General features: G+C 33.7%; 4 protein-coding genes and 1 non-coding gene across 5 annotated transcripts; 3 read left to right on the top strand and 2 right to left on the bottom strand.

The window, feature by feature from the left end:
• The first annotated feature begins 19,772 nt into the window (after window positions 1-19,772).
• LOC145007800 (small nucleolar RNA R71) lies at window positions 19,773-19,879 on the top strand. The gene has a single exon (XR_013663165.1). It is a non-coding gene; the product is annotated as a small nucleolar RNA R71 (small nucleolar RNA).
• Window positions 19,880-39,548: 19,669 nt separating this feature from the next.
• LOC145006033 (lipid-binding serum glycoprotein family protein) lies at window positions 39,549-42,243 on the top strand. Its single transcript, XM_078965124.1, has 6 exons — window positions 39,549-40,132; window positions 40,277-40,416; window positions 40,518-40,863; window positions 41,381-41,629; window positions 41,708-41,833; window positions 41,912-42,243. The coding sequence occupies exons 1-6, from the start codon at window positions 39,728-39,730 to the stop codon at window positions 42,113-42,115; spliced, it is 1,470 nt and encodes a 489-aa protein (XP_078821250.1). The 5' UTR covers window positions 39,549-39,727; the 3' UTR covers window positions 42,116-42,243.
• A 6,822-nt stretch (window positions 42,244-49,065) lies between these two features.
• On the top strand, window positions 49,066-51,251 carry CPZ (Metallo-hydrolase/oxidoreductase superfamily protein). The gene is made up of 8 exons (XM_078963821.1): window positions 49,066-49,570; window positions 49,639-49,801; window positions 49,890-49,960; window positions 50,233-50,328; window positions 50,418-50,531; window positions 50,650-50,718; window positions 50,813-50,887; window positions 51,019-51,251. Exons 1-8 carry the CDS (start codon window positions 49,172-49,174, stop codon window positions 51,109-51,111), a joined length of 1,080 nt encoding a protein of 359 aa, XP_078819947.1. The 5' UTR covers window positions 49,066-49,171; the 3' UTR covers window positions 51,112-51,251.
• Window positions 51,175-53,936, bottom strand: LOC145004820 (Beta-ketoacyl synthase). The gene is made up of 14 exons (XM_078963820.1): window positions 53,720-53,936; window positions 53,408-53,637; window positions 53,210-53,317; window positions 53,055-53,126; window positions 52,898-52,984; window positions 52,654-52,805; window positions 52,449-52,529; window positions 52,339-52,372; window positions 52,167-52,233; window positions 52,006-52,082; window positions 51,870-51,930; window positions 51,683-51,765; window positions 51,522-51,593; window positions 51,175-51,419 (listed from the first exon to the last, which is right to left on the bottom strand). Exons 1-14 carry the CDS (start codon window positions 53,856-53,858, stop codon window positions 51,255-51,257), a joined length of 1,428 nt encoding a protein of 475 aa, XP_078819946.1. The 5' UTR covers window positions 53,859-53,936; the 3' UTR covers window positions 51,175-51,254.
• Window positions 53,937-54,295: 359 nt separating this feature from the next.
• On the bottom strand, window positions 54,296-58,663 carry LOC145004566 (zinc metalloproteinase-like protein). Its single transcript, XM_078963502.1, has 10 exons — window positions 58,516-58,663; window positions 57,741-57,986; window positions 57,444-57,653; window positions 57,267-57,347; window positions 57,099-57,185; window positions 56,906-57,001; window positions 56,771-56,824; window positions 55,928-56,680; window positions 55,795-55,834; window positions 54,296-54,660 (listed from the first exon to the last, which is right to left on the bottom strand). The coding sequence occupies exons 2-10, from the start codon at window positions 57,975-57,977 to the stop codon at window positions 54,509-54,511; spliced, it is 1,710 nt and encodes a 569-aa protein (XP_078819628.1). The 5' UTR covers window positions 57,978-57,986; window positions 58,516-58,663; the 3' UTR covers window positions 54,296-54,508.
• Window positions 58,664-72,089: the final 13,426 nt, after the last annotated feature.

Raw genomic sequence — 72,089 nt, 5'->3', positions numbered from 1 at the left:
CATGGAGGCACCATTTTTGATTAATGGCCCAAACGTAATCTAATTTAGGGCTTTTTAATAGCATCCCGTTTCTTTTGTTTGATCGGGATAATAGAAGAACTCAGTATGATCGAATGAGGCCAGATGAAAAGCACGAACGAAGGGAAATGGGATATGAATCGACTGCCATAGTAGTGAATGAAAGCTAGAGATGGAGGCTCGCAAGCTACTCAATCCGAGTTTGTTTGCTTTGATCGATCGATCGCGAAGGAGCTGTCGTCTCCGGTGTTTGACGATGTCGAAAGGGAAATAGGGGGGAGACGAAAGTAGCTATACCCTCTTTCTTTCGCGTCTGACTGCCAGGTGCGAGGAAGGATGAGGTCCGATGTTGAACAAGAAGATCAAAGGCGAGGCAGGGGGTGGTGGAGGAGGCGGCAAAAGGGGGTGCGAAGGGTCGCATTTGGTTGATCGGTTCGCGAGAAAGCTGTCTCCGGAATCGACGAGGCAGAAGCAGTGTAGGTGTGAAGCAGCCGTAAAGCCGTCTTCCTGCTCCGTTGGTGATTTGCGATGGAGGAAAGGACCTCCGGGGTTTGGCTGAACTGAAGGAAGAAGAAAGAAAACGAGGGTTGGTTCATCGATCTGCTGAGATGAGATACGAGGCTCGTTGCTCCATTTTATAACAGGATTTTCTTGTTCTTCTTCTTGTTATTTTGACTGTGAAGTTGAATCAACAGGTTTATATGGTCTTTTGGGTTTAACTGTTTGACAGAAATTCGATGTGTGTTTGTAGAAGTGATTGGGTTTGTTGTTTTCACAGGAATGTGAGAAGAACGCCAATGGAAACTGCCCTGGTCTTGCTAGAAACGAAGAAAAAGAAGAAACACAGAAGGGCTCTGATTCCTTTTTTTTTTTGTGAGTTTTTAATATTTGTTTTGTGTGTAATTGGGTATAAGTTCTTGTGTATAGCTTTTGTTTTGGTTTGATTTTTCGTTTTCGATTGAGTTTTCTAATGGTTGAATAAGAATGCAAGTAACCTAACCTGTTTCTGATCAATTTGATTTGCAGGAAACAAGGAAGAAGTAGAATGAAGGCCTGATCTGGTGTTCATTTGACAGCTCACGTTTTGTCTGTATAGATTTAAAATAAATTTTACTTCTTTTGTGTATAAACTTCTTAGGGGTCGTTTGATAGTCGTTGACTGGGTAGAACCGACTGCATTAGTAGTTCTGACTGAAATTAGTTGTTTGATTTTACATATATTACCTTCAAATAACATTTTTTTTCATATTCATTTCATTATAATTTACCATTTAATTTATAACATTAGCTTTTTTACCTAACACATTAAGTACCAAAAAAGTCTTATCCAAAATAAGAAGAGGCAAAAGCAAAGAGGCTAATAAAGCAACCTTCTTAATGGAATCATGGGAATTTTGACATTCATGATTTAATATCCGGGCAATCAAAACCTAATACAATTACTTCTGTGTGTTCATGTTATATTGTTTAATACAAGTCAGGTTGAGATAAATATAAAGAAACTAACCAAGGGAAGTTACCAAGAAAACTACAAAACTAAGTTTATTGTATTTTCGCATAAAAAGATAATTGTATAAAATTAATATATTGGCACATGTATTCCTTGACATCCTCAATTTCACGGCCAGAAAAGACTGGTTTTGTTTATACTTTATTTCAAAATCAGAATAACATTTTAATAAAAGAATTGCGAAATTTGTCCCAAAACAATAATATGATAAAGATTTATCAAAAGCATTTCCTTAGAAATGTATTTCATTAAAAGACTTGGGATGTTATGTTCGACACAGTACATAAGTATAAACAATACTATATAAACCTTACTACATTATTTCATATTTACAGACCTATATCCGTAATCCCTCATCCCAACACATCACAACTATGCTTGAGCGCCACTACCTGTAATACATAAAACTGAGTGGGTCAGGTATGGGAGCCTGGTGAGCATATAGGGTTTTCAACCCACAACTAATAATAAATTTATTAATTTCATCGACCAACAATAAATTTATTAATTTCATCAAACCAACAATAACCCTGATTACCCATTCCCGTTATCCTCACTTTACGTCCCTAAACACCTATACAAGGGACATAGTCTAAGGATTTTATCATCGGGATGGACTTTACTGCTAAGGGGGTTCCTCGGCCATATATGTCCGTAAGGCAACCATGAGGGGGATAGAGTACATCGGTGAACATCAAGCCTACAAACACCTACTGGTTGCGAGCCTGCTAGCGTTCCACTAGACTGTCTAGAAAAGTCCGTGGTCGTCATCCATACTCCGCTAGATGACTGGAACAACAACAACATCGAGGCCTCTCATCATTTTAACACACATCAACTATATTGTATACCCATGTTTTACCCAACATATTTGTAGATAAAATACATATACACTCTATAACTGGTATAAAACATTGTATTCGACAATCATCTCAAATAAACAAACAATATAATTACACATAACACGTATTTTATAGAAAACACTTCATATCTATGTGTAAGATGAAAGTGACTATACACTCACTTGATTTGATGATAATCGGGCAGAAATTCGTTCCTTAAAATGATCGTTTCTGATACAACCAGGGGTTTTATTGAGAAACCGGGCTCTGCGAGAGTCGGAGCTTCAAAACCGAAAAGATAAAATTTTCCAGGATTTTGGGCACTTCGGGACATATTCCGGGCTTTAAAAATGATACCGGGGATTTGGGGGAAGTCAAAATATAAGTTTAGGGGTGAAAATTGTCAAATTTCCAAAAGTACCCGGGAAGGTTCGCAGTTCCCCCTTTATATAGGGTGCGAGACCAAGAGCTTGTGGCTAAGGAGGCTCCACCTAGTACTTGTGATGTTCGGACACGGAGGGAGGACGTGGCAGCAAAGGGGCGAGACACGGAGGCAGCTACGCTGCTCGTGCGAGGTTCGGATGCGAAGGGCGCGTCGGAGGCTGGTAGGCGAGACGTGGCTGCTTCGCACTCTTCCACGGATGCGACACGCGCTTGATCTCGGCTGGACCTCCCTTCGGTCGTATTTCAATCCGACACTCATCATGCATACGAGGTTCGTACGTGGCCAAATCCGAGCCATGCATGCGAAATTCCTCGGATTTTGCACCCAAAACTTCTAAAATTCATAACTTTCGCATACGAACTCCGTTTTTTACGTTCTTTATATGCACGCGTAGCTAAAATTACGCTCTACAACTTTCGTTTAGACTTCGTCGGCTAAATTTAAATTTTATTTTAGTATTATTAATTTTAACAGACCAGGACATGAAAATCCGTTAAAAATTCAAAACTTCTTCATGCGATGTTCATTTTTGTCAGTCTTTTTACCGTTTTACTACTATTGATGAGACGTTCGATTCTCGTTTAGGTAATGTCGGCTAAATATCGCTCGATCTTAAATTCGAGTATTTAACTGTCTACTGGTAAGCTAAAACTTAGACAAATTATAACTTCCTCATACGAAGTCAGATTTGGACGTTCTTTTTATCAAAATTATCGGTTTAACGAATACTATGACTTTCATTTAGATTGTTAAGGAAAAAAAGCACTTTATCGCAATATTCACTTTTTACGCTTCCCAGTGCCGTGCCGGTTTCATCGTGAAACTTCAACACGTCATAACTTCTTCGTTATAACTCGGATTTCGGCGTTCTTTATATCTCCGGAATCCTTGTTTCGGCAACTACAACTTTCTTAAAAGATATCGGCTTTTTCTAATATTTATTTTAAATGCTTATTTTCATTATTAATTAATTAAATCATAATAATTAAGCAAATAAGCATATAATTCACAAAATTCATCTTTATTACTTCAAAATGAGTTACAAAGGTTGACCTAGACTATTACAATATTATTAATGCTTTTAGCCCAGAAACACGGGCGTTACATATTCCCCCACTCCACCAATGGTTGTTAGTGAGAGAGAGATATTCTAGTTAATGTTTTTAGTGAGTCTCATAACCGAGCTATGTGACTGAATGTACCCCTTATAACGTTTCGTTGGACGTTGTAGTAAAAATTGTAGACACTTATCAATAGATTCGATTGATCGGTGGAGGGTTGTAACTAGCAACCGCAGGTAGGGATGTCAACCTTGCATAGATCTATACATATACATACATACATACATATATATATATATATATATATATATATATACATATATATATATATATATATATATATATATCGCTCTAAAGATTAAAAGGTATAGTAGTGTGGGTACGCTAAGTGTTTAAACTCAGCTAATGAACAACGCCTCACTAAAAATCCCTTAACTAAAAAGTTATTGAATAGGTCTCTGCCCAAAATTAATTGGAATTAAGTCACTAGGCATTATGGATATTGTTGTATAAGGTTTATAACCAACAAAAGGTGCAAAGCTTGGCTGGGCCAGTTCCTTCTTAAACTAAAAGCCGAGTATGTTTAACATACATGTCAAAGTGTATTGTAGTCACTTTTTATAAAAATAAATGTTTCAAATTAATAAACATATGTACATATATAAACGTGGTGTACTTCAATATATAAATGAACATGTTTAATAATAGATCGAATCCTTGAAATACTATAAAGTTTCATAACGTACTTGTTATAATATGTAATATCACATAAAAATCATATAATTTTGTATTGTGTAGTATTTAATATTTGAAATGATTATTTCACGATAAAATAAACATAATACTTATACGAAAATCTTATGTTAGTTTATTCGTAACAATATGGTAAATTGTTAAATAATAATATTTTTATAAACTAAGTTTATTGTATTTTCGCATAAAAAGATAATTGGTTTGTATAAGCAAAATATATTGGCACATGTATTCCACCACTCCCCCCTTCGTTGTTAGTGATATGTATATATATATATATATATATATATATATATATATATATATATATATATATATATTCTAGTTAATGTTTTTAGTGAGTCCCATAACCGAGCTATGTGATTGAATGTACCCCCTACAATGTTTTGTTGGAGATTGTAGTAAAAATTGTAGACACTTATCACCCGATTCGATTGATCGGTCGAGGGTTATAACTAGCAACCGCAGGTAGGGATGTCAACCACGCATAGATATATATATATATATATATATATATATATATATATATATATATATATATATATATATATATATATATATATATATATATATACCGCTCTAAAGATTAAAAGGTATAGTAGTGTGGGTATGCTAAGTGTTTAAACTCAGCTAATGAATAACATCTCACTAAAAATCTGTTGACTAAAAAGTTTGTGAATAGGTCTCAACCCAAAATTAATTAGAATTAAGTCACTAAGCATTATGCATATTGTTGTATAAGGTTTATAACCAACAAAAGGTGCAAAGCTTTGTTGGGCCAGTTCCTGCTTAAACTAAAAGGCGAGTATGTTTAACATACATGTCAAAGTGTATTGTATTCACTTTTATAAAAATGAATGTTTCAAATTAATGAACATAAGTACATATATAAACGTGGTGTACTTAAATATATAAATGAACATGTTTAATAATAACTTGAATCCTTGAAATACTATAGAGTTTCGTAACGTACTTGTTATAATATGCAATGTCACATAAAAATCATATAATTTTGTATTGTTAGTATATATTGTGTGAAATTTTTATTTCACGATAAAATAACCATAATACTTATACAAAAAAAATGTATATTAATTTATTCGTAACAATATGGTAAATTGTTAAATAATAATATTTTAATAAACTAAGTTTATTGTATTTTCGCATAAAAATATAACTGGTTTGTATAAACAAAATATGTCCGTGCATATATTCCCCCACTCCCCCATGGTTGTTAGTGAGAGAGAGATATTCTTGTTAAAGTTTTTAGTGAGTCCCATAACCGAGCTATGTGACTGAATGTACACCTACAACGTTTCGTTGGACGTTGTAGTAAAAATTGTAGACACTTATCACCCGATTCGATTGATCGGTAGAGGGTTGTAACTAGTAACCGCAGGTAGGGATGTCAACCCCATATATATATATATATATATATATATATATATATATATATATATATATATCGCTCTAAAGATTAAAAGGTATAGTAGTGTGAGTATGCTAAGTGTTTAAACTCAACTAATGAATAATGTCTTACTAAATATCCCTTAACTAAAAAGTTTGTGAACAGGTCTCAACCCAAAATTAATTGGAATTAAGTCACTAGGCATTATGTATCTTGTTGTATAAGGTTTATAACCAACAAAAGGTGCAAAGCTTGGTTGGGCCAGTTCCTGCTTAAACTAAAAGTCGAGTATGTTTAACACACATGTCAAAGTGTATTGTAGTCGCTTTTATAAAAATGAATGTTTCAAATTAATGAACATGTGTACAAATATAAAGGTGGTGTACTTAAATATATAAATGAACATGTTTAATAATTGTTTGAATCCTTGAAATATTATAGGGTTTCATAACGTAGTTGTTATAATATGTAACTAGGTGTGAAACCTGTATATTATACGGGTTTATTAGAAGTAAAGTTTTAATATAAAAATATAAAAATATTAAATATTTTATGAGATAATGTTTTTCGATACAAAATGTAATCTTTTGGAGTATTTATGAAAGAAATCAAATCGTTTGGAGCATTTATGAGAATATATTATCAAATTAATAGAATGATAACTTTACATATATATAACCCATTAGAATTTGAATTTATTAAAATTTTATTTTAAGAAATCTGAAATCCTAAATAAATGACAAGTGGAAAATAATAATTTTAAAAATCTTAGAATAATGACATGTATCAAAATGAAAGAGAATATGACAGGTGACAAAAAAAACATTAATTTATTAGTAAGGATGTCACATAAAAATCATATAATTTTGTATTGTGTAGTATTTATTGTCACATGTATTCCCCTACTCCCCCCATGGTTGTTAGCGAGAGAGAGATATTCTAGTTAATCTTTTTAGTGAGTCCCATAACTGAGCTATGTGACTGAATGTAACCCTTACAACGTTTCGTTGGACGTTGTAGTAGTAGACACTTATCACCCGATTCGATTGATCGATCGAGGGTTGTAACTAGCAACCGCAGGTAGGGATGTCAACCTCGTGTGTGTATATATATATATATATATATATATATATATATATATATATATATATATATATCACTCTAAAGATTAAAAGGTATATAAGTGTGGGTATGCTAAGTGTTTAAATTCAGCTAATTAATAATGTCTCACTAAAAATCCTTTAACTAAAAAGTTTGTGAATAAATCTCAGCCCAAAATTAATTGGAATTAAGTGACTAGACATTATGGATATTCTTGTATAAGGTTTATAACCAACAAAAAGTGCAAAGCTTGGTTAGGTCACTTTCTGCTTAAACTAAAAGCCGAGTATGTTTAACATACATGTCAAAGTGTATTGTAGTTGCTTTTATAAAAATGGATGTTTCAAATTAATGAATATATGTACATATATAAACGTGGTGTACTTAAATATATAAATGAACATGTTTAATAATAGCTTGAATTCTTGAATGTTTGATTTGTTCGAATTTGTTGTTTTTTTTTTTTTTTTTTTTTGAGAAGTTTGTCGTGATATACCGCAAATCCATGGTTCTTGAACTTTGAAATATTTCTAGGATCATTTTGTTACAAATTTAAACTATTGGAGGCTGTTGGGTAATTTAATTTAACCAACATAGGACTGTCTTGGTTAAAATAAGTCAAGGAGGGAGTGATTTTGTAACTTGAACAAACTATAGAGGCTGGTTTTAACAAATGGGTTTAATATTTGAGGATTGCGAATTTGTGATTTCTAAAATCAGTACGGCAGTAGGGGATTATTTTGTCAATGCGTTAAAGTTGAAAGGGTATTAGGGCTTTTTGTATAACAAATTCTCATGGAGGCACCATTTTTGATTAATGGCCCAAACCTAAACTAATTTAGGGCTTTTTAATAGCATCCCGTTTCTTTTGTTTGATCGGGATAATAGAAGAATTCAGTATGATCGAATGAGGCCAGATGAAAAGCACGAACGAAGGGAAATGGGATATGAATCGACGGGATATGAATCGACTGCCATAGTAATGAATGAAAGCTAGAGATGGAGGCTCGCAAGCTACTCAATCCGAGTTCGTTTGCTTTGATCGATCGATCGCGAAGGAGCTGTCGTCTCCGGTGTTTGACGATGTCGAAAGGGAAATAGGGGGAAGACGAAAGTAGCTATACCCTCTTTCTTTCCCGTCTGCTGCCAGGTGCGAGGAAGGATGAGGTCCGATGGTGAACAAGAAGATCAAAGGCGAGACAGGAGGTGGTGGAGGAGCCGGCAAAAGGGGGTGCGAAGGGTCGCATTTGGTTTATCGGTTCGCGAGAAAGCCGTCTCCGGAATGGACGAGGCAGAAGCAGTGAAGGTGGGAAGAAGATGTAAAGCCCTCTTCCTGCTCCGTTGGTGATGTGCGAAGGAGGAAAGGACCTCCGGGGATTGGCTGGACTGAAGGAAGAAGAAAGAAAACGAGGGTTGGTTCGTCGATCTGCTGGGATGAGATACGAGGCTCGTTGCTCCATTTTATAACAGGATTTTCTTGTTATTTTGACTGTGATGTTAAATCAACATGTTCATATGGGCTTTTGGGTTTAACTGTTTGACAGAAATTCGATGTGTGTTTGTAGAAGTGATTGTGTTTGTTGTTTTCACAGGAATGTGAGAAGAACGCCAATGGAAACTGCCCTGGTCTTGCTAGAAACGAAGAAAAAGAAGAAACACAGAAGTGCTCTGATTCATTTTTTTTGTGTGTGTTTTTAATATTTCTTTTGTCTGTAATTGGGTATAAGTTCTTTTGTATAGCTTTTGCTTTGGTTTGATTGTTGGTTTTCGATTGAGTGTTCTAATGATTGAATAAGAATGCAAGTATTCTAACCTGTTCCTGATCAATTTGATTTGCGGGAAACAAGGAAGAAGTAGAATGAAGGCCTGATCTGGTGTTCATATGACAGCTCACGTTTTGTCTGTATGGATTTCAAATAAATTTTACTTCTTTTGTGTATAAACTTCTTAGGGGTCGTTTGATTGTGGTTGACTGGGGTAGAACCGATTGCTTTAGTAGTTCTGACTGAAACTAGTTGTTTGATTTTACATATATTACCTTCAAATAACATTTTTTCATATTAATTTCATTATAATTTACCATTTACTTTATAACATTAGCTTTTTTACCTGACACATTAAGTACCAAAAAAGTCTTATCCAAAATAAGAAGAGGCAAAAGCAAAGAGGCTAATACAACAACCTTCTTAATGGAATCTTGGAAATTTTGACATTCATGATTTAATATCCGAACAATCAAAACCTAATACAATTAACACTAATTAAAGAGTACTCTCTTTTTTTTACGTCATTTGAATGGGAAATTATTATTCCAGGAATATTTGGATATATGTTTCAAAACTTCAACAGTTACTAGAGTATAAACAACATGTAAAGACAAAAGGGAAAAACAATATTAGTAACGATAACCAAGTGAGAAATTACTTCTTTGTTTCCACAATTTTGTTCATATTTTGTTATAAATCCTACAAAACAATACCACCAATTGCAAAATCAATACGTAAAACCAAAAACATGTATGTAACCATATCTGCACCAATTGAAACATCAGTGTGTGTACATCCAACTACCTCATCATTAAATTCAATCAATTACAAATATTGTTTGTAAAAACCTCAAATAAACAATCAGTGATACAATTGAATCGCAAGAGCACTCATACAATTGAAGACAATTTACAAAAAAAAAAAAAAAAAAAAAAAAAAGCTAATTACATGGATCAAAATCTTAATATAGCATACGTTGGGTTGGAGATGATGAAATCGATTAGAGAAATCAATAGGATCGATTATAGGTTTCGATTTTAATGCTTATAAAACAAAATTATGAATGGTAAAATTGGTATCCTTCATCCATCGCAGGAAAGGAATGAAGGAAGGAAGAATATGTGTCGTCAAAGGAGAAGTGAAGGAGTGTTGTTGGTAGAGGGAAAAGCATGTCTTTTTCTTCATCCCACCCAGTCAGCCATGTTTTTCCTTTGGACCGAATTAGCACAAAAATGGAGACCGAATCAGGATTTTCGACCGAGTCCAAGGCTTCAGGAAAACAAATGCACGGATTAAAGATTTATGACCAAGTCCAAGCATTGGACCCAGTTACAAGGTGCATCAAACAACCCCTTAGTGTATAAAAATATGTTTATTTTTTATGTGTAAAATTGTATAACGTACCGATTGTTTTTTAATATGTAAAATGCTAGCAGACAGACCACCTCTGCAAACATTTGCAGAAGAAGAGGTGGACCAAACATCTGTTATCTGCAATAAGAAGACTGCTTGTTTTTTTAAGATCTGCAGCCTGAACTGAAATTTAAATAAATTAATATTTTAAATTTAAAAGAGTTTTCATTAAATAACTTTTATTTTAGTTCATTTAATCTATAATCGTATAAGCAAATTTCAATATTAAAAAATCACTTGCAATAAACTTCCATTTACATAAATTAAAAAAAAAAAAAAAAAAAAAAAAAAAAAAAAAAAAACAACCTATACAAACGTCTTAATTATACATGTACAACCCTTATTTGTTATTGACTAGTTTAAACTTATAAGCATTCATTTAAAAGACTATCAAATTGCAACAAACTATCAACAACAATATTTTTCATTTCACTTGCAAAATAATCACATGAAGAACATCCTAATCCTAACTTTAACTCCCTCAAGAAATTTATCAAAACAAGAATTGCATAACAAAAGCCACTTAAGACACATTAATCTTCTCCACTTCCTGCTACAAAGTGGGTAAATTTGATTCTCCATTATGTTATATTGAACTATAAAGAATAAAATAATATTTTCAAAATGTAATGTTCATATATACATTTTATCAAATACTCAATATCAAACACTTGATGAGTATGGTTATGTGATTTAAAAAGACCAAAATGATTTTAGCAAAAAAGAATCCACCCCCTGAAACGCACAACTAACAATAAATTCCAACAGCCATATAGATTCATCAAATTTGAATAACATTTCAAATTTCAGAAAATGTGAACATTAGATCATATTCAACAAATATATGCATCTGATTTCAGCCAAATTAAACATCATATAAAATTCAACAAATGTACGCATTTAATTTCAGATTTCTAATGCCTGGACAACAAACCTTAGAAGAGAAAACATGTATTTTCAGCAAATGCATCCAATTTTTATACATATCAGTATTCAGAAGTGATTTCAAGAGAACATTTGATTTTCTAAACAACAAAAGAACATACCAGCAAGGAATAGAAGATGGTGACGACGTGGTGAGTGAAGGGACGTCGGATATGGCGAGCAAATGTCAGAGTCGGGAAGTAGATGTAAAAGAAGGTATAATCTTGTTTTCGTTTTCAGGGGGAAATCCGGTCATTCAAACCTTCACAGTGCTTCAGCTTTTACATCGGACAAGAGGAATACAGTGGTGCTGGTATGGACGGAGGCAATACGAGGAGGAGATGAGAGGTTGAAGAAGATTGGTGGTGGAAGGAGGCATCGGTGGTGAGGATCGATGTTGGAGGCAATGAGAAAAAAAAAAAAAAAAGCAAGCGTCCATTTTTTTTTGTTCGAGTTAAATGGACTTGTGAAGATCTTAGAAGACATTGATCCATGTATGTGCCCAGAACACCTCGCGTAGACGTTTTTAAGTCTATGCACTTCCAAAAAACAAACAGTCTGCGATGACATATGTCCGTGGTCTGCGCCGCACAGACAGAAGTGGTCATGCAGATCTACAGACAAAAAAAAAAAAAAAAAACAACACCTAAGTCTTTGTGTATGGTTTTAGATGTGCCAGATTTGGCAGTTGTTTTTATTTATTTATTTATTTATTCATAATATGTGTATTTTGTCTGAAATTTGTATTGATGAATTTTTATATGTATTATTTGTGTATTTTGTGTATTGAGTTACATATTTGATTCAATGGATATGTATTGATGTATGTATTGTTGAGAAATTATATTGGTTCAATAATTTTGTATTTTGTATATGTGTGTATTTGTGTATGAATATATGCATTATTTAAAAAAAAATACATGACTGAATCTTTGGGTTAAACTGTATAAATTATGGTACCAATTGGTTAATGTCACGCTTCTTATGATATAGTTAATTTATGTTTATTAGACACATAAATTAATGTACGTATTATAAAATTTATAATAATCTATCTATACCTTACCACATGTTAGTTATGATTCAACATAAATGGTTATACCCATAAATGAAAATATAATGTTACCTCTATCATTAAAACTCACATTTATTGGATCGGATAAAAATATATTATTTCCAAAATGTATTGCCAGTAATTGAAATCAGGTTGAAATCAATAGTTTAAGGTTTCATGATTAATAAATCTGAAAACGTCTAATTTTTTAAGTGTTATAAATATTTTTATTAAAAAATATTTCGAATATGAAATTAAATATTTTGCTATAGCTTGAGTCCAAAAATGCTATCGGAAATTCCGTTTGAGGTGTAGAAGTCCCTCTACAGATAGAAACGGTTTTGACAGTTTTTAAAAAATCAGTATTATACTTGTTTTGGATTCTTAAAATGGTCGTATCATTTGCATACAAACTCTATTTTGGATGTTCTTTTGTATTTTTGGAATCATGGAAACACGTACTATAATACTAGAGTGTTTGTATTGCTCACAACTACTTAATACAGAATTTCAGCTTTTCAGACGCATTCCTACTGTCCAGTTTGAGCTATTTGACTTGTTTGTCAGATTAAAGATTTGGAAGTAAGATACCATTTGGTATCTTATGATAGTTGAAATAACTCATTTATTTTTACTTTAGATGCACTAAAATTCAACGAGTTAATTTACGAAGAGACTTACTGTGAACTTGACCGTTAACAGTCTTTGACCTAAATTTTAGGATGTCACAAGCACCCTTTCGCGGAACATAGCAGTGATCTTAGCCATCGTCTCAGTAGTCTGGCAAAGGTCCTAGAACTCCCTCGCCAAAAGTTGCACCTCAATCACTAGTGCAAACTTAGCTCGAAATCTACTCACAAAATCATCTCATGTTATCGAATCAATAGCCTCATCACCCACAGAGCGACCAACCTCCTCCCACCAATCCTGAGCTCTATCTTTCAGAAGACAGGAAGCAAGTCTGAAATTTTCTCCATCGGGACAACTGCTAGTGCGGAAGGCATTAGCGACATCCCTTAACCATTGCCTACTCATAATCGTGTCCTTCGCCTTGAAGTAGTTCGGAGCCCCGCATGCCCAGAACTTCCTGAAAGTCAACGAATGTTCCCCAATCAAATACACCATCTCAGAACAGAAAGAGCCCAAGCGCTCCTCCAACACCTCCATGATATCCTCCTTAATCGTACCAAAGATCACATGAGTCCGCTCAAGTATAATGCGGGTAATCTTAGACGAAATGAACTCCCGTGTCTGATCATCCAACTGCCCGACTCCAGAACCTGAGCCTGAACCCTCACTAATACCAGAACCACTAACCGGTCTGCCTCGAAGAGTCACCATACTGAAAATAGGCCATACAAACCATCAAAACACACATAAATAATATCAAGGACTCTCACACTCTACAAGCTCCCTGGTTTCATCGCAGCTCTCCTTGACTCGAGTACAGATCCTCTGCTTCCAGTAGTACGAGCCCATACTACCTACCACATCTATCCATACTTTCCTCAAGAATTTCCTTGAATCCTCCAAATCACTTCCTATCCATACCTATAATTCTCAACCAGACAAGGCTCCCCATACTAAATCTGTTCCTAGGCTTTCCTAGAGAAATCACTATACTACTCTCCACCATCATCTACATAAGGAACTTCACTTAACCTCCTCTAACTAGCTCACAAATACAAGTACATATCACTGACACCAGATAATTCTTCGAATGAAAGGTCGCATACTACAACGGTTGGACTCAGACAAAACTTGCGCAATAGACTTAAAACCTAACCTTCTAAAATTATTTAGTCTCAACAATATGTAACCTAGTATATTTGCTTACTAGTTAGCTGAAGATATTGAGAACTCCTAAAATGAACAAAGAGAGCATCATTCAAGCATTGACTAATCGGAATAAGCATAACCTAAACAGTTCATCCTATCACTGACTAATCAGAACTAGCATGCAAGTCTACAAGCTCATACAATAGGCATATAAAGGCATCTCTCCTATCATTCTATCATGCAAATCTTGAGCAAATCCTTAGCCCTGACTAGCATGTGATTCACTGATTCACAAATCATAGCATATCATATAGCATGTAGGGGTATTTTGGGAAAACTTACCTGTGTTCAGTCGATTGAATGCACCACACCGTTTTTCTTTTATTATAAAACCTTACAAAGCATTTCTTTTTTAAGAAAATCTACCAAACCCTCAATTTGAGTTCAGGCGCACCCGAGAGTATGTTAGAATATCTCAAACTAAGGCTCTGATACAAACTTTGAACATTCCAAAAATTAAGACTAAAAATTTTGATTTTTAAATTCATTAAAACCATTATCTAGGGATGAGCAAAAGAACTGAACCGGCCGTAACCGACCCGAACCGAACCGGACCGGGGAACCGGCTTCGGCCAAAATGAAGAACCAAACCGGCCCGGCGGTTCTACCGGTTCCGGTTCCGGGTCCGGTTTTTCGATTTTGGAACCGGCTAAAATAAACATTACTAGCATCCATATCTTCATTTTCTTTGATAATAAATAAAACCTCTATATTGGAAATGTTAGAAATAAAAAATAAATAAATAAAAAAAAGAAAAACGTAGAAACCCTTTTTAAAAAAGAAAATAGTACCATAAAACAATAGTCATTATAATATGGCGAAAACAAGTGTAACTGAGTAAATATTTATGTAACAACATATATTACCAAAAGGGAAATAAAATAAAATAGAAAAAATACATAAAAAGGAAAAAGCCTCGTCTTCCCGTTTCGTACACAACGTCATAGCCTAGATTGAATCTGGAGAGGGCTATCTTTTTTTTTTGTACTTTTTTTTCTATCTTTTTATCTATCAAGTTACAAAACTTAAGAAGGCAAAAACAATACAAAATTTAAAGGACAATAATTTTATTATATGTTTTCTATTTGTTGTATCTTCGTTCACAAGATACTATAACATAATGATTGGGGTGCTTGGTTTTTTGACCTCTAATGGTCGATCGTGTGTTTTTTGGTCATTCGGCGATCGTTTTTTTGGTCAATCGTGTTTTTTTTGTTACGTCAGAAGTGTAAGGTAGAAGTTTAAACGACAAAGCCAAATGCATGAGTTTTTTTTATCCGGTCCGGTTCCCGGTTTTGGGCCGGTTCCAACGGCCGGTTCTTACTGGGTCCCGGTTCCAAAAAATCACGAAATTATAGTCTAGGTCCCGGCCCGACCGGTTCCATCGGGTGCCGGTTCCGGGACCGGTTCTGGTTCCGGTTCCCCAGTCCTTTTGCTCATCCCTACCATTATCCAAACAACATCACAAAACTCATGGTGAATCAAAGTGCATCGATAACATCTAAGTACATCAGCGTAATATAAAAATATGGAACGATGTGGTGTGTACATTGCAGATCTCGAGCTCTTCCCCTTCGAACCAGAAGTACCTAAAACATAAATTGAAAACCGTAATCACAAAGCTTAGTGAGTTCCCAAAAATATCACATACCATACATATCAAACATATAACGGGCCACCTATCATCGAGTTGAGCCCCGTCCGACATCGAGCCCCGCTCAGTAAACATATATGTCAGTCATTAGGCCCTGCCTCGCATCGGGCCCCGCTTGGTATACATAAAAACAAATAAACATATAACCATATAAACACATGTAATAATCACAAAGACAAATAGCATACAGGATCGTTATCAAGCCCCGCTCGGTAAACATATAAACACATATCACATGCAAAAGTCATGTAGACAACTAGCATCCTAAAAACAACAAACCATAGGCCAGAATTGGTGCCTTCGACCCACTAAACACAGTGAGGAAACTCACCTCTAGCTGCTGAATCTCTCAAACAAATCTCAGTCTACTGGTCCAAAAAATCGTCGCGCTAACATCATCAAATAATATCCAACTAATAATTAGATCTCAACCTATATTCAAGAATCTAAGCTACTTGACCAATTTCTAGGTTAAAATACCATTTTACCCTTTTCCTTACTTGGCCCAAAACCAAGGCCCAACGCAACTACTCAAAAGGCCCAACTTCCTTAAATGGCATCACAAGGCCTAATAAATACCAACTTCCAAATTAGGCCCAAAAATCATCATGGACCTAATCCCGAGGAAGTCCATAGCTTATCTATTACCTAATGTCAGAAGTCCAATGGCCCATCAAGGCCCAAAATCTAAAAGCCTGAGATAAGGAACAAATCGAAAGTCCACCTGCTGAGTTCACCTAACATACTCCCCAAACTACCAATCCACTCCATTAAGCACTTAATCAGCTAAGACCTCTAGCCAAACTCTCAGATCTGATCTTAAAGGGCGATTTAATACGTAAAGTTTGCAACTTTTCACCCATGCATGACTTAATGGGACCCAAGACTAAAAAAGAAGCTTAATAAGGCTCTTAACACTTGCATAGGCCAATATATTTCATAAAGTTTGCCTTTTTATGCGCAAGGGACCTCAAATAAGTAAAGATCTAACATCTATAGCTTTTGGAGTAGACCATAACTTCATATATGATAAAAGACCCAACAATGCCTAAATAACACCATAAAATAGACCTAGAACAAAGGACCATAAAGATGAGAGCTTTATGCCTCATATAGCTTGCAAAGATGATGATGAATTTGGATCAAGAAGCCCAAGCTACTCCTAAGAAACCACCAAGAGTTATTATTCTTCTTCTTTCACTAAAACACCATCAAATCTCACTTTCAAGCTTAAAACTCACAAGAGACACTTAGGGTTCCATTTTTAGGGTATAGGGTGATAGAGGTTGATCAATAAAATGTCCAAAGGTGGTTTAAGTTGTTTAAATAGGGCACAAACCCTAATTTTTAGGGTTTTCCCTACACCATGTATGCTATGTGTACTCAATATACACCTCACGTACGTGGGTGAAGACCATGTCCAGAAAAGAGCTAGTACGCTAAGTGTACTCATTGTGTACACCCCGCATACTAGCTAGGGACCAAAATGAAAAGGATTTTGCATTAAGGGGCTAAAAGGGAAACATACCAAATTACGAATGTTACAACGATATTGGTGATATTTTGGTGTGTGATGGCGGTGGATATGGTGGATATAAAGGTGGATAAGGGTTGGTTGTTATTAATGAATAAGGTTGGTTTCTGGTGGTAGAAGGTGATATGGGATCAAAAGTGTAAGAATGGTGGTGGTTGGAATGGTGAACAAGGGCGAATGGTGGCTAGATTAGAGAAATAAAGTTGGTTGATGGCGGTTGGGTTGGGTGTTGAAGACGATAACTGGACTCATCTTGAGATTGTAGGGCTGCATATTTATCCTCGAAAATCCATCCAAAAAGAGCTAAACCGAGTTGAAGTCAACAAAACTTTTACATTCAATTCCTGTTATAACTGGTTAAACCAGTATAATTAATAGATCACACATAAATTTAATGACCTGGACTATTAAAAAAATACATCAAGGAATTTTTAAACCAAAACCCAATAATTGGTTGGGTTATAGTGACATTAACCCATATTAAATAACCTTGAGAAGATAACTACCCACAACCATGTCGCATTATAATGGGAATTTGAGCCACGTCCAATCATTAGATAAAGAGTTTAATATTTTGAATCTTAAAAATGTACCTCTCGAACTTCCATTTAGTTAAAATTTTATGAGAAATTGTTAAGGGTTACATTTTACATATTTCCACAATCTTACTTCTTGAGTTCTTCCAGGATCTTGAATCTTGATATTATCTAACACCTTAACATTTTTGTCTTCAGTTTATTATTTTTCATGATAGAATCAATGATTATGAGAAATATGAGATTAAATCAATGAATATCAAGTCCAATTTGGATAGAAAATCAGAACAAACTAGTCAAGCAACATTGAAGAGAATATCAAGCATGAATCCTATATATTTAGGATAGTTTGCCACTTTTTATTTTGTACACTTATAGATAGAGAAGACGAGTAAAACACACACACACTGAATGTTGTCACAAGCTTAGAACTACACATTGCACTTACTCTTAATATTCATTTGAAAACATGTTTATTCTATAAAGAAAACAAAGGCAGTGTGATAATTGTCACTCCCGAGGTTTATGCCAGGTTCCTTGACCAATCAAAGGATTACCTCATAACATCTTGCTTCGATTTTTTCTTCCTCTTACTTTGATATCATGAAGTACATTATAAATGTCACACCCCTTGAACAAACTCTGATGTAATTACTCTTCATTATTAACCAAAAACAATATTCAAGATGATCACATTGTTCCATAAACATGACTCTATATACAGAGTACCAATCCACTTTTATGCCACATTAATTTTTTCCTAGTAATTGTTACTCATTTTAGTTCTTTCATCTCTGCTAAGAGAATTTGACCATGTTCATTAGGTATTTGTATCCTTTTTTTGTCCCTTCATTGGTCTTTTTCGTTATTTGTTATCACTTCAACTATATAATTGGGCATCCTACCTGGTTGTGATCCACCAAACCACCATGATAGAAGTCTGGATGATTTGAGTCGACTTCAAAATGTCAAAATCATCTGCATACATTGTTGCAACTTGCTTATATTAATTCATGTTAATTTGGGAGTGAAGAAATTACTTTAACAAATTTTATAGTGAATGAATTAATTTAGCGTTCCTAGATAAACATGTTCACCAACTACTCACATAAAATGGTAGGCAAGCAGTAAATATTGTTAGATGAATTCAAAAATGTGTGGTAGATGGGTTGATTGTTGTAGTTCTATGAAACTTGCCATCCGATCTTTTCCCAATTTTCTGCATAAGTTGAGAAATCTTCTTCTCTATAGAAGCTATAGACTTTGAACTCATGTCAGCTTTCTGATACGTTTGGGTTATAAACTTTATGATTTTGTCCAACTTATGCTATCATTTTCCTCTTTCATTGATGTTCCACCTTGATTGAAGTTATACTACTAGAACTGTTTTGAATGATTTTAATTTTGGAAATTTCTTAAACGATTGTTGTCGAAGTTTCCATTGTTGTTGTAGTTCCTGCCTTGGATGTAGTTCCAACTGAATGGTCACAGACTATTTTGGAATTGATCATAGTTGTGCACTTGATTTTCCTCTTGACTTCTTATGCACTCATCAACAATATGTCATAAATCTCCACAACCTACACATATCTTATGACCATGCGAAACAAACACACCTTTCTCATTGCTTAGGCTAGAGAGCAGTAAGTCAATTTTTTATTTAAAAATTTAATATCATATTTGACTTCATTTTTTATATTTTTTTTCTAGACTTACTGAAGCAACTTATGAAACTGGGGTGTCCCGTTTCTTAGCTGAGTAATTGGTTTTTGAATTATGACTCAACTGCTCCAAGAATCGCTAAGTGTCTTTACTATCTTGCATCATAATAGTGCCGCTAGACGAGGCATTTATCATGGTTTGGTTTGAAGTGTCAAATCCATCATAAAAGAAACATACAAGTTGCCAACAGGGAAATCACGATGGGGAGATGGACACAAAAATCTCTTGAGTTGTTTAAATGTATCATGAAAATTTTCATTGGCTTTTTGTGAAAAATCTTGTATTGCCTTTCTTAATTCCATTGTTTTACTCTCAAGGTAAAACTCTTGCAAACATTTTGTTTTTAATAGCTCCCAGGTACTAATACTATGGATAGAAAGAGCAGTAAACCAATACTTAGCTTTCTCTTTTAACTTGAACAAGAATAAGTGAAGTCTAAATGAATATATATTAGTTCCTCACAGAGTATTCGCGTTAGCAATTGTAAAGAACTCATAGAGATGAATATATGGATCATCATGCTTACTACCTCTAAAGACCAGTAAGAGAAGAATTAGTTGTGGTCTAACTTCCACATGGTGCTCATTTCTTTCTGAGAAGAGTATAAGTGAGGCATCATTATACTGTCTTGGCTGAAAATATGATGCCACATATTGTCGACTAGGTTACGGAAAGTAAAGGTGAGGAAATTGGATACCTTAGTTGTAGAACCCTCCATTTGCATTGTTGAATCTATCATTTGGATTTTCTTCAATAGTGATTTCCAAGGCCTTGATTACTGAATCCGTCATTGTAATCATTGTTAACATCATTGTAGAAATTATGTTTGTTCCAGTTGTTGTTGTAGTTTCCATTTCCACCCTGATTGCCTTGATTCCACCTATTACCACCATTGTGGTTTTGATTCTATCACACCCCCAGCCGAGGCGGCGGAACATGCCAAGCCATGCGACTTAGTTCATGGATCACATGTAAACTGAATATATATAGCACAAGTACAACAATAAACAAAACAACAATTGTATTCCATCTTGATGTTTGAATACAATATTCTTACTGATAATAATATAGTATATGAATCACCTTAAATAGGTAGGTAGACATAACAAAAACTAGTATGCTAGATTGTCTGAAATCCATGACCATTCTGTCATATGAAATGCTTGATTACTGATTTTCTGAGAATACATGTATTTTTGAGGGTCAACATATGGTTCGTGAGAGTTACAGCTTTTCTACCAACAACAGTAATGATGCTTTTAAAAATGTTAAAAAGTATGTTCTTTGTAAGTAAAACCATACTTAAAACTGTGTTTGTAAAGAGTCTTTGAATAAACATTGGAAATTGAAAGGTGTCTTTGCATAAGTAAATCCATACTTAAACTGTTTTGAGAGACATCATGTCCAAGGTTTGTATTGAGAGATAGAGATTCAAGTTAATTTTTATAGTGAGTGCTATAGTTGAGCTATGTGAATGAATGTACTCCCTACAACACTTCATTGTATGCTATACTAACGATTTTATATACTTATCACTCACTTCAATTGATCGGTTGAGGTTGTAGCTAGCAACCATAGGTGAGGATGTCAACCCTGTATAGGATTAACGGTTATAGTAGTGTGGGTATGCTAAGTGTTTAGACTTAGTTAATGAATAGTGTCTCATTATAAAGCCCTTAACTAAGGTAAACAAATAGCTCTCAACGCTAACTTATATGTGCATAAGTTACTAGGCATAATGAGTTGTATGAAGCTTATAAAAGCCTAGTATGTTTGGCATATACATAAAAGTTTAATGTACTTGCTTTTATAAAGAGGTACGTCTCAAAGTAGTGATCATAAGTGCATGTATAAGTTCTAAGTTATAATCTTTATAACTTTTACACACACACACACACACACACACACACATATATATATATATATATATACACACACACACACATCTATGGTGATAGTTAAACTTTTAAAGTACTACAAAGATGATAATATTTTAATGACATAATATTTATGACATACAATCAAGGTTCTAAAAACTGTGAGGCGAGGCGTGACGGCAAGGCCAAGTGTCAAGCTTAACGACCCACGACAATTTTGAAGGCGTGATGTAAGGCGGAGATTTTGTATTAATTTATAATTATATTACCACATAAATACAATTTTATATCAAATTTAACTAGTTTTTAAAAGTGTTATATCAACAACTAATAACAAAAAGTTAACAAAAAACACAATACTTGTATGCCTAATTAGAAAAGGCATAAAAAAAAAAGCAAAAAAATGTGTCTCAAATGAAAAAAAACACGCACCCTAACATGCCATATCACGCTTTGCAACGTGTCACGCAAAAATAGCAACGTTATGAGCATTTTCGTAACGACGAAGTATACTCACCCTAATAGCGTATGTCAAGGCACGCCTCACGCCTTGGTTCGCCTTGGCATACGCTATGACATGCCTTTTAGAACACTACATACAATTACCACATAAATCATAGTATTTTATAGTAAAATGACATGTTATTTCATTTTATACAACATACATATGTTTATATCAAGTTTGAAACTAGCTTATGTATACATCATATGTTACTTATCAAAATAACATTTTATAAACTAGTTTTTGAAGCATTTTCACCTAAAATGACAATGTTGTTTGTTGTATGTTTTGCTTAAAACAAGTAAGTAAGCAGATGTATTCTCCCCCAAAGCAGATAAAAACTTAAAAGAGGAGTCATAACACTCACCCTTGATGCGTGATTTCAATCTAGATTGATTTTGTGAAGTTTGACGTGTGAAACCGAAAATCAATAATTCTTGAGCTTTGAAACACATTCGGGACCGTTTTGTAACCAAATTACACTATAGGGATTTTTTTAATTTAAACAACAAGGGGATCTATTTTTGTCAAAACAACCAAATGAGGGGTTGGTTTTGTTAAGAATACAAATTATGGGCTGATTTGGTTAAGATAATCAAATGAAAGGGATTGTTTTGATTAAAATGAATTGAAGTTTAAGGAGGTCATTGATCTCTTCTGATCGTGAATGAAGGAACGAAAACAACAAATAAAAAAAATAGGTCATCTCCTATTTCCTTGACCGGTCGCTGGGGAAGAAAAAAAAGGAAAGCACCTTTGGTGCTTGGCTGATCAAAGAAAAAGAAACACGAAAGCATTGGAGTGATGATTGAAGGTGATGATGGTGGGAGGTTTAGCGATGGCAGCAAGGCAGTGGGATGGCAGAGTTCGTCTGACAACTTTGCTGCCTCATGTTTTGCATTTTTTTTTAAATGAACCAAAGGGAAAGGCAACATCAACATCGGTGGTCGGTGGTGTTTGGCTTGCTATGATCAACAAAAAAAGTAGGAAAAACGGGGGTGGTGGTGGTTGTTTATGGTGGTTTAACAACTGGCAATCGGCCACCGTTGGTGGTGGGTTTTTTCAGCCAAAAAGAAGAACAAGGGAAAGAGGGTGAGTTTGAGAGATGATTATTGTGAATTGGTAAGGAAAATGGGAAGACAACGGTTGCTTTTATATCCATGAAATCTTGACTAGCCATGCAAGCCCCATACTTCTTAAGCTAGTCAAACACATAAGGGAGAGACAATGCTTTGTATGTTTGACCAAGTGTGTACACAACTAGAAAGATGATAAAATGTGGGAAAAGGAAGGAAGAAACAAGCTGGTGAATTTATTCATGCAAGGTGGTAGTAAGCCTTGATGATTTCACCTTTTCCAACAAATCCCTAAAACCTTTGTAGATTTGCGTGCCAAAATCCTGAAACCTAATATTTTTTTCGAAAGTGGCGAATGATACAGTTGAGTTCAAAGATTTCAAAAACGAAAACGTATTAATTTTTAGAGTTGTAAAACTCCGGGAAATCACATTTAAAGATTCGTGTCTAATCGACCCGAAACGTCCGATTTTTCGACTTTTGCAAATATTTTTGCTAAAAATATTTTGAGCATCGAATTAAATATTAGATCATAGTATTAGTAAAAAATGATCTCGTAATTTCCATCTAAGGTGTGCAAGTGTCTCAATAGATAGAAACGGTTTTAGCAGTTTAAAGAAAATCAGTATTATATTCGTTTGGTTTCTTATAACGGTCGTATCTTTTGCATACGAACTCCGTTTTGGACGTTCTTTATATTTTCAGAAACAGGTGAACATGTACTACGAGACTATAATGTTAGCTTCACTTAAACTTACTTAATACAAAATTTTAGTTCTTCAGACGTATTAACTAGGGTTACAATTTATGTTGTGTGATTCGTTTAAGATTTTCCACAATTGGATTTAAGATACCATCTGGTATCTTATAGTAATTGTAATGACACTATATATTTTTTTTTAAATATGAATTAATGCTCAATAGGTCATATTACAAAGAAGTTCGCAGTGAACTAACTGTCTATAGTTTTAGACCTAAATAATGGGATGTCACATTACCTCCCCATTAAAGGAATTTCATCTCGAAATTATTAAGTGCCAGACTATTTTGTTCCACTAGTGGAGGGAACACCACTGAACAGTTATAAAAACTTTTATTTCATCTGATCCTTGCATTCCTAAGTAAACTCCGACCCTCTACGAGAGTTCCATTAGACTTTTACTATAGGCATACAGCTTTGTTTGAGGCTTTTAATTTTTCGATCCATGATCTCTGTCGGTTCTTTGACGATGTGAAGTTTAGTGTTGACCTAGATCTCATCAAGAGGAATGACAAAGTTCTCATCAGAGAGACACTTCTTAAGATTACATACATGGAAGGAGTCATGAACTTTGTTGAGTTCTTGAGGTAACTTGAGTTTGTAAGCCACCGGACCAACCCTTACAAAGATTTCAAAGTTCCAATGTAATGGGGATTTAGTTTACCTTGTTTTCCAAATTTAATGAACATTTCCATGGTGAAACCGTTAGTAGGACATGGTCTCCTACTTTGTAAGTGGTGGGAAAAGTGTTTCCTGGAGGTGATGATGCGAAAGTGGTGGGAAAAGTGTTTCCTTCAAAGATCCCAACAACAAAACCAATTATAGCAACTGCTGGTCCTGTTTCTTCGACAATAGTAACAACTATGACAATCATAAGACCAATTTTGAAATGAATTGTGATTGGTAAATCTGTTGATATTGATGGGAGTGATTCGAAAGCAAAAGAAGTGATAGAAGAAACAGCTTCGAAGGCAAGAGGAAAATCAATTCTGATTGAAAAATCTAAGGAAGAAAAGAAGGCTGAGGCTGAGGCAGAACTAGAAAGGATGAGACTAGTTCAAAGTATAATGACTCAAAGGGCTAGTGATCCTCCTGGCATGAACAAGGGTGATCCATCAAAGCACTACAATTATGAAACAATTGAAGCCAAGGTTGCATTTAATCACATGTATTCGTTCGAAAAGAAGCCAAAATAGAGTTACATTGTCATGAATACTGATGCAAGTCAGTTGGACTTTCCAATTAATGAAATGATGTTCATCATGCCCCAGTTTAAAGCCGAAAGCAAGTTCAAGGAGAAGGATGAAGGAACTCACATGAAAATCAGGTTTCATGCGGTTCTTGTGAAACCTGCTTAAGTATGGTCATTGAAGAAGATAAAGAAGATTATAAGCATAAAGAAGGTTGTGGTTTTCGAAAACACAATCCAAAATATGAAGTATGTAGTGACCAAGGCAAATGGGAATGTTTGTGAGTTTACAATTGCTGCCTTTCCTTTAATGAACGTGTATGATCTTATACAAATTGCATTACTGTTGAAGGAAAGATCTTTTTCATATCTTCAAAACACGGATCCAGATGAGTACAAGCTGGGAGTAACTCACATCAAGATTTTTATTGAAAATTATTATGAATGCTTAGCATTAACTGATGTGGAGTTGGCTACAGCTAAAGGACTGGAAATTACAGCACCCATGGCTCCTTCGAAGACACAAGAAGAATTAAAGAAGTATGTTGATGGTGAAATCTGCTTGAAGCCATTTGATTTAGTCTTCTATGGGAAGGACAAGTCTGGGAAATCAAAACGTTTTTTGTTCCAGGAGAGTGAGGTAGAAAGGTACTCAACTTTGCAATATGTGGACTTAATTGTTCGTATGAATCATTGTAAGAAGAATAATGAAGGAGATAAAAAGGAATTTAAGAAGATTATCTCATGGTACACTGAGATACGAAGAGTAATGTTGTACTCCATTCAACTGCTTACGAACTGAAGTGTTCAACTCTGATTATAAAGGGGGAGAATGTAAGGGTAGTTTGGTTGTAATGAGTAGAAGCTTATTTTGTACTCTTCATATGGTCTGTAATGTATTTTACTAGGGCTTTTTTGATTCGAAACTTAAGTGTTTTAGCCTTAGTATATTTTTGTATCCTATAAATAGGATCATTTACTAGAGTTAGATAACTTGAACAGCATTGTCTATTCTCTCTGTAAACTCTTAAAGCGTAATTGAGTTGAAGTGCAAATATTATTTACATCGTGTGTTCAATTACTAGTTCATTCTTAAACATTTACACTGATTCATTTCATACTCGATTCTTAGATTCATCACCTTTGGATGTCTTTTGTTAAAGATGGGGATTTCAGATCGATGATTGCTTTAATCTGTTCAGGGCTTGCTTCTATTTCTCTCTTGGTTACCATGTATCCAAGGAACTTGCCTGACTTCATCCCAAAATGGAATTTGAGCGGATTCAACTTCATATTGTATTCGTCCAAGATGCCAAATGCTTCCTTAAGATCTCTGAGGTGATCTTCAGATTTCATTGATTTTACTACCATGTCTTCAATTTAGACTTCTATCGTGTCCCCCAACTTGTCTTTATACATCCGATTCACCAATTATTGATATGTTGCACCTGCATTTTTAAGACCAAAAGGCATTGCAGTTTAACAATATATACTTGTTGGCATTATGAATGTCGTATCTTCATGATTGGATGGTTCAATCTGGATTTGTTGAAATCCTGCTAAAGCATCCATGAAGCTTAAGAGTTCGTGGCCAGTCGTCGCATCTATCATAGAGTCAATGTGTGGTAAAGGAAAAGGATCCTTAGGACAAACCTTATTAAGATCCGTGTAGTCTACACACACTCGCCATTTGTTGTTTTTCTTTTGTATGAAAACCAGTTAGCTAGCCATCTTGGGAACTTCACTTCCTTGATCATCCCTGTCTTGAGGAGCTTCTCTACCTCTTCTTAGATGATCTGATTCCTTTCAAGTGCAAACTTCCTTCTCTTTTGGTGTATTGGTCAAAAAGAAGGATCAATATTACATTTATGAATAATAATAATCTTGTTTATACTTGTGATATCTTCGTGTTTCCATGCGAATGTCTTGCTTCTGGTTCTTAGGAAGTTCAATAGATATTTCTCGATTTGCTCAGGCATTGAGGATCCTATTAGGACTTTAGCTTCAAGGATCCTTGAGGCCTAAGAGCACTTCTTTCATGTCTTGTTCCTTTGTTTCTAGAACATGTTGTGCCCCCTGTCTTAATTGTTATGCTTGCTTGGCTTGGGTTGTAGATTTCATAGAGGTTTTATAACATTCCTTCGATTCTTGTTGATCCCCCATGATCTTTACTGTTCCCCATGGAGTAGGCATTTTTACACATTGATGATAAGTTGGCGGCACCGCTTTCATCTCATGGATCTATGGTCTACCTAGTATCACATTATAAGAAGATAGGGTGTCAAAAATACAGAAGTTTTGTATAGAGTTCACCCCTTCAATATATATTGGTAGCTTTATCTCCCTAATTGTGTGTTTCGTTTCCCTGCTAAATCCTATGAGGACCGAGGATCTCTTAATTATCTTCGATTCAGGGATATTCATTCTTTTCATAGTGTCTAGGAGTATGATATTGACCGAGGATCCTCCATCAACAAGGATCCTTCTGACGAAATGGTTGGCCATATACAATGTTATCACGAGTTTGTCATGGCGAGGATCCTAAATTTCTTCCCTGTCCGTCTCGTCAAATGTGATATCCTTCACATTGTTGGCCGAGGTATTCCTCTGTGGTCTGTCTTCCTTTTCCGTCTTAGAGACCTTGGTGTATATTTTCGCCTGAGAATAAGAAGCCCCACAGATGTTAGATCCTCCTAAGATAACATTTATTATCTTAGCGGCTAGGGGTGGAGATTCTGGTTTCTCCGGGATCTTATGATCATCTCGGCCGTCCTCCTTGGATTTTTCTCTTTTTCTCCCAAGGATCTCTTTGCGGTGTCCCTTTCCAAGGAGGTAGCTAATCTCTTTCCTCAGGGATATACAGTCCTCCATCATGTGGCCGAAGTCTTCTTGGTAAGCACACCATTTGGACGTGTCGTTCCAAGTGGTGGACTTGGTATCTCTCTTCGACCATCTTTCCTTGTCTTCGATGTCCTGTCCTGCATAGCATGAATTACACCTGGAATATCCATAGAAAAATAATAGTTAGTGATCTTATGAAGTTCTTCTTCTTTTCCTTCATCTTCGAGGCCATTGAGCCTGTGATGATCCGGTTTGGAATAGGGCTTTGATTTGTAGGATCTTGGAGTCGAGGATTCGGCCTTCCTATTGGGATTCCCATATTGACTTCAAGGGTTGCTTCTCTTTTGGATTTCTATATCTTCTTCGATCCTTATGAACCTCAATGCTCGGCACCTGACTTCATATAATCTTTTGCATGGGTTCATTACAAGGTCTTCATAGAAGGGTGAATCCTTCCTTAGTCCCATTTTGAACGCCTCTACAGCAGTGGCCATGTCGATGTTAGGGATGCTCAAAGCTTCCCTACCAAACTTGTTAACAAAATCCTTAAGTCTATCCTTAGGATCCTATACCACTCGATAGAGATCACTAGTGATCTTCTCTAAGGTTCTACTACAAGAAAATTGGTTATTAAAGATATTGATTAAGTGTGCAAATAAAGTAATAGAGTATAGGGGAATGTTTAGCAACCATTTGAGAGTTGATCCCTTAAGGGTCGAACCAAAGCCTTTACATAGGCAAGCTTCCTTCAAGTGCCCTAGGATGGGAATGATCTTTATCCTTTCTCGGCATTAGGCTATACGCTCTTCATGATCTGTAGTACCATCGTATAGCTTCGTGTTGGGAGTTTGGAAGCGCTTAGGAACTTTGGTATCGGTTATCACGGGAGAAAATCTTGAGATCCTATAACTTGTTGGAGACGCTTCTGGTATAGTTTGGACCACTCCGGGTACACTTTAGATCATTTGCCTCAGTTGCTGAAGTTCCCTGGCCATGTTTGGATTTATTCATGCATCAACGTTAGTATAGTTAGTATGAATAGTATTGTTGTTTAAGAAGTTGCTAGAATCAAGGTTTCTAGGAGTATTGAAAGGCACATTGAGATCATTGATCATAGATGTTTGGTTGTCCATAGTTTTCCCCCAAGGCGACGCCATAGTGGCAGGAATTGTGTTCTTCTGGTGTTTCTCTGAGGATCCTCCATCGCCAAAGTTTAGGATCCTTGGTTGTACAACTGTGGGCATTGTTCCGTGGAACCTCTGGAATTCCGCCTTCATCTTCTCCAATTATTTGAGCAGTGCTCTATTCTCCTCCTACTATTTGGTCACCTGTTGCATCATTTTCCTCATCATAGCAAAGAGTTTTGCAGTAGTGACCAAGGCAGTCAGATCCTGGAGTCCTGGGGATCCAAGCTTCCTTGGTTAGTGACTGGGGGTGTTTTTCTTAGAAGTATCAGGTGTTTTCCTCTGAGTAGGGAGCCCACTCATAGGAGGTGGTGGGTTTTTGGTTTGAATGGAAGGAGCAAGGGATGGACAGGATTGGTTGTGTATACATGATTTTTTTTTTTTGAGGATTTCGAACACCACGGCCCCATGGTGGGCGCCAAATTGTTTTGGTAAAAAATTACACAAGTACTATTCAACCAAATTGAATGAGAGGTTGTGATGTTTAGATTGTGTAATAGCAAACGATAAAAGAGAATGACATGATGGTTTACAGGGAAAGTCCTTGATCCTTGCTAGGATCTCTGACATAAATCCTTGGGAGGTAATAAGGATCACCTGCCTTGATGATTTTATTAATGTAAAATGATGCTTACATAGAATGTTAAAGTAAGAACAAGTGAACAATTTCGTAGAGTAAGCTTATAGGAAAAAAACAGTTTGTTGTGTGCAAAATACAAGTATCATTTTATAGTCTAAACTAGCCAACAAGATGTTTGATATTTCTGAGATCCTCTATGACCAGCTTCTCAAACGTTATTTTACCAAGTATTCGGGTCTCTAGCATAGTTGAGATGATTCTTCATTGAGAATTAGTTTTCCCTTGACTATTTCTGCACATGCGTTAGTTATGGACAAAATATGATCGTTACAAAAGTTAGTAAAAAAAATAACAGGAATAAGCGGGATCCTGAGGTAGTTAAGGATCCTGGATATCTTTTTTTTTTAATGGAAGATCCTGGATATCTGAGGATCCAAAATATTTTGAAGATCTTGGCCCTAACACGTGGCACACAGGAAACGCACGACTTAATTTTAAAAAAATATATATTTTAAGTTCTTAGCTACAAGCCAAAACGTGGCCAAGAGGTTACCACGACGTGGTGACAAATTCAGTTGTGATCCATGTAGATACCAGGATGTGGTGGAAGACCAGCCACGTCGTGGTGAAGAGGCAAATCGACTTAAACATCAATTTACAAAATCAATTTCAATTTAGGCATATTTTCTAGAATTTTAAAATAATTTAAAACAAAAAAAACCCCTACACACACAAACCCTAACATACTCAAAGGACAAAGTGTAAGTGCAATAGACTTGAGTTGACCACACTCTGATAACACTGATGGGTCTCATTCCTCTTTAGATCAAAACAAACGGTAGCGGAAACAATAAACAATTATGATCTAAACTTGAAATTTACGGGATCTAAACTCATTAATCTATGCACCTTAATAGAAATCTTAAGAAAACATACCTTTGATTTCTTAGTTGGTTTCTTCTTTTGACAAGCCAGCGGATTAAACTAGAGAACCCAACATAGAGTCCCTCTTCTATGATCACACCCAAGACGCAAACAAGAAGAAGATTCAAGTAATCCTCGAACTTCAGGCACAAACAAAATCGAAGTCTCAATTATGTTCTTCGGTCAAGTCGTGGGGACTAGATGGTCACGTTATGAGGATGCCGATTCGGGATTCTTAAAGTTTTTTAGGATTCTGAACTTTGATTTCTAAGAGGTATATTTCTCATCTGTCAAAACAGGATTTTGACCCCTCTATTTATAGGGAGGTGACTTGAAACCCTAGAGATAAATACCAAAAATAATAGTAATTATCTTAGTTATTCAAATCATTCTGGAATATTCCATACTCCATTTATTTACTGTTAATTAATTAACAAAATAAGTCCCTCAAATAAATGTATTTTCATATCTGCTTTATTTTTGTTCTTGCATGTAACCCAAAAGAACATTGTTATGTATAGTAATATTATTGGGCTTTGTTATGACTATGAGCACTAATCTCCATCAATTAGATACACGTTTTTTTAATACAATGTACTTACATTGTTGCCTTCATTATAGGGTCCCACTTCAAAGGGTACCATGGTCAACTATAAGTAGTATCAATTGGATATAATACTTAATTAATCTTTTAAGGATGGTAAAACAACATTTTTAATACATGAAGGCCAACATAAAGGTCATACATAGCGTACATGAACACATAACAAAAATGCCCAAATAGTTCAATTTGTATGGTCTTGAAAACAATTTGACAAGACCGTACATTGCCTTGTGGGGGAGGGGGGAGATGTCTATCAATATAATACAAAACTTTCTTAGTACCTCTTTTCACTGAGAACCTGTATTGGATGGATGGTAATTTTGTAGGACTGTAGTACGGAAATGAGGTGTTAGGCTGAAATATTTTCCAAAAAAAATAGTGTGAAACTAAGAAAAAATATAATAAAATGTCTTAAATAGGCGAACTAATTTAGCATCAGATAGTGATTTCAAACTCGTGACTTGATAGTTATTTTCTACAAATTGAAAATTTTTATTATATTTAATGAAAAATCTTATACAAATATGACTATATTTGTCTTTTTTGTTTATTTTTATTTTTCTAAATGATCTGACATAGAGCATATAGATGATCTGGAAGAAGCCTATATGGACAATTAAGGGAAAGACAAATAGAGCCAAAATAAGCCCAACCTAAAATGGACGTAACTTTTGATCCGTAAGGAATGTGGAGGTCTGCAATACATCGTTGAAAAGTTGTCAAAGGGCCGGTGTAACATCCGTTTTTTGGGTTAGTATTTTCCAAACATTGATTCATGGTTAATTAAATTTTGAGGATTTTAGTTGGTAGCGGCATGAGCATGACGTTTGATGAAACTCACTGCACGATGGGTCTAATGGGCCAAACAATAGATCGCATGATTTAGGCCCTATTTAAGGGCACTAACCCCTATGGTTTCGTCATTTCACCAGTCTCCATCATTAGAGATCATTCCTTTGCAACCCTAGCATCTCTCTCTTTCTCTCTCTCTTGCGTTCATGAACTTCCCTTTGTGATTTGTGAAGCTTGAAGGTGAAGGAAGGTCATTGTGGTGCTAAGGAACTTTGTTTAAAGTCTTGATCCAACTTTGCATTCATATTTCTAGACTATTATGAGTATAAAGTCTCAATCTTAATATTTAGTTTTTTAGATCTGTTTATTATGTCATTGTGTTCCTTTTTTGATCCATTTCTTTGGAGTTGTTGGAGTTTGGAGAACTCTAGAACATTATGCTTCGATTTTATCACTTCTAGACTTGTTTATTGATGGAAAAATGAGTATGCATTCATGGCCTTTAAGCCATGCATGAGTTTTGACCATCTTTAAGTTAGGGTTAGAGTTTTGAGGAGATTTAGACATGAGAATGGATAAAATTGGAAACTTTATCCATTAAGTCACTTAGAAGATTCAAATCTAAGAGTTTAGATTCAAGACTTAAAGGCTTAAGTCCTTAATGAGGAAAGTTGTTAGGTCGGGATTCAAAGTGCAACTGTCATGGTGTCTCAGTGCGACATTGAGAGTTTCACAACTATTTTTTTGCCTAGTGATCACGGCGTAATCAGGGTCACGACATGATGATCGTTGACCGTTGACTTTTTGACCAAGTTTGACTTTTAGTCAAATGGGAGATTTTGAGTTATAGATTGAGTTTTAGCAAATGATTGGTTACGCATATAATGTAGTTGATTCATTGGACTTTGAGTAGTTCATTTTAGCTCTTTGATCAGGTGAGTCTTCTCACTAGACTATGTAGGACACTGAGTGTCAAAGTATGCTTATTGCGTGTATGTTTACATGTTTCGTTGGATTGGATCGTTGGGCTAGATCCGTATGGTTGAAACAAACCCTTTAGGCCAGGCCCATTATTTTTTGTGGATGTGGTATCTTGGCTAATTCATTAAGCTTTGTGCTTACAGTTGAAAATTAAAATGTTTTAGATGGTTCTAGCAAGGGAAAATGGCGCGGCTTGACTGTATTGCATCCATTGGAGATATCCGCACTTTATGACTTCTATCTTTGTTACTCTCATATTAGATTTTTTGGAATTGTCAAACGTATACTTTGGTTATTTATTTACCTTTGGAATGAAATTGAAATGATTTTCTAATTATTAAAAATAAAAAATTTGTTTTGAAATTTGGGACGTTACAGTCGAAGCTCATGACAAGTCGCCAGGCACACAATTGACCCATAAGTTCCTCTATTTAGACCTCTAATTCACGATTTTCTTCGAGTTCAGTTCATTTTCGTAGTTTATGTGATTTCATTTTAATGACAAAATATGTCATTTTCTAGCTTTCTCTTTTATTTCACGTTTATTTAGCTAATAAATTTCTTGAATTCATTGTTAATTACGGTTTTTTAAAATTGTGTTTATTTATTTTCATTCTATGATCTCATATTTATTCATTGGCTTTATTACTTAACGTGACGAATATATTTATATTTGGTTATTTTGGTTTGCATCGATTACGCAAGTAATGAACAATTAGAATTCAACATGCATGGTTCATTTGTTAATCATATGTTTTGTGTGATCTTCATACGTCGTCAAGCAAATGACCACCAAAGGTAGACTTTAATGGAGTCCTTTTCTAAATAATTAATTTATTAAATATGTAAATGTCAATAATCGTAGAAAGCTAATAATCTTTTTATTATGTAATTGAGTAATTCTCCAACGTACCCACAACCATTTTCTGAAAAATGCCCTATTTTCACAATTAACCGGCAATTTAAGTGTGGTAATAAGTTGGATTACTTATTTTCGGGTTAACTTGTTTGTTTAATTAAAAGGATTGAAATTCTCAATTAAATCAACATATTTAAATAAATCAATTTAGATTTTTTATTTTTGGGTTAACTAGTTTGTTTAATTAAAAAGATTGAAATTCTCAATTAAATCAACATATTTAAATAGATGGATTGAGATTTCCCAACCCAAATTTTTTAATAAACAGGTTAGAATCAGATTGACCCGTTTATTTTTCTCCTCTCCCAACCCAACATGTTTAATAAAGGGTGGAATGCAAGTTGATCAATTTAACTTTTTTTTTCTGACTTATGTTTCCAATAATCCTTAAAATAAAAGTATATAAAGCTTACAATTTTCAATAATTGTTCAAGTTTGAAAAATATACAATCATAACACAAACACAATTCAAGTGTTTGATTACAAAACATTATATATGTTTAAACACAACTCGTCATTCACTTTTATCAACTCTAATTCCACTTTCAACTTTTATCGTATTCCTTGTAATAACTCATCCTTTTCATTGTGTTCAAGAAAGTCAAAATATGTCCAATATACTTGATTGCTAGAGTTCCTGAGATCGTGAGTTGTGACTAACTGGGTTAATAATAAGATAAAGGATAAGGAGATGAAGGCCAATTGTAGCAATTAGGGTTCGAGATCGGATAAGATTTTAGTTACATGGTACAACTTTGTGAATATTAGTTTTAGGTTCATTAATAAGATGAAAGAGAAAGAGAAAGAGGTCGATGCTCACAAATGGTTTTGTAAGACAGTAACAGTAACATAGCAGGCGACTAATCGACTAAGGTATGAGATTAGGGTTAAGTACTTAGTTATATATGGTATATGTAACGCCTGTGAGTTAGGGCTATAGGTTTTAAGGGTACTTTTTACAAATGTTCATTTTAATAAAAATCATCAAATAAGATAATTGTTCGTCGTACACGTTACAAACTATATAAATACTTGGTTATTGTATATACGTATGTGGAAAAATATTATAACTATATAATATTTGTAGAAAATCTTATTCTAAATTTATCGAAGAGGGATAAAATAACGTTCATAAATAAAAGATTATTTAGGATAAATAATCTTGAAAAAAGCTATAGTGGCCTTGATTACGAACTTGTGAGTATAAAGAACGCAAAATTTTGATTTTGTATGAGAAAGTTTTGATTTTTCAAAGTTTCTCGCTCAACCTAATACATCAATGTGTGTCATAAAATATGAAATATAGATCGGTTTCTCATTAGCCAAAAAATCTAAACAAAAGTTAATGTCCTCGTAAATACAAGTATGTCGATATACAGAACGTCGAGAACGGAATTCGTATGAAGAAGTTATGAATTTCACAAACTCTTTTACATTGTAATCTTCATAGACTGTAAAATAAAAATAGAATGTGAAGTAGATATTAAAGTCTAAAGGAAAGTTGTAGTATTTGTCGATACAAAATCAAGGATATAAAGAACGTCGAAAATAGAGCTCGTATATGAGAAATATGATTTTTCGAAGTTTATGAAATTTACTTGCATATGGCGACGTAGCACCAGCCAAATCTAGCCACATGTCATGGCTAGAAGCAAGCCTTTTTGTCTACGCTAACGTGCGACGCGCCCTCCTATCAGGCCTCCTATAAATAGCAATCGAACACTCCCTCATTATTTGCTCATTTTCTCTCAAATTTTCCTCTCAAACCACTTCTCAAACCCCGGGATCCGACTCTCTGAGTCACGAGGATTTTAGCAAAGTGTTGTGGCATTGGAAAGCCCAACAAAACAAAGTATTCAGAATCAAAGTTCCGCCCGCGACTTTCCAAACTATTGCCAGAAACTCTTGTAAGTTAAGCTGCACTTACTACGTTTTTGTGTAACTTTTATTTATTTAAAATCATTATTATGAACCTATAAATAATATTTATCAGTAATTTCAGTCAAAATATTGATCAACATACTTATATGAGTGATGTTTAGGATAGATTCGTGAGACGTTTAAAGTGGATTTTTTAAACAATTCTATACCAAAGGGATCCTACCTCTAAAGTGGTATTACTTGGTCATTCCATATTTAATAGAACTCGGTAATTTTGGGGGATTATTGAAGAATTTGGGAAATAATTAATATAACCTTATAAATACGAACAGATATTGAAGCATAGTAATACTTTTATTTCGGTCGTTTAAAAGGAAAAAAGATGAAGTGTTAGCGAGGAGCTAACTTTCACGTGGATCTTCCACCTTAATCAGGTGAATGCATAGTTACTTTCACGAACATGATTTTAATACAAGTTTTTATTAAAAATACGTAGTTACATTCGTATGCATAATTTCAATAAAAAGTATTTAATATAAGTTGAAAATTTACATGTGAATTAATGCTTATTATCTGTAATATATGCTAAATGTGTATTTGGCAACGCTATATAACATATATTGTGCGAACCATATATGGTTATATATATATATATATATATATATATATATATATATATATATATATATATATATATATATATATATATAAGTGTATATTCGATATTATTACATGATAATCTTAATAAGAGTAGTATTACTTGAAAGATTAATGTATATTGAGTACCTGATACTCTTAAAATATATACATTGTATTATGACAAACATGGATTGATATTAAAATTTGATTATAGGGATTGTAGTTTTGGCTAGTTTTAAACTAAGAGGTATAAACGATGCTTAGTTCAAAGGAAGCTGAATAAATGTGTAGTAATCATACAAGGGATGTATGCGAGATTGGAATGGAGAGTAGAACTCTATTCCATGGCACGTTCACGTGCCGGGTTACGGGGTTTGTACTATACTTATTTGGTAAGTTGGATATTAGGTAGTCTCATTATGGGGTGTGTGTAAGATTGGAATAAAGAGTAGAGCTATGTTTCTACGACACTATTACTAGCCTAGGTACGGGTTACGTACAAGTCATCTTCCGGAGTAACATGACGACCACTGAACATTCTAGACAGTCTTGTGGAACACTAGCATGCTCATTAACTGTAGGTGTTAATGAATCATACTATCCGGGAAAAAGAATTGTGTGTTTATTCAGGTACTCCATCCTCCTCATGGTTGTCATTTATAACTTACATTGGCCAATGAATTCCCTAGTTGTTTAGTCAAACAGTTGCGTTAAACGAATAAAAAAGTAAGGTGATTCTTCCAGATGATTGTTGATTAGGATTCGTGAGAATTGACTGGGCGGGGTATGTATGGGCATATTGTCTTATAGATATCTTTGTTGGATTATATATCTATAGTGTTTGGTAACAGTTGGTTTTGTAGATTTATTGATTATGGGTTATTATTATAATAACATCATGGGATTAAAAATCCTATGTATCTCACTAGGTTTCTCAACATGATTCACTCAGTTTATATGTATCACGTGTAGCAGTGTTAAGGTTGTTGGAACTTGAATATGATGTTGAGTGATTAAAGAGAAGACCTACAATAGTTTTCATGATTGTTAGGTCTTTATGTTATAACTTATATTGTGTATTGATTATGACATCCTTAGGGTTTTATTATTTTGAAACAATCATTTTAACTCAAAATGTTTTAATATACTAAGATTTTCCGAACAAACAAAGATAGCATGGTTTTTGAAAGCGTTAAAAAAAAGTTTTTTTGGTTTTGGAAAATAGGGAATGTCACAATATAAATTTTGTTTTATTTCCAAAGCTTGTTGTTATTAAAATATAATAACATAATAAGACTAAATAAATATAAATTAAAAATATTTAAAAATATTAAATGGATTGACGGGTTGAAATCAGATAACATAATTCATTTAATTAAACATGTTAGTAGTGTTTGACTCGTTTAATCATATATGTTGAGTAGCATGTTGAGTTAGGGTAAATTTGATTAGTTTGGGTTGGGATTTTCAAATCTATATTTTCAAGCACTTATTTAAATTAGAAAATGACAAATATAACCCAATTATTATACAAGTTGCTTACAAAGTTTCTCATAAAACTATTGCCCATTACAAAATATGGAAAATACCTAAAACAATATTACTTTTCAATAAAAATATAAAATAAAATTGTGTTGTGTTGTGAAACTGCACTATTTATAGTGAAAAGAAGTTTACAAAAGTGTTTGTGAAATTGTTAATCATAATTTTTGTAATAAAAAAAAAAGTTAAGATTTTTTTGGATTTGAATATTAAAAAACCATTTTGAAACACACACTAAAAAAAATTACAAAATGAAAACAAAGTCTTAAGTTGAAAGAGATTTTAAAAAAGCTCTAGTATAAAAGTATCGAAAAGTATAATTGTTTTTAGTTCAACTATATTTGTCAATTATTAGAAAAAACTGTTATAACTTTTCTTTAGTATTTGTCTAATTTTTTAGAAAAAAAAATTAACAAGTTTAACTATAATTTAATTTAATTTTATGGTCTGATTTTAATTGCGTACATAAGTACAATTTGTTTTCATCCATGAACCCCCTTCATGTTCTGATTTGATTTCCTTGTGATCAATCCTAAACACAGCATATGTTGTATCTTTCGATTTTCATCCATGAGCTTTTGATTTTGATTTCGTCATGGGTGAACACAAGCCTTTTTCGATTTCATTCATTAGCTTTTGATTTTGTCATGGATAAAAAACACATCATTTCAATCCGGTTCTGATAAATTAAGTATCTTTAAAGGTCTAGAACGAAGAAGAAAAAGAATGACCCTTATCGTTATTATAAGTTGTTATATTTAAATAAAAATATATAACAAACAAAAATTAATCCCTATGCCCCCCCCCCCCCCCCCCCTCCCCCATGCCTTTCATCTTCTTCGTAAATCCACCGGAATGCTAAGAGCTTCTCCATGAACCCATAAACAAATTTTGTTGAACAAAAGCAAATCAATTTTGGTGTGTATGTTCTCATCATCGATTTGCAAGTGTGTGTTTGTGTGTGTTTGTTCATCGTTGTTTATGGTTGCGACCTACAGAAGGGAAGAACAAAGATTTGTTTTGACTTTGTCTATACAAAAGGGAACATTTGAATTTTCAGAAATAGTACACGTCCAACTTAGCTTAACAAACCATGTCAACAAGTGGTAACGGACTAAGAATGATACTAATTTTATTTATGTAAATTTCTTTCATATTTCTGGTTTTAACGTTGTAAAAATGATTTTAAAATAATATTATATTATTTTAAAAAGTTTAAAAGTTTTAATGTAATTTTTAGTTATTTTTAATGACCTAAAATTAGCCATATAAGGTTTTATTTGTCATTTCGCAAAGGGATCTTTTTTTATTTTTGACGAATGTTAAAATGGTTTCGGGAAAGGATCAAATGAGAACACTTAAAAGGTTGAGAACGCGAGAACAAGTATATTTATTTGTGATTACATATATTCATTTGTGGAGAAATAATAAATTTTTACGGACAATAAAAATGAATATGCTTTTTCTTTTCAATTGAAATTAAAGGCGTAAAAATATATCATTTCTCCATAAATGAATATATAGAATCACAAATGCATATACTTTGTTCTCGCATTCTCAACCTTTTTGGTGTTCTCATTTGATCCTACTCCAAATGGTTTCTATGTAAAGAGTTTGGATTAATGACAAAAAAGTTTTCAACTTCCAATCGTTAATATTCCAAAAGTCTAAGGTTTGGTTTGCAAATCTAACAGCAAATTGCAACTCACTCTCAAGAACCCTCATATTCTGAAAAAAAAACCAAGCTTTTATCAAACACAATTCCAAAATACACCTGACAAATTGATCAATCATCATCATCATCATCCCCGAGCTCAATTCTTGAATCCCAAACAGTTCTCTCTCTATATTCCTTCATGCCACCACCAACTATATATCTACTCCTCATATTCTCTCTCCTTATTCCGCCGCATCCAACCACCGCCGATCAATCATTCATCTCATCGCTCATAACTCAAAACGGCCTCGATTTCGTCAAGAATTTACTCATTTCGAAAGCGATTCCTACACTCACATCCACTCGGATACCCAAAATCGAAAAGACTGTTAGAATCCCTGTAATTGGTAAAGTGCATATCGTTCTATCAGACATCACTATTAATCGGGTCAATGTCGGGTTATCGAATATCAAACCCGATGCCACCGGTGTTACAATTTTCGGGTCGGATGTGACATGCGATTTGAGTACGAAATGGCATTATGCTTATGGCACTTGGGTTGGCCCAATTTCGATTTCGGATAGTGGAACTGCTCGTGTTAAGGTACAATACCATTTCAAGATTTTCTTGAAATTTTCATTTTTATATTTGCAACTATGAAAATTGGTTTCTGGGTTTTATTTTATGTGTTTGAATTCATATATTTAATTGTTTTTATTTGATGAATATTAATGTTTTCATGCTAAGGTTATTGGCATGGAAACGAGTATAAAGCTAGGGTTACATAATCAAGAAGGATCTTTAAATCTTTTTGTCATGGAATGTAATTGTCATATGAACGATATCTCTATAGACCTAAATGGAGGTGCATCTTGGCTCTATCAAGGGTATGTTAACTATGTTAAGTCAAATAGAAAACATTTTAACTTCAAAATTGACATAATTGATTTTCCATTTATCTCAATAATCAATTTTCACTACCTTATAGGGTTGTGGATGCTTTTGAAGAACCAATAAGGTCGGAAGTCTCAAAGGAAATTATCAAGAAACTAAAGGCGGGAGTTTTAAAGCTTGGATCAGTTGTGCAATCTCTTCCAAAACTAATTTCGGTTGATAATATTGCCTCGTTGAATACTACATTTGTTAACGACCCTTTTTTGAGTGACAATTCATTAGGGTTTGGGATAAATGGGTTATTTGTAGACTCTAGAAAAGGAAATTATTTATATGGGAAAAAGTTGCAACCACCGGTTTCTTGTTCGGATCCTCAAAAAATGGTTGGAATTGTGTTAGATGAAGCAGTTTTCAACTCGGGATTTGCGTTGTACTACAATGTGACTCCTCAATTCCTCTATTTATTCGTATTTTTTAATCCCGATTTGTTACATATGACAGATGAGAAGAGGTTGTACTGTGTAGGACATGTATGACATATGAGAACAGGTTATAATATGTTTGACATGCATTAGACTGAGCTTCGGACTTTTGTGGACAAAAGTTGTAACTTTTTGTCCCACCTAAAAAGATGGAACAAGGTAGGGCAGCTTTTTTGTGTAAAAAGATGTAAATACCCTCCTTATCTTTATCATCAAAAATAGTCCTAGAAAACTCGTCTTGTCACGATATTACATTCCAAGACTTCGACCAAAGTTTTTTGGGATAAATTTTTGAATTTTTGTCCCATTCAAGAAGATGATACAACTCATGTGTAAAAAGACAAGAACGCCCCCCTCATCCTCATCGTTAGATATAGCCCTAAAAAGCTTTGTCGATGTCATGAGTAACAAATGGGGCTTAAAGCCTTGCAATATTTCTTTCATTAAAATCACATAATTTAATTTAATTTTTCAGGCTATATTTATGCGATGGATTGTGGATAAAGTCCCCGAACAAAATCTTTTAAACACAGCAGGATGGAGATTTGTAGTCCCTCAACTTTACAAAAAATACCCAAATGCAGATATGAACTTGGAAATCTCTCTTTCTGATCCTCCAATTATGCATGTATCAAGCCAAATTATCGATGCAACCGTTTATGCTGATTTGATCATTGATGTTCTTCAACTAGATGACAGGATACCCGTTGCTTGTATTTCATTGGTAACCTTTTATTCAATTCCATTTTTTATAATTTTTGGATTATTTGTGTTCCCTTATTATTGTTTTTTGTTTTTACAGGAAATGGCGGGTGTGGGTTCGGTGCAAATTACCAAAAATAACCTTACGGGTCATTTGAAACTAGATGATTTCACCATGTCATTGAAATGGAGCAAGATTGGAACCTTGCACATGTTTCTAATTCAGGTAATTCGTTTAATTTGTTCTTTATTTATATTTATATTTATATTAAAAAATAATCACTTTTTGTGTGATCTTTTGTAGCCTGTGATGTGGACGATTATTGAAACGGTTTTTGTGCCTTACATAAATGCACGCCTTGGAACGGGATTTCCTTTGCCTATATTTCGTGGGATTAACCTTCAAAATGCTGAGATATTATTCAAGGATTCAAGAATCACAATTTGTAGCGACTTCAGTTATAAAGAACCTTTTGATCCTAGCCATACACTTGTTTACACTTCGTAGATCATGAAGGGAGATTCATCTTGTATAATGTTGTATTATATATGTATAGTTGTTGAGACCTCGTTTATGATTTGATCTTGTTTGTGAATTTAACTCTTTTGAATTATGAATACATGATTTTCAACCAATTGTACATACAAGGTGATTTGAGCGTAGTTTTAAACTTTTAATCTCTTTTGTTACTAGTATAAATCACAATTATCTAAAAATATATAAAAGGGTATTTTTTAAAGGGTAAATCTTAGAAAAAAAAAACAATATATTTTCATCTAATTCTGAAAAAAAGAACCGTAGAATTATCTAAAAATATATGACAGGGTACTTTTTCTAATTATACGAATGGTAGTAATCTAGTGTAAAATGGCAAATTTCCTCGATTTCATTAGACACTAGAATCGTTAATGTTTGAAAACATAGCACATTGAATCAAAATATAAAAGTAAATACAAGAACTCAATTCCAGATGTAATGACTCTAGCTGGGAAAAAAGGAAGGGGGTTGAAGGGTTCGAGAGACCCGCTAAAAGACGAGAAAGAACGAGCTTGAGTTTTGGTGATTGTGTTCATTTATTCGTTGTGGCCCTTAGTGTATTAGTATGATGTTACTTTTTACCCTTAAACGATATTTTATTTTATTGGAGGTTTTCATCGTTTTATGACATTAAGCTCCTTAATAGTGAAAAATGAAAATGATTATCAAAGACTAAAGTGAAAAATTTAGAGATTCGTGGACCTTAAAATAACATCAACCCTATAATACAATGGCACATTTTACATTGAAATCATAAAAAACAAAGTTTGATAGCTCTAGTAGGATCGAATATTCTTTAATGATTTAGGGTTGTTTGTTTAACTTTTATCGGATCCAATAAGAGATGATTGATGACTCAGTCAACAGTTAGACTGTTTGATTTTACAATTTCACATTTTTGACTGACTCGATAAGTAGTATATGATTCGGTCAGCAAAAAAAGAATGTAGACCGAAGGATGTTTGGGATTGTTTTTTGAACTTTAAAAGTACATTTAGAAAAAACTGTTTGGGATTGTTTTTTTTAACTTTAAAAGTACTTTTAGAAAAAAAGTATTTATTGACTTGTGATGGTAGCAAAAAGAGTTTAAAAATTGTTTGGATTACCTTTTGTGGTAGAAAAAAGTTTTATATTTGTGAAATGACTAAAAAAGACATGAAAAGAAAGATGGAAGAAAAAGAGAGTGAGAGTTCATTAAGGGTACGATAACCATTTCTATTTTGAAAAGCCAAAAAACTTAAAATGTCAATTGCTTTTGAAAATCTCTTTTTTTAAGCATGTCAAAAAGTCATTTTGAAAAGCACTTTTGCATGAAAAGCACTTTTGCAATGGCTAAACAGTTTTTTTTTTTTTTTTTTTTTAACTTATTGGCTTTTTTTAAAAACCAATAAACCAACTAAGATATTTTAAAAAGCAATCACAATCACCCTTTAAGTGTTTTGTGACAAAAAATTCTCTTTTATGTCTTGATGCACCTTCAAGACGCCTTCGACATACGTCCTCATAAAATTCCCATTCCTCCCCCGCCCTCAAGCCTTGGTTCGACTTCTTGGCGGGTAGACTTCTTCCTAAGGTAAGGTCTCTAAAATAATTTTTTTCTTTTCCTTCTCTCATATGAAGTTGAAATCGATTTTGGTCTCTAAAATCGTATTTGGTATGAAGTTGAGATTAGAAATCTTTTTTCTTCGGTAAAGGTTTTCTAAAATAAATTTTGGTCACTGTAATATATGAACTTGATAATTTGATTTTTGTCATTTTAATATGAAATTGATTTCGGTCATTGTAATATGAAAGATTTTCTAAGGCCACTGTAATATGAAATCGATGTTGAAGAGCACAATTGTTTTGATTGAGTTTGAGAATTTTTTGACAGATGAAACCATGGCATTGTGGCTTCTCGAAACTAATTTTAGTGTTGTACATAACCTGTGTGACAAAAGCCCAAGTGAAATGTAACTCAGGAGTCAAAAAGCCGGAAGCAAGGTTGTATTTGGATATTAATTATGGAACTGATTGTCAATTATAATCTTCTCTAATAAATTAAGGTTTTTTTGTCACATGTCTTCTTCTTTATTTTACCACATTACTTTTTTGTTTTTTTATTTTTTTTTATTTTCCACTTGTTAATTTTTTAGGTTTTTCATTCTTACACCAAATTTTCACAGTTTATGATTATATATATATGGAAGGTTCTCATTCTATTCATTAAGGTTATCATTTTATTAATATGAAAATAAATTCACATAAATATTACAAACTCATTGATTACTTTCTTTTTTCAATTACTTTATAAAATTTTTAGTGTTTGCATATTGATATTAAACTTTTTATTTTTATAAAATACGATACAAAAGCTGTGACTTTGAAGCTCGCGAAGTGTTTGACAAAATTAGATGAGTATTTGACAAAATTAGTTATAAGATTTTGAAAGATAAAAAAAGTAGGATACTTGATATCTCCATAGACCTAAATGGAGGTGCATCTTGGCTCTATCAAGGGTATGGTAAGTCAAATAGAAAACTTTTTAACTTCAAAATCCACATAATTGATTTTTCATTTATCTCCATAATCAATTTTCATCACCTTCTAGGATTGTGGATGCTTTTGAAGAACCAAGGTCCAAAGTCTCAAAGGAAATTATCAAGAAACTAAAGGCGGGAGTTTTAATGTTTGGATATTTAATTATGGAACCGATTGTTCTGATACTGAATAATCAGTTGTAATAAAAAATGATGGAAGAGTTAGGCAATCCTTTGGAAAAATTAGTTGTAAGATTTTGAAAGGTTTAAATTTACATAAAAATATGTGGTTTTTTTAGGACAACATAGTAATTTTGTTATAACAGGCAGAAGTTTTTCTTTAAATGCCAATTGAAATAACTTTTGGATTATGAGTTTTTTTGTTCTAAAATAAAAATCTTTAAGCTCATGTTCCCAAACAAATATGTTTCTTCAAATCTAAGACTTTTTTAAGAGCTAAAAGCTCTTAAAATCCCATGGTCAAACATGTACTTAGTGTTTGAGTATATTTATGCTACTTAATGTTGTAATAATCATTTTTGATGATGTTGATTTTTGGAAAATAATTATTTTTTAAGAAAACAAACATAATAGCCTAATCCCAAAAGGACAAGGGAATGTAAGATGTAGCCAGGTATAAGTTGTAACTCTAAGGATAGAGAGACTGCTTTCAGGTTGATATATATGAAATGTGAGTCCATCAATAAAGCAAGCCGAAAGTAAAAAGGGATAAAAATATATAGGAAACTAAACATTGTACACAAGGTACAAGTGGAAAAAAAAAACTTAGATCTTTAATACTCCACTATCATGATTTTAAACCTTTACACCCTCCTATCTTAGGTTATGTCCTCACAAAACTTTTTCAAAAAAAAAATCATACACATAAGTAGATTACCCAAACACTAATCATAATCATATTATCACTCTAAAGTAATAAAGTAAAAATTATTCTTTTTGATGAATATTAATGTTTTCATGCCAATGTTATCCGCATGGAGGAAACAGGTACAAAGTTAAGATTCTGTAACCAAGAAGGATCTTTAAATTTTTTTTTCATGGAATGTAATTTTCATATGCATGATATCTCTATAGACCTAATTGGAGGTGCATCTTGGCTCTCAAGGGTATGGTAAGGCAAATAGAAAACTTTTTAACTTCAAAATCCACATAATTGATTTTTTTTGGAACGGCAAATACAAATATATATTAAACAACTCCTACATTATTTCACATATGTCCACAGTGGAACTTGAACCCTCGACCTCAATGAAGGAGGGCAACACCAAATACCGCTAGCCCTTTGGTAATTGATTTTTCATTTATCTTAATAATTAGTTTTCACTGCCTTTTAGGATTGTCGATGCTTTTGAAGAACCAATAAGGCCGGAAGTCTCAAAAGAAATTATCAAGAAACTAAAAGGGGGAGTTTTAAAGCTTGGATTTGAAGTGCAATCTCTTCCAAATTAATTTCGGTTGATAATATTGCTCGTTGCATACTACATTTGTTAATGACCCTTTTTTGAGTGACAATTCCTTGGGATTTTGGATAAATGGGTTATTTGTAGACTCTAAAAAAGAAAATCATTTGTATGGGAAAATGTTGCAACTACCGGTTTATTGTTCAGATCCTCAAAAAATAGTTGGAATTGCATTAGATGAAGCTGTTTTCAACTCGGGATTTTCCTTGTACTACAATGTGACTCCACAAATCCTTTATTTATTCGTATTCTTTAATCCCCATTTGTTACATATGGCAAATGAGAACAAGTTGTATTGTGTTTGACATGCATTGGGTTGAGAATCGGACTTTTGAGGACAAAAGTTGTAACTTTTTTGTCCTATCCAGAAAGATGGAACAAGGTGGGACAACTCGTGTGTGCAAAAGATGTAAATATCCTCCATATCTTTATCATAAAAAATAGACATTTAAAGCTTACCTTGTCATCTCATGTTGCTTTAAGACCCAAAGACTTTCTAAGACAAAATTTGTAAATTTTGTCTCCTCTAAAAAGATGGAACAAGATGAAGCACCTCATTTGTGCAAAAAGTTGTGAATACTATCCTTATCATTATCGTAAAAAATATCCCTAGAAAACTTGTCTCGTCATGACATGTCATTCCAAGACTTCGACCAATATTTTTTGGGATAAAAATTGTGACTTTTTGTCCCACTCAAAGAAGATTATACAATTCATGTGTGAAAAGATGTGAATGTCCCCTCATCTTCAGATATAACCCTAAAAGCTTTGTCATGTTATGAGTAACAAATGGGCCTTAAAGCCTTGCATCTTTCTTTCATTTAAATCACATAATTTAATTTGATTTTTCAGGCTATATTTATGCGATGGATTGTGGATAAAGTTCCTAAACAAAATCTTTTAAACACAACCAGTTGGAGATTTGTTGCCCCTCAACTTTATAAAAAAAAAAATAAAAAAAATAAAAATAAAAAAAACCCAAATGAATATATGAACTTGGAAATCTCTCTATCTGCCCCTCCAATTATGTGTGTATCAAGCTAAAATACTTTTTGCTTGTATATAATTAGTAACCTTTATTAAATTCCATTTTTATGATTTTTGAATGATTTATGTTCCCTGAATAACGTTTAGGCACTGCTGCCAAGCAGCCAGTTTGTCGTGTTATTGCATCATGCGAATAGACCCAATACCATCACCATACATAAATGCACACCTTGCAACAAGCTTTCCTTTGCCTTTATTATGTGGGATTAAACTTCAAAATGTTGAGATATTCGGATTCAAGAATCACAATCTGCAGTGAATTCAATTATAAAGAACCCTTTGATCCTAGTCGCACACTTGTTTACACTTCATAGATCATGAAGGGAGATTCAACTTGTACAATGTTGTATAATATATGTTTAGTTCTTGATACTTCATGTATGATTTAATCTTGTTCATGAATTTAACTCTTTTGAATTATGAATACACGATTTTTAACTAATTGTACATACATGTTTGGCTTCTTTTTTTCGTATGATTTAATTCGGTCAAATGCCTATGATTTGATGTCTGACCGATTGAGGATTTTTTTTCTCGTATCAACTTGAATTCAATTTTGTCTTATGAAATCTTTTTCTTTATTATGACCTTGAAACCATTTATGCCCTTTAACTTGAAATATTGTTGGAATTCCTCCGAAGTTATGAAATATGATTTCTTGAAATTGAAATGTTGCTAAAATATGATTGTATACTAAAATCTAATTTCTTATATGCTAATGTCTGATTTGTTGAACTTGTGTGTTGAAATTATGAACTTGTATGTTAAAATCTTATTTCTTAAACTTTTAATGCTGAAATTACAAACTTGTATGCTAAATTTTGATTTCTTGAACTTGTATGCTGAAGTGTTTTATATTTTTATCATTCATTTTATCCTAGACATGTCAAAAAGAGGCTTAGAGTTAGTTGGAATCAAGAATGTGTGGACAAAACTTTTCTTGAAGTATGCATACACAAAATACAACTAATGGTCAGGAAGGTTGTAGCTTGAAAGCAAACTTATGGAAGGTAGCAATGTAGAAACTAAAAGATAACATAGTTTTTAGTCGATCAAAAGCAAATGAAGAATCCATACAACCATTTAAAATCAAATTATGCGGCTGGGTTGAAAGTGATGGCCAAAACATAATTTTATTGTTGATCATTGCTTGTTTCGCAGTTCATAACTTTATAAGAAAATGAATTTTCATGATTAAATATTTATAGGCTTTGCAAAGTGGAGAAAGTGATGGCTAATACATACTAAGATGTAAAATGAGATTCACAATGCAATAAATATATGGCTACTTACATGACTAGATTACCAATCAATTATTTTCAAATGGTTCAAGTCAAATTTGTATGCAAATTATTTATGTTTAATTTGGATTTTATTTATTTATTTATTTTATAAATTATTTAGCTACTTTTTTCCAAATATTTTATCAAAAATATATATTTTATCCAACACAACAATATAACAACAGGGTAAAATAATCATTTTTATTATTCTACATGTCTCATCAAAGATGTAATAAAAACATCATGATTTCAATCGGAGCATATTCAAAAAAAAATTATTTAAACATCTAACTCAATCAACAAATATTAGATGTGTAAAAAATAAAAACTTTCTCATATCACTATGTACTTCACTGGTATTTGAGCATAGTTTTATTCTCTTTCGTTACTTGTATAAGTCACAATTATCTAAACTACTTGATATCCAAAAATCACTAACATTTTATGGGTGTCATTGATGGGTTAAACAACATAAGGTGTTCCGTGGTTCAAACAGAAACTTTAAAGGACCAAACCTACTAACCTCATATAGTTTAGGGGGTGAAAGTTCAAATACGACGAATGAGCACAGGATAACATAGGCAAAATTGCAAAAAACATCAATTCATTACACGATCCGAAAGAACAAACGGATTACAACAAAAATCCGCCTAAACCTTTCTTAAACCCTTCTTTCAAAGATAATCCACAAGAACAATGCAATTCTCCATGACAATTACAACCCCAAGCTTCCCATCTTTACCCCCATTCCACCATTCCACTTCCCATCCCCCTTCATACAAACACCCTCCTATCACAATTCTTCAAAACCCAACAAAACCCCATGACAATTCCATAAAATCCCTAAAAAATTCCGGGTTTTTATCAGCAATTGGAAACGCAATCGAAGAACAAGAGTATCGGAAAGCTAGGGCTGAGGTTATCCGAAAAGGAACAGGGTTAGAAGGTTACACAATTGAGGGTCTTTCAATCGGAGGTCATGAAACTTGTGTAATTGTTCCTGAATTGAAGTGCGCATTTGATATCGGAAGGTGTCCTGCTAGAGCAGTCGCCATGAATTTCTTGTTTATTACTCATGCTCACCTTGATCACATTGTAAGTTCTTCAATTTTTCCAATTTCGATGTTTAATTAACCAAATTTAACAAGTATTGGATTGATTAGGGTGGGCTACCCATGTATGTAGCAACTCGTGGATTGTACAGCTTGACTCCTCCTACTGTATTTGTTCCTCCTGCCATTAAAGACGATGTTGAAAATTTGATGGAGCTTCATAGGAAGATGGGAATGGTAGAGTTAAATCTTGATTTGGTTGCATTGGATGTAGGTGTGGTTTCTTTTTAGGCCTTTTTTGTATTATGACACATTAGCACTTGATAAATTTTCAAATCTTAACATTTTTTTTTTATTTGAAGGAGAAACATATGAGTTACGAAATGACCTTGTTGTACGCCCGTTTAAAACTCACCATGTGATACCCAGTCAGGTATAATTTCTTGATCTTATTTATATTGTCCCAAAAACATCATGTGAGATATAAATAGATATAAATAAGGTACACAAATCCATATTGGAATTGAATTTCTCATATTGCAAGTTGTTTGAGACTTGAACTTCATTATGTTTATTCGGTTATGTGTTATTGGTTTATGCTCTTTTGGAGTATCACTAACAATTTATGTCATTATATTGATGAATGTATGGGGTTCTAGAGAAAACAATTGACTAAAAGTGGTTGACTTTTGTGATGATCATTAGGGTTATGTTGTTTACTCGGTTCGCAAGAAGCTAAAAAAGCAATACGAACATCTAAAAGGAAGGGAGATTGAGAAAAAGAAAAAATCCGGTGTTGAGGTTTGTAGTTTTGGATTTATATTTTCCATAAACACTATTTATAGTTTTATACATTGTCACTCTTTCATAATCTCTATTTGTGATTTTAGATAACCGATATCATATTATCCCCGGAGGTGGCATTCACCGGAGATACAACTTCTGACTTTCTACTTGATCCAAGAAGTTCCGATGCCTTGAGGGCCAAAGTTCTCATAACCGAGGTGCCTTTTTTGTTAATATTGTCAGATCTGAGTGACACAATGCTAAATCTCTCAGTGGATTTTGACACTGTCTGTTACTTACAATATCCTGTTACGTATTTTTTTAATTATTGGATAGGCGACTTTTTTGGACGACAAATGCAACATCGAGCATGCACGAGAACATGGTCACATGCATATTGATGAGGTATTTGATACATTTGATATACACCTTCAAAATTTTAGGAAAAGAAAGATTTATTTTTTTATGCAAGGATTATAATTGGAGATTTAAACTTTAGATTATGGAGCATGCTAAGTGGATCCGAAACAAATCCATTCTTTTGACTCATTTTTCTTCACGTTACCATATTGAGGTAATCAAAAAACCCTCACAAGTTTTTGTTCTTTTAGAACACGACAGATAATGTTGTATTGTGTTTGACACGCATTGGATATTAATGGAACAAAAGACAAAAATGCCCTCCTCATATCTTTTTCTTTCTAGGAAATTCGTCAAGCTGTAGCAAAATTGCAATCGAAGGTTTCGGGGAAAGTTGTTCCTCTTACAGAAGGTTTTAGGTCAATGTACACATCATAAGATATAATTTTAAGTTGTCAAATTTTGTGGGATTTTTTGTTGAATCATTGTGCATATGTAAAATGTTAACTACGAACCATTGTTGAAGAAAAACATGTTTAATGGAATCAGTATCTCAACCAAAAAGTGTTGATTTAAAACTCTTATGAAATTTTTGCAAACAGAAGTGCAGCATTTGTTCCTCCAAATCCAAAAGCATTTGATAAAGCTGCTTTGATTTGCATCTTCTTTGAAGTTTTCAAAGGCATAAAAGCTTCTTCAAAAATGGGATCCGGGTTACTTATATTAAGCGACAAGGGCGCAATACCCTACAAATAAAAATAATCAACAAATTAAATAAATAACAATTGAATTTTATAATAATTAAAAAAAAAAAAGTTAAAACATAGTTAAAAGATTTTGTATTTTACTTTATGAATGGCAAGAATTGTAAATATTGCCTCAACAGCTCCAGCAGCCCCTAGAAGATGCCCAATAGCACCCTGAAATGTGTGAAAACATATTTTCTTTTTGATGATTAAATTAAAAACTTTATTAAAAATTAAAATAAGATTATTTTTACAAGTTATACCTTTGTGGATGAAAAAGCTAAGGCACCAGACATTGCATGTTTGGAAAATAACGACTTGATTGCATGGGCTTCCACCATGTCACCTAATGAATAAACAAATTGAATTTTAAATTTACTTTTTTTTTTTATATATTTATTGTAAATAAGAAGTGAATATTATATATATTATATTATAAAAGGGTATTACCAAGAGGCGTAGATGTAGCATGTGCATTCACATAGTCCACTTGATCATGGCAAATACCCGACTTTTGTTCACAAGAAAAGATAAATTAATAGTTAATAAAAAAAAAAATTTAAAAAACATATTTTTAACTTGATACCTGTTTTAAAGCACGTGACATGGCTAAAATGGCGCCTCTTCCATCTGTGTGTGGTTGTGTGATGTGATGTGCATCACCTTATAACAAGAAAGTTCATATGTAAAAAGATATAAAACATCAAGTCAAAATATGACAACCAAAAGTCAACAAAAAAGTCAAACCTGACATCCCATAACCACGAAGCTCCGCATAAATCTTTGCTCCTCTCTTTTTCGCATGTTCAAGTTCCTAACACAAAATAATGTTTACAAAATGAGGGGCAAATTCGTAAAAAATTGAAACTTTTTTCTATAAAGTCATTCTTTCTGTATTAAGTACATTATGATTACTCACTTCCAAAACAAGAACACCAGCACCTTCTCCTATTCTGCATCAAAAAAAAAAAAGAATAATTTTTCTTGCTTTTCACATAAAAAAAAAATCATATATTTAAAATTATTTACACAAATCCATCGCGATCACAATCAAAAGGGCGTGAAGCTTCTTGAGGGGTAGAATTGTATTTTGTAGATAATGCCCTTAACCTACATCAAATCGATCGATCATATTCATATCACATAAAATAAAATCCAATCCTTCTTTTATAATCCAAAATCAAGCAATCTAAATGCTAAATGTTGACCTAATTATTATTATTATTATTATTACCTACAAAATCCTGCTATAGATAAAGCATCAATGCTAGCTTCTGTTCCTCCAGCCACCATGACGTCAGCATCTCCAAACTGAATCATTCTTGCTGCGTCACCAATTGAATTTGCCCCTGTGGCACAAGCTGTTACTGCAGCATGATTTGGCCCCTAAATTCAAAGATTTTATATTGAAAATGGTAACCTAATTTTCATGAAGAAAACTTTATTTGGAATAATGATTTGATGATTTATTTACACACCTGGAAGCCATACTTCATGCTGACGTGTCCAGCTGCCATGTTGATTAAGATTCTAGGGACAAAAAAGGGACTCAGGCGTCGTAGTTTCTGAGATAAATAAAGCAATTAGGTTATGAAAAAGGGGATAAAAGTCATGGAAAATTGTAGAAGGATAAACCTTTTCGCAGATTAGTTGTGATGCATCTAGTATATCACCAATGCTTCCAATTCCTCCACCTATAGAAACACCCTGATTGATTTACGTTAGAACAAAAAAAGAAAGAAAGAAAGAAAGAAAGAAAGGGGGGAAATGAGATTATTAAGGAAGTTTACAGTTTTTTCCTTTTCATCCTGCTCAGAGGGTATCCAGTTTGCATCTTTAAGTGCTTCATCTGCAGCGCATAGGGCGTAGCTTATGAACTTTGCCATTGATTTACCATGCTGAAAATGGAAATCCCCGAAAAGAAAAATGATTATTTGATTGATTATAGTTGGATAATCATGAAAATGATACATGTTGTTGTATAATACCTTGGAATCGAGCCATAATGCTTCGTTGAATTCGCCAGGTTTAGTACCAGAAGGCACGATACCAGCCACTTTGGAAGTCAATTGATCAAATGTATACGATTGAGTGTCTCGATCGAATCCATTCATCTTTAGGTCTTCGAGAGATAAAGCTCTGATACCACTTTCCCCTTTGATTAACCGATTCCATGTAGTTTCTACTCCGCAACCCAATGGTGTAACCATTCCTAATCCTATAACAGTTTGAAAATAGCGCAGATTGAATCAAAAGAGAAAAATACAAGAACTCAGATGCAGCTAGGGAGAAGAAATTACCAGTGACAACAACTCTTCTATGAGGGAAAAAAGGAGGAGGTTTGAAGGGTTCAAGAGAGCTGCTAGAAGATGAGAAATTGCGATGAATACAGTGGCATAATTGTGCAGATTTACACCACAAACGCCTCTTCATAGCCATCAGAGGCTTTTCGCTTGGACTTTTTTTTTTTCAGGATTTCGACCAGGATGAAGAAATCTCTAAAACCCCTGACTGATTTTGCTGTTCGTGTATTTATCTTGTTGTTTGTGTCCTTGGTGTATGAATGCAATGTCAATTTTTACCCTTAACATTTCAATTGTGATATTGTTCCCCTATAGAACTTAGAAATTTTCGCTGAATGGTTCAAAAAAAAAAAAAAAAAAACTAGCGGAAATAAGATTAAACCGATTAATAGGGTAAGGAGTTAAATAAATGGTAGACAATATGGGTTTTTTTTCTTCATATATTTGGTAAACAGAAAAAAACGATGTGTTTACTAACTTTAACTTAGCTAGTCTATTTTTAAGCTAGTTTTTTTTTTTTTTTTTTTAAAAAAAACTAAATCATAAACTAATTTAATAGTATCACCAAACACGTAAAACACAACCTTAATGATATTTTTTGTACCAAAATTATATATTTTACATTGGAATCAGAGATGACAAATAGTTTTTAAAATACGACCAAATTGCCTCTAAAGACTTATTCAATCGATATACTCGGTTGACATTCACAATACATATACACCACCCCATTATTATATTTTTGTACAAGAGAAAAATAATGCAAAATCAGCATTTAAGAAAAATCTAAAAAGCAACACATGTCTCCAATGAAGATTTAGCCAACCACAACAATCCCGGATCATTCCTTTTCAATACCAAATAAGCTTCCGCTCTTCCAATCTCATCTTGAACAACATCTTCACAAAAACCAATCAAAAACAATATCTCCATTGCACCTACCACATCAAACAAATCAACTCTTAAATATATTATTATTATTATTATTAACAACAAAAACAATAATCAAGGTAGAGACTATTTCCATAACAGACCCCTGACAAAAAGCTAAACTAATACTAGCAATCAAACAAAAAAGTAAAAAGTGGAGAAAAAAAGTAGGTATATAATAATGTACTTGTGGGGTTCATATTTAGACTTTTTCTGAAAATTAAAGGGACAACTTTTGTAAATTATTTTCTACACAGGGACCAAACCTACCAACATACGAAACCATTGTGGCCAAAGTCTAAAACCAAAAAATATATTATTCATAGGCTAGTTGCTTTTATTATATATAATAATAATATGCAACTAAAGGTATATTTGGCAAAACTAAAGCTGAAACTTTTATTTGTATATAAATGTTTGAAAAAAATAGTTGTAATTAACGAGTTGTTTCTTTTTTTTTTCCATCAAGTCTGGATAAAATATTGTTTCTTTTCCGTCTGATTGAGATTAAATGACCATTTTACCCTTTGCCAAGCATACCCTAAGATCTATACGACTCTGCAAATCTAATTAAATGACCATTTTGCCCTTAAGTTCCAAATAAACAATTCTCACAAAATCCATCAATTTTGACAATATTCATGAATCTTAAACCATAAAGTCTGGATAAAGTTTTGTTTCTTTTCCATCTGATTGAGATTAAATGACCATTTTACCCTTTACCAAGCATACCCTAAGATCTATACTACTTTGCAAATCTAATTAAATGACCATTTTGCCCTTACATTCCAAATAAACAATTCTCACAAAATCCATCAATTTTTGACAATATTCATCAATCTTAACCCATAAAGTCTAGATAAAGCATTGTTTCTTTTCTGTCTGATCAAGATTAAATGACCATTTTACCCTTTACCGAGCATACCCTAAAATCTATACTACTCCACAAATCTAATTAAACGACCATTTTACCCTTACATTCCAAATAAACAATTCTCACAAAATCCATCAATTTTTGACAATATTCATCAATCTTAACCCATAAAGTCATTATGTCGAGATTAATTCCAACCCTAATTAAGTCATGCTAATAAGAGATTTGAAATCACAAAATCAATCAAGATTCAAGAGAAGATGCTCACCATTGTAATTTGCTATGTTCTTCTGGATCACAGGGTTCGCCTGCAAAAAATCAAATAATTAAATAACGAAAAAATACGAGTCTTTAATCTTTTAAAAAACTATGATTCTTGAAAATCTTATGAGAAGAGAAACCTTGCGTAATTTCTTGAACTTTATTTCATCCGGATGTTCAATAACATTCTTCACTATCTTAACCAAAGTCTGAAACACCATTGAAGCCTCTGAAGGACTAACTTCAGATTGCAGGGTCTGAATCGACTTTTTCAATCGATTACATGCCACCATTACAGGATCTTGAATTCTTTGCAGCTCTTCATCATCAGGATCTGGCTCAAATTCATTGCTTTCCATCTTCATTTCATTTTCAGAACCAAAATCCAATTTCCCCTCAATTTTTTCACAAGTTATAATAACACTGCTTTCAGACTCCATAGGTTCATTTACAATATCATCTGGATCAGGTTCTTGTTCTTGAACCACTTCATTTTCATCAGGGTCAGGTTCGTAATTTTGTTCAATGATATCAATAGAAGCATCAGGGTCAGGTTCATAATTTTTTTCAATGATAACAATAGAAGCATCAGGGTCAGGTTCGTAATTTTGTTCAATGATATCAATAGAAGCATCAGGATCTGGTTCTTGATGGGATTCAGATGTTGTTGTTGATGGATTGATGGATGTGATTACTAATCGATTATAAGCAGCAGCAACTGATGATGCTCGAGCACTTGCTAATGAACTGTTTGATGAGTTTCCTCCAAGTTTATGGGAAAATTTATTATTTTCAACATGGAAATTTGGTTCATATTGTTGATTTGTGTAGGACCCACTTAAGGTGTGACCCGTGGATCTTGTCCAGTCTAGAGAATTGGCCTCAAGGTTGAGCTGTTCATAGTGAAACAAGATTAGCAAAAAGGGTTTTGAATTTTGATTAAAAGTTTCATTTTGTAATTTATTAGATTTTTGTGTTGTTACCTGTTTATCAAGAGCATAGAATTTAGCATCATGTTCAGAGAAAACCATATGAGCCTGAAAGAAAGATGACTTTTTTAGTAAAAAAGAAAGCACCCTTTTATAAAAATGGAAGCTTGAATTGATAAAAATGCTTACAAGTTCATGTAAAAGAGTCTTTTTAATGCTTTGGTATTTTCTGAAGCCTTTCAGGTCATCAGTTCTAAGGCGCAAAGATATCTCCTCACCTTTATTCTGAAGAATAAAGATAAAAAAAAAAAAAAAAAAAAAAAGTAAGAAACTGATTTTTATATTTTGTTTTTTTTTTTATAAAATTGGTGGTGAGTTTTACCTTGTTAAGACCAAGGATGCATACTGGGCTTACACCAACATAACCCTCTGGAGCCATTTCAGTCATGATTCCCACACGCCATTTATGCTTTTTTTTTTTAATAAATAAATAAGATATAAGATTATAGATTATAAAAAGTGTTTATAAAAATATAAAACAATACAACACCTTATTCATGACAGCTATAATTCCTCGATCTGCAGCAAGTGTGTGCATTAGTCTGAGTGCTTCTGAAGGTGGAGGATTTAACTACAAAACATATGTAATAATTGATATAATCATGTCAATTTTGATTAAAACTAGATGAAAGTATATGATGAAATGAATGCATAAATCATTAAATACCTTGATTCCTGGAAGATCAAGTGTTTTAAAATCACCAAAAATATAACTTCCTTGAGGAAGCTTCAATGGGGAATCAAACCCGTTTGACATTCTTTGCCTCATTCGCTTCTCTTCTTCATCAAATCCAGCTATCCTCATGTCTGCTCTAGAACTTTCTAGAACTTGATCGATCTCTTCTTTAGGCACTCCCATCATCCGTATAGGTTTCCCCTAAAAGTATAAACTAGGCGATTAAGAACAAGGGTATGTACATTTTGTTTTAGGATTAGGAGAATACACAATAGAAAGATTTGGCACCTCAAGAATGGATATTTCTTGTAAAGTGAGGTGAGAGTGTTGATCGGAAAATGGGGAGAACAGTTTTGATGATTTATGGGATTGAACAATGAGCTTCAAAGTATCTGGTTTCACTGCTGTCAATTTCTGTAATTCGTGCCCTAATTCTTCGAGAGTGGCATCTAAATTCATAGTCGCGACATAATTCTTCCCCCTCCATGTAACCGATATATCATTGGTATTTCTTTCGCGCTCCATTTTTAGTTCCTGAAAGAAGTAGATGAGTATTACTATGACTAACCAGAAACTTGAATCGGAACCCTAAATTAACAACAAGAAGTAGGTGGCTATTACTAAGTAGCATCTTCATTGATCTCGACGTTTTATCCATGTCAAAATTATATCTTAGGGCTTGAAATTGCATTGAAAGAGACTAATATTCAATCTCAACTTCATATATTGATCGACTACAAAATTAAGGCTTCGATCATCGTAAAAGCATCAAACCACACAGTACCCAGAGCATTAATCAACAGGATTATAAAATTCGGAAGCAATTCAAGGGGTAATAAGAAGGAAAAAACCGAATTCGACCATATATAAGACGAAAAACGCGAGGAAAAGAAAAGATTTTGGATAAATTACTTAGAAAGGATACCCATGTATCTAAATTGATCAAAATCTGAAAAGGAGACATATGTATATCTATGGAAGGCGTAAGAATCATGTTTTCTTCAAGACAGATAAATCAAACTGAAAAAAATCGAGCTCAGATTGAAAATTCGAGAGAATTTACCTCTAATGGGTGTACCAATCACGATGAAAACTGCGAATTGTAAGGAAAATCGTAGATTGCTAAATTTACGATGTGTTTTTGTATTTATGTGTGTGAATATGGTCGAAGGAGGAAGAAGTATGTGGCTTGATGAAGGGAGAAGTATGGATACGTAAATGCTGACGTAAGAAAGAGTAGATGGTTCCAGATGAATCGACTTTGACTTTTATTCAAACCTCCACACGGTGGTGAACTCGGTTATCTCCGGCATGTGGATTTGTAAATGTTGAAATTTTTTTAATTTTTAATTATTTAAACGTTTGTTTGCATTTTTATAATTATTTTTTGAAGTTCTTGAATATTAATTTCTAGTTATAACTTATATGCATACAAGTATCATCTTTTTTAACGAAAGGTCAAAATTGGTTCTTAGTACTTTTAGTATCGTAACTGTTGAGTTAGGGGAAATTCGATAATGTGTGCAATGCTCGCTCTCTTTCATATGAGTTCAAAATGAACTGATTTTTCTATGTATGATCTCATTTGTGTTGGTTACAAGTAAGACTTTGGAACCACCTTAATTGAATTAGTATTGATTGAAATAGAATGCCCAAAAAAGAGTTGTTATTGTTATTTTTTCAGCAATTTTAAATTTATGCATATTTTTCGTCATTTTTGAACGATCTATCAACGAGTTGGATGCCCTGACTTGTCGATTAGGAACATTTTTGATCTTGTGTTTAAGTGGCCAATTCGCCGAGTCAGAGGAGTGACTCGACGAGTTGGAGCTGGAGGATGAAACTCTAATTTTCAGGGTTTTACACCCTAGTTAAAGGGTCATTAGCCTCTCTTAGCCCCCCTCACAGACCCCTGTGAGTCCAGAAACCCTAAATCGCCGTTTTTCTCTCTTGTTGTGTGATATTAATCCTTGTGGTGGATTGTGGAAGGGAGATCTTGAAGTACTCAAGCTTGGAACAAGAGGAAGGTTGTAGATTCGAGTTCTTCTTCATCTTAGCATCGTTTTTGAGGTAACGAGTTGTTACCTTGACCTTCTTTTATCTAGATCTATGCATGTATGAGATTAGGGTCACTTTGGTCATGTTGATATGTTATTTTGGGTATTAGGCGTGATCTAAAGTTGCAACTTCAGATCTAAGCTTATCTTGGTCTGCAAGATCATAAAGTTTTAGCCTTCATTGAGTTAATACCTTCTTCATCCCTTAAAACTTTCTTTAGCTTGATTTGGGCCATTATCACATTGCATGTACGTAAAGTTTACAACTTTAAGTAAGAAGTATGCCTTAGGAGTTTGGATATGAATTATGGAGCTTTAAAGTGGCTTAAAAATCGTTTGGATGGAGAAAGGACTGAAAGGACTCGACGAGTTGCATGACCAACTCGTCGAGTCCGATAAACATTGTCGTGTAAGGATTTTTGCATGGACTTAGCGAGTCAGTTGGAAGACTCGGCGAGTTAGCTAGGGTTTTCCTAACTTTTGAACATGCATGAACTCGGCGAGTTATAGTGAAGCTCGACGAGTTAACGGGGGATTTCACGACTTCTCGAGTTCAGGAAGGAATCGACAAGTCGGTGAACTACACTCGACGAGTCGGGTCAACATGGATTGTTGACCTTGACCATTGACTGGGACTTTGATCAAGGGTTGACTAGTTGACTTCTACGGTATTTTGGTAAATTGGAAATTTATGGAAATGGTCTTATGGTAAATATAGGTGGTGGAGTTTGTGGCTGTGGTTCGAGAGTTTGATTTTATCACTTCGATTTGACAGTTGAGGGGTGAGTTATCCTCACTATACTAAGGGGTCTAAGGCACCAAGGTCGGCTCATTGGATTTGATATCCAGTAGTTGATGATGTGTTGAGTATGAGATAGTTATGCATGCTAGTTTTCTATGCCAGTTAGGTAGATATGTAGGACTACATGTGTTACTATTTAATTATCTGTATGTGCAATTAGTTGTATATGTAGACATGTTGTGTGGGTAGGGTTGAGGTTGCATTGCTTCGTGCGGTGACCAACAAACCCTGGAGTATGCCAGATATGAGCTGAGGGACGAGAAGGCATACCAGACTCATACTGAGGAATCATTAGCATTCCAGACACGAGCTGAGGACCGAGTGGTAGACTCGTACTGAGGGCTTGAGTAAGGGTGTAAACGAGCCGAGTCGAGCCCGAGCCTGACCAAGCTCGAGCTCGGCTCGTTTAATTTTGAGGAGCTCGAGCTCGAGCTCAAGCTCGAGCTCGGCTCGTGAACAATTTAGTGGGCTCGCGAGCCTAATCGAGCCCAAACGAGCCTTATATATATATATATATATATATATATATATATATATATATATATATATATATGTGTGTGTGTGTGTGTGTATATATATATATAGGCTCGTTTAAGCTCGTTTAGGCTCGCGAGCCAACTAATTGAAGCTCGGCTCGAGCTCATTTAATAAACGAGCCTCATATTTAGGCTCGAGCTCGGCTCGGACTCATTTAATTCGATCTCGAGTCGAGCTTTTAACGAGTCGACCCCAAGTAGCTCACGAGCAGCTCGGCTCACTTACACCCCTAGGCTTGAGTGTATTGGAGCATTCCAGTTGTGAGCTGAGGGCCAGGGGTGCATGCCAGACTCGCACTGAGGGCTGATCAGTTATATTTTAGTCTTAGGATTGAAGGGGGCAAACCAGTCATAAGTCGTGGGCTCGAAAGCAAACCAGACTTATGATATGGGCTCGGAGGCAAGCCAGATGTGAGCTATAGGCCCGGAAGGCAAGCCAGACTCACACTGTGGGCCTAAGGGGTAATCCATTATGTAGAGTTGTGGACCCGTTACATGTTGTTATTATATGTACTGCTTGTTATGTATCGATATTTTTGGAGATCTCACTAAGCTTTGAGCTTACAATTTCAGTTTTGTTTCAGGTTCATTAGATGATGGCGGGAAGGCAAATGCGTGATCATATAGATCCTCATGTTTATAACTTTGTTTCTGGGATACTCTGATATTATACTATTATGAAAACAAGTTTTGTAATGATTAATGGTTTTGAAAGGTTTTTAAAAGTTTAAATTTGACATGATTTTTATGGGTGTTACATTTATCATTTTTAATAAATCTTAATTTATTAACACCAAATGGACCACACAACGTTCAATGAGCCTTTTTCGGCCCAAACAAGATACAAACACCAAATGGACCTCAACTTCAACGTTGTGTGGCATTCCAACCCATCTACAGCCCAAGACTTATTTCTCTTTGTTTCTCTTCAAATAGTAAGGGGTTTTTTTGGTAGGATTTGAATTTTTAAGATCTTAATTTCTAAGAGGATCTGAAATTTTAAGAGCTGAATATTTAACATGCTGTTTGGTTCGGCCCTCTGAATTGTTGTGTTGAATTATTAAAATAACCATTTTACCCTTCTGTTTTATTTTTTATTGAATTCAACTGTTTGTTTAGAAAATAACCTAATAAATTTCTTAAATTAGTATAAAAAATATAAACACCATATAAAATCCAAATCTAGCATAAATCAAAATTAAACTCAAATCCAAATCAAACATAAATATTTTTAAATCCACAAAATCATACTAAAACCCAAATAAAATCCTACAAATTTAATTTGAACCCAATTGATTCGCAATCTGGTCACACAAATTATCCATGTATTCATTGCCTTGTGAACCCCATTCCATATCTTGTACGTTTTAGCCATCATTCTCTCCCCGTTGTGCTTGACCATTGTTCTCCTCGAACGTCATAAATAACTCATCATGAATATTACATTTCCTTATGAAATTATGGACTGCAAAACAAGCAACGACTATATCTCCTTGCACTGAAAAAGGAAAAGGAGTCATTTACTTTAGGATTGGGAATCTCACATTCAAAACACTGTAAGCACGTTCAATAACAATTCTGAGTTGCGCATGTGCTTGATTGAATTTTTCGTCTTTAGTTAACGCATGTCACCATCGATAACCGGATAACCAATACCTCGTGTTGCGATAAGGAGTCATAAATACATGAGTGTTGGTGTATACAACATTGCAAAGGTAATATTTATCTATTCACATGAGTGAAGGAAGTATTATATATAGAAATTTAAAATCGTATTTCAGAATAAATTTAAAAAGAATTACAAACCTAGATGAGGGAATGGAAAGCCTGAAGTCGGGTTAAATGCAACTTCTTTCAAAACTCGTGAATCATGTGTTATGTGCTCCCAACCAACCCATACGAATGTGAATATCATATCAAAATCACAAATTCCTAAAACATTTTGAAAGCATTCACCTTTTCCTCTTCTGATCAACAGACACGACTGTATGTACAAGAGTTTAATCTAACGCAAATATTGCTCCAGGAAATATTTTTCTTTTAGCCTATGATGTCCCTCTGAGGAATTCACGGTTGCATTAGAATTCGTTGACACTATAACTTCTTTTACAAAAATCATCATTACATTTAACACCTCATGAAAGCATCTATGAACAGTTTTTGTGGAGTGTTGAAACCTTTATTTGATAATCCTGAACCGTTTATTATGTTCTATAGTTGTCAAGAACATATCCATCTTTTTTTCAACGCTTATATGCCTACTACTTTGCAACCAATTGTTTCGTCTAAAATGATTGCATAAAAGTACATACGCTTCATGTGAAAGATGCATCAACTCATGACATTGTGTAGAAGTTCCATGTAACAATTCATGTGTATGTTGATGACCGCTCATTTTCGAATCGTTATCAATTGTCCTTCCAATTCTATTGGACGCTAGATTCAACCAATAACAACATAGTAAAATGAAAAATGCAATTTCTTCATCCGAATCCATAAACAATCTGTTATTTTGAAAATACATAACAATTATATTAACAACATATAACATAAAAATTCATCAAGTAATACAAAACATCAAGTCATTCATGTCATATAAAATTCTTGTTCAAACTAAAGATCAAGTAATCTAAAACATCAAGTCATTTTTGTCATATAAAAATCTAGTTCAAAACAAAGATCAAGTAATCCAAAACATCAAGTCATTCTTGTCATATAAAAATCTAGTTCAAACCAAAGATAAAGTAATTGAAAACATCTAGTTATCCAAAACATGAAGTCGTTCAAAACATCTAGTTATCCAAAAAAACATCAAATCATTCAAAACATCTACTTAGCGAAACATTCCACAATATGCTCCAATAGTCTTGACCCAATTCTCACAAAAAGTTGGATCAATGGTTAACCACACGTGCCTCTTATCCGCACCTTCACCAAAAAGAGCAACATCAGTAGTGTATCTTGGATCAGATATTCCCCATCCTAACTTCTCCAACTTTTCCATACACGCACCCAATTTTGAAGAAGCATGTTTTTCCACGAATATCGTAGCAATTGTTGCAATATCTTCCCCGATTTCAAGCAATCTTGAATTCGATGCATCTTTACTCTTATCTTTACTTTTATTTTGACATTTTGTCGTATTTGTAATCTTTTGTTTTTTTAATGAGCAGAGGACTCCTTAGTGACCTATAGTTTCTTGTTGAGTGCAATCGATGTCATCAAAGTCATGCAAACTATAGTGACTTGAATCTTAACTAGGACGGGGAAGGGTAGAAGTTGGCCCACAACTATGAATGCATGTCGCAGTCGCGCCTTCAAACAATTGCGTGCAAAGGTCGGGGTACGGTAGTGGCGTGCGTCTCAAAGAATCCACATGTTTGTTTGACTTTCTGGAAAAAATATTTTATTATCTAAACATGATAATATCTTTTTTATAAGTAAACAAAATACATTCGATTCTAGGTCTCATTCTTCTTTGGAAAGATTGAAGGTGTTAGTTCTCGGATTGTACACATAGTCGGTTTTGTTTTTTAACTTCAAAAAAGCATAAAAAATTCAACATCAACTTTTCATCATATCCATTGAACACATTTAAATTTGATTGTATACCATCAAAATCGAGCATAACATCAAATATAGATTACGATTGAACAACTCAGAAACTGATAAGCATAACATAAGAATGGATTTCGATTTTTGATTTTCGACTTTGGGGGGAAAGAAGGAAGAAACAGAAGAAGAGCAATCGATTTTCAGAAGAAGAGAACGAACTTGTTTTCGGTTTTTGATTTTTGAGTTTAGGGCACAATCCGAGATATGCAGAGGTGCAGCGGCGTTGGCGTTGCAAGGGTGCTGTGGCATCGACGTTGGGGTGGGCGATGTCGTTTCAGGCGACGCGAATGGAAGAAGACGTTGGATTAGAAGACGCATGGAACAGAGAAGAGTAGGCAGCTTCTATTCGATTGTGTGGTTTAGGGCAAAACAAGAATCAATTTTTTTTTTTTTTTTTTTTTTTTTTTTTTAATTCAGACTTTGTTCTATATCTGAAAAATTAAGAGGTGTTTTTAATTTTAAAAGGTAAAAAATAAGACGCAAATAATCGATCTGAATCTGAATTTTTAAGACATTGTTTCTTAATTTTACAATTAAGAGGTAAACAAACAGAGCCTACATCACATTTAGTATTTCCTTGATTAATTTTATTGATCATCGCACGGTGAAAATCCCCTAAATACCCTTTAAATAACATAGTTAATTACTTTATAGGATTAATATTATATTTCAACATCTCAATCTCCATTTTTACTAATTTTTGCGATTTAGATAATATACTTTTCCAAACTGTCAAAACTAGTCAATATGTTGTGAACTCTTTAGCTAAATGTTTCATATCTTACACAATGCAATAACATTATATGCTTCCCATACCCATGTTTAAGAACTTAACACTTTAAAATCCATATGTACTAAATACACATTCATGTGTCATACATGTACCTTATTTTTGGATGATGGACCAACCACATAGATTTGCTTGTAAACAATTCATAATCATACATAATAAACAAATTCTCAATGCCTTAAAACACAATTGTACTTTTATGCCTAAGGTATAGCCCTTAGAAACAAATTTCTATAACTTGAAATTCTTAGCAAATTAAGAGTATTTGATGGATTACATACACTAAATAATTTTTTAAGGTCTTACAAAATGAAGTCAGAAAGAAACTCAGGTGCACTTGGATCATTTATGATCCTTCTTTCCTCGATGCAAGTCATTTACATGTGAGCTTTATTCGAGGGACGATTTTGCCCTTGATGAATGATGATGGTGTTCATAAATTGGTCAGGAACTCCAAACTCGAAACGATACCATAATCCTCAATTAATCTCCCATTAATCGGACGATTTTGCCCTTGACGAAAATAAAACTGATGGATTTGGTGATGATACCATTTAAAAATACTGATTTAGGCACTATGTAATTAAATGTCTTGAGTTCGGAACTGTTTTTCCCAAACTGCCCCTCGTTTGGACAGTTATGCCCTCGAAGATGAATCTAGTTACAAAGGTGGTTGCAATTCTGGTAGTGTCGATTCCTAGTACAAGGTATCTACTTACTATATTACTTTTTTATTTATGTATAGTTTGCTGTTGTTCAAAAAAATCTATTTGTTTTTATAAAATAAAGCATGATGATAATAATTGTTCTAATTTATTCTACGAATTTTTGTTGAAAATTAAATAAGAAGTTGTTGGGGATTTGGGGTTTAAATTATTTCTTTTTGTCGTCTCTATTTATGGAGTAGGGAATGGCTTTTACTTTAGTGATCAAGACTTAAGAATCTCATTCCACATATATTTCATTTTATGTGCCTCCATTTTAGTTGGGGGTAGCACCCACACTAATTAAATATTTCATTTTTACATTTAACTAATAATTATAGTTGCAATAACTACTTTTAACAGTCATATTAATGCTTGAAACATCTAATTGTTTAATATTAATAGATCAAATAATCATATATAAGTAATTTTATTTTGCAATTTGATAATCACTTTTGGTATGGATAGTATCAAATTAATCATTTGACCCAAAAATAATTAAAATATTTTATTTTAATTTGAAATATCACCATTCTAATTATATTGAATTCATAATAATGGGATCAACACGTTCAAAATGATATACAAACAACTCTCAAACACCAAATTTATCTATCACTTTTTGTTTATTTCTTCAATCACTATATATTTACCGATCAAGATTCATAAGATTTACCAAAATCTCTTGATCCAGGATAATAAAATGCATTATTCTTTTATACTATTCCACTTTGAAAACTAATCTTTCATGGGAAACGACATAATATGCAATGATAACTACTTGCAACAAACATCTCTATTTTAGTAACATCGCCACATTTTCCGGTAAGGCATAAATGTTACACTCCCACAGATAAAAAGTACCCCGCTAGGAAACACAAACTTGGTTTTAATAATAAAACATTCCCATAAAAAAAGTAGGGTTTGTTTTCTTATTCTGTGTTAAAGTTGCCTTGTTTGATTCTAACTTAATATTCTTACGAATGACACTGTCATATCTTGCATACTATAAAGTACACTAACATGTAATGTCATAGTAAATATGGAAAACATGACAATGATGTGTTGAGATCAATAAGGACAATAGTTTTTATTTATTATACACAACATTTATCTTCCTAGCTAAGGATTACAACTGGTCTACATTGGTCGACGTGGGTGTACGTGGTTTTTGAACATATTTTAATTCGAAATAATTACAGATTGTTATTAGAAGTCTTGTTTTTTATAGTTTATTTGTAGTTTTAAATAACATTTTGTTTGGTTTCTTGTACTTATGCTATGTTTGGTTTTCTAACTTTCTTTTTGGTTTAGTTAACTTAATTATTTGTAGTTTATAGTTGTAACTTATGCATTAGCATTATAAGATCTTTTTTTTATATTAAAGTTTTCGTTGGTCAAATAAAAAAAAGTTTCAAACTTGAAAACAATGAATTAATAGAAAATCAATGGTAGGTGTCGATCATAAATGGACCTTTTAATTTTTTCCAATGTATGATAGAATCATCAACAAGCATTCCTGAATAATCATATAGGAAACAACCTCATTAATGTACTAATGACAATAAAGCACGTCTAAAGAATAATGAAAAATCAGAAATAGAATATAGTATATGGCATACCTCTGGATATTTTCAATATGTTGAATACTGTAAGTCAACAAAAGAGATTTGGGCTATCAAATAGAAGAACAAGTGCCATTAATGAGTTTGGTACCTTCAAACTTATAACCACTAAACCTTTATCAGAAGCATTTAATCATTTATGCATGTATGATCGTAATTCGTAAATAAGCTTGAAAGATCATGTGTGATGGAAAGTAATCGGAAAATTAGCTTAAATTTTTTTGACGGATTATGTGATGGTTAGTTTAGCTATGAAGCTGATTGTACAATATAAAGATCTCAAGAACAACACTTTGCTTGTAGATTCTAGAATGAATATTGAGGGTGGAGATGACCTAATTTTGGAACATAGATGAAAATTTTACAAGAAGTTCACCTGTTGAATAATAAGATGTGTGGTTTCAAAGAAGGGACAAAGAAAATTGATAAACCTTCAATAACATTATGCAATGAGTAAAAACATTAGGAAATACGATGGGAGAGGCACGGTTTTGGTTTCAACAATGGGTTTCCATTTTAAGATGAGAAACCAGAAACTGTTCTAATATTATTTGTATGATGAAAAGTGGAATTGTTCATAAAATGATGAAAAAACATTTTATTTTCGTGGATGCTAAATCTCTTGAAAATAATGAAAACCGTGATTTTGCCCGCCGGGTTTTGTGGCATGGTCAATCCGTTTTGTAACTAAGTTGAACTTTAATGATTGTCTTGGTAAAAATTAGATATAGTTACATTTATTGGTAGATAAATATACAAATTTAGTACCATAAAATGAAAATATATTATATGTGACAATAATTATACGTAGAAAAAAGTACATAAAAATAAATACAAAAACTTAAAGAAACTGTAATTTATACCAACACGTACATAAAAATAAGTAATATTTTTTTAAAGTTAACGAACAGAAGTTCAATTATAAAAAATGTACTACATATGACCTGATTCATGTGTAGGAATGTACGTAAAAATAAGTACGAAAACATAAATAAAAAAATACGTTGTCAAAACATAAACAAACTCGAATTTATACGGACACATACATATAAAAAAGTAAATTTTTAAAAAATAAAAAATAAAAATACTATTAGAATACAATCCCAAAAATATTAAGTAAAAATTTTGTTTAAAATCAACCAAACCATCAACCATGTATTTCATAAACCATTAAGTATGTTATAGAAGAAAATAGTTATCAGAATATAATCTTTAAAATCTTAAAATATCATATATAAGTGGATGTAATGCAATCATGCCGAGAACTTCCATTTTTAACTGGAAGTACCTAAAAACCATTTAAACATAAATTGTAAGCACAAAGCTTAATGAGTTTCCCCAAAATACCACATACAATAAATCATACATACATATGATACTAAAGCATATAACAAGTTTATTTCACCCCTGATTCCCTTCCGACTACTTCGGTATCTTTCAACCGGTACAAGTCTATTTTACCCCTTACAACTACGTATACAATCATACTAACAAGAGTCACAAAGACAACAAACACATACAAGCATATCAGTATGTGTCACAAAGACCACTACTATCCTACAACATAATCCAGTGGGCGGAAATTTGTGCCTTTAACCCACAAGTACAATGAGGAGACTCACCTCAATCTGATGATAAATAAACCACACTCTCAGGCTGCTGTTACCGCGACTCCTAAAACTAAACATATCCAAAATCAACTCAAATTACTAATCAGGGTAATAACCTATAAACAATGGTCCAGATTACATTCCATCATGCCAAGGGTAAAAGACCATTTTACCCTTCCTTTACTTGACCCATCTAACCTTGGCCCAAACCCAAATGACATAAGGCCCAAAAGGCCTTCTGGTGAGTACGCTAAGTGTACCATCCCATTACACCTAACGTACTAATCTAATAGAGAAGGGAAATCCAGGATGAACACGTTACACGGAGCGTACCTAAAGGGTACGCCTATCGTACTCTCCTGATTCCCAAAATCCATATTAGGCACTTAATACCTAAAATCTAAACGTCTAATTCACATATCTAGCTCTTGGGAATGTTTTAACTGATAAAGTTGACAACTTGATGCCTTTTCATGGCTCAAAGAAGCCCAAAACCAAATTCTAACTTTCTAACTTCATAATAAGAAAAACAACTCATGCATGGGAGAACCAACACTCATCAAGATACAATTTTTATGCATTAAGGACCTCAGAAACATCAAGGAATGCTAACCTAAGCTTCCGGAGTAGCTTTTACTCACAAGAATCAACCCATGGGACCAAAATATGCCAAAACCCTAAGATAAACTCGATCTAAGAAATGAACCATCAAGGTTGAGACTTTATACCTCCAAAAGGATGATCAAGATGAACAAGGTCTAGATCTACAAGCTTCAAACTAACCAATACTTCTCTAATGAGCTCCTTCTTCTTCAATATGCACCAAATCACTCAAAGGGCTGAAAATCTCATAAATGGGGGCTAGGGTTTCGAGGGGACTGCTTTAGAACAATGGAGGCTGGTGATGAAAGAGGCCTTGAGGTCATAAGCTGTTTAAATAAGATCTAAACCCTAAAATTTATGGTTTTGCATTGTGCATGAGTACACCCAACATACTCATATGTACGTCCAACGTACCCATACGTACGCCCAACGTATGGAAAGAAACTCGCGATCACACTAAATGGCCTACATTCGACGTACCTATCACGTACGCCAAACATAGGGACTGATTTTACAAACTTTTAATAAATCAAGCCCAAAATATAAAGTATCTAGAACAATTTAGAGTGTTATCTTTGATTGTAGCTTGATGATCTTGAGCTTATGAGAACCTAACACCTCAAATGCGATGCCTCTAATGAATCACAAACACCAGAGCAATTGAAAAATCTTAGAGAGAAAGGGAGGAGGCTCAAAATCCGGCTAGCAATCCTTCTAGGGTTCAAGTGGCCGATTTTGCTTACCCAAGGGTTCCTTATAGAGCTGAGCAATTAGGGTTTCAATCAAAACCCTAATCCAGTTGCTTAGTCCTTAAGCAACTCAAAGGATCCTTCCAGAAGGCCCCTTGGACAATTTCTATGTGGACTCCCACATAGAATTCATCCATTGCTTCCTTATGGATCCTCAGCCCAACCTTGTAACTATCTTATAATTAAAATATTAGTCCCCTTGATTTAATTATTATCTTTTGACCACAAAATTAATTCTTGACCAATATTAATTAAACAATATGATTTTTTTTAATATATTATTCATATAATATATTAATAAACCATAATAACCTCTTTCTCCATTATTCATCCAGTCAAGTTGCTTTGGTGAAGGCAACCCAAAAGAACCATGCTACCATCGGGTCAAGTACATACCAAACATAGTTATGGGCTTAGACACCTAATCCAACAGTCTCCCACTTAGATAAGCTTAATAACTATAAATGCAACTACGACTTCAAAATCTGATTAGCAATCAAAGCTCTCAAAAGCCGCGGTCGAAATCTGACACATCCTTTAGATAAGGGATTGTATAGTCGTCCGTTCTCAAGATATCGTGTTGACAATTACATGGAACATAGTCATACTTATTGTCCGGCCGTTTATTTCTTGATCACTGATCTGTCTGACATAGAACTTGATTGGACACATCAATTTAGTCCTGACCAGGTCCGACACATAAGTCAAACCAAATCATTGAGGGGCCTAAGATATCGCTTTTAACCTTGTGGGATAAAACACACAGATAAACTTCGACGTATATGCTTGTACTATTTACTCATCAAATCGCACACAACAATGTGTTTTATAACACCAAGTTACTGATGTGTTTACGCATTATCAATGCACAACCAACTTGTAAACAACAACTCATATATCTAGGTTTAAGGACTATATGATATTATCGTCTCACAATCACTTGTGATTGAATTCCATGAAGTGATTCATGTGAGCGTCGGTTTAATCCAATACTCAAATCTTATTTCAGGAGCACTCATGAACGTTGTAGCAAACCTTTTCTATGTCTAAACACTTAGACAATCTACAAGCCAATTCATGATGGTCTTCTTTCATACCTACTTCTAACATATGATCGACTGTGGATAGTTTAAATAATCTTATTATTTAGGAAGTCAAAACATGCAAAGTGAAACAATAGTAAATAATTAACACAATACAATAACTTTACTCATAAATAATACTCATTTATTTAATCATCAAATGTTAATTACAATTTATCTATTACAAGTTTCCAAAAGCTATCTAATCACTAAAACTAATATCGTCCTTCAGCCCAATACTCCTAGCGTGCTGCAAGTTCTTAATCCCACTTAGTCCCTTCGTAAGGGGATTTGTTGGGTTATCCTCTGATGATATCCTCTTCACTACGAGGAGTCCCTCTTCTACCCAATGTCTAATGAAATGATATTTTATGTCGATATGCCTGGATCTACCATGATCCCTCAGTTCTTTGGTCAAAGCAACCGCACCTTCGTTATCACAGAAAATCTCCATAGGCTCATTT

This window comes from Lactuca saligna, chromosome 7 (assembly GCF_052625555.1).
Source record: "Lactuca saligna cultivar CGN05327 chromosome 7, ASM5262555v1, whole genome shotgun sequence".
Lineage (NCBI taxonomy): Eukaryota > Viridiplantae > Streptophyta > Magnoliopsida > Asterales > Asteraceae > Lactuca > Lactuca saligna.
Note: the sequence above shows the minus strand (reverse complement) of the source record. Positions and strands in the feature narration are given on the sequence as shown.

Excerpts from the sequence above, each read along its gene's own strand:
- LOC145004566 (XM_078963502.1), bottom strand. The coding sequence starts at position 57,977 with ATGGAGCGCGAAAGAAATACCAATGATATATCGGTTACATGGAGGGGG. Across the intron at positions 57,002-57,098 it reads GCATCCTTGGTCTTAACAAG|AATAAAGGTGAGGAGATATC; the intron begins GTAAAACTCACC and ends TTTATTCTTCAG. Across the intron at positions 54,661-55,794 it reads GAACATAGCAAATTACAATG|GTGCAATGGAGATATTGTTT; the intron begins GTGAGCATCTTC and ends TTGATGTGGTAG.
- LOC145006033 (XM_078965124.1), top strand. The coding sequence starts at position 39,728 with ATGCCACCACCAACTATATATCTACTCCTCATATTCTCTCTCCTTATT. Across the intron at positions 40,133-40,276 it reads GTGGAACTGCTCGTGTTAAG|GTTATTGGCATGGAAACGAG; the intron begins GTACAATACCAT and ends TTTCATGCTAAG. Across the intron at positions 41,834-41,911 it reads TGCACATGTTTCTAATTCAG|CCTGTGATGTGGACGATTAT; the intron begins GTAATTCGTTTA and ends GATCTTTTGTAG.
- CPZ (XM_078963821.1), top strand. The coding sequence starts at position 49,172 with ATGCAATTCTCCATGACAATTACAACCCCAAGCTTCCCATCTTTACCC. Across the intron at positions 50,532-50,649 it reads CCAAAGTTCTCATAACCGAG|GCGACTTTTTTGGACGACAA; the intron begins GTGCCTTTTTTG and ends ATTATTGGATAG. Across the intron at positions 50,888-51,018 it reads CTTCACGTTACCATATTGAG|GAAATTCGTCAAGCTGTAGC; the intron begins GTAATCAAAAAA and ends TTTTCTTTCTAG.
- LOC145004820 (XM_078963820.1), bottom strand. The coding sequence starts at position 53,858 with ATGGCTATGAAGAGGCGTTTGTGGTGTAAATCTGCACAATTATGCCAC. Across the intron at positions 52,530-52,653 it reads TCTATAGCAGGATTTTGTAG|GTTAAGGGCATTATCTACAA; the intron begins GTAATAATAATA and ends GATTTGATGTAG. Across the intron at positions 51,766-51,869 it reads TGCTACATCTACGCCTCTTG|GTGACATGGTGGAAGCCCAT; the intron begins GTAATACCCTTT and ends TTTATTCATTAG.